A 66,893-nucleotide genomic window follows, 5' to 3' on the forward strand; every position below is an offset into this window, starting at 1 on the left:
GATATTAGGGCACTATCTGAAGTGTGAGGAGTAAAAATTTGTTCCCATGATGTAGGCTCCCTATTTACCTCTCTTATTGTTTCTCTTGCTGAGAAAAAACTTTTCAGTTTAAGTAAGTCCCATTTGTTGATTCTTGTTATTAACTCTTGTGCTATGGGTGTCCTATTAAGGAATTTGGAGCCTGACCCCACAATATGTAGATCAGAGCCAACTTTTTCTTCTATCAGACGCAGAGTCTCTGATTTGATATCTAGCTCCTTGATCCACTTTGAGTTAACTTTTGTGCATGGCGAGAGGAGGGGATTCAGTTTCATTTTGTTGCATATGAATTTCCAGTTTTCCCAATACCATTTGTTGAAGATGCTATCCTTCCTCCATTGCATGCTTTTAGCTCCTTTATCAAATATAAGATAGTTGTAGCTTTGTGGATTAGTCTCTGTGTCCTCTATTCTGTACCATTGGGCCACCCGCCTGTTTTGGTACCAGTACCATGCTGTTTTTGTTACTATTGCTCTGTAATATAGTTTTAAATCTGGTATCGCTATACCGCCTGATTCACACTTCCTGCTTAGAATTGCTTTTGCTATTCTGGGTCTTTTATTTTTCCATATGAACTTCATGATTGCTTTATCTATTTCTACAAGAAATGCCGTTGGGATTTTGATTGGCATTGCATTAAACCTATAAAGAACTTTTGGTAATATCGCCATTTTGATGATGTTAGTTCTGCCTATCCATGAACAGGGTATATTTTTCCATCTTCTAAGATCTTCTACTTCTCTTTTTAGGGTTCTGTAGTTTTCATCATATAAATCTTTCACCTCTTTTGTTAGGTTGATTCCCAAGTATTTTTTTTTTTTTGAGGATATTGTGAATGGAGTGTTTTTCCTCATTTCCGTTTCAGAAGTTTTGTCGCTGATATACAGAAATGCCTTTGATTTATGCATGTTGATTTTATATCCTGCCACTTTGCTGAATTCATTTATTAGTTCTAGTAGTTTTTTTGTTGACACTTTTGGGTCTTCTAGGTATAGAATCATGTCATCCGCAAATAGTGATAATTTAAGTTCTTCTTTTCCTATTTTTATGCCTTTAATTTCTTTCGTCTGTCTAATTGCTCTGGCCAGTGTTTCGAGAACTATATTGAATAGAAGTGGTGAGAGAGGGCATCCCTGTCTTGTTCCAGATTTTAGAGGGAATGCCTTCAATTTTTCTCCATTCAGAATGATGCTAGCCTGAGGCTTAGCATAGATAGCTTTTACTATGTCGAGGTAAGTTCCTGTTATCCCTAGTTTTTCTAATGTTTTGAACATAAAGGGATGCTGTACTTTGTCGAATGCTTTTTCTGCGTCTATCGAGATGATCATATGGTTCTTATCTTTAAGTCTATTGATGTGGTGAATAACATTTATTGATTTCTGTATATTGAACCATCCTTGCATCCCAGGTATGAGTCCTACTTGATCATGGTGCACAATTTTTTTGATGTGCCTTTGTATCCGATTCGCCAGAATTTTATTGAGGATTTTTGCATCTAGGTTCATCAGAGATATTGGTCTGTAGTTTTCTTTCTTTGAGGTATCTGTCTGGTTTCAGAATCAGGGTGATGTTGGCCTCATAGAATTAATTTGGCAGAGCTCCCTCTTTTTCTATTTCCTGAAATAACTTGAAAAGTATTGGTATTAATTCTTCTTTAAAGGTTTTGTAAAACTCCGCTGTATACCCATCCAGTCCTGGGCTTTTCTTGGTTGGTAGTCTTTTGATTGCTTCTTCTATTTCATCCATTGATATAGGTCTGTTTAAGTTGTGAGTATCCTCCTGACTCAGTCTGGGCAAATCATATGACTTAAGAAATTTATCGATGTCTTCACTATCTTCTATTTTATTGGAATATAGGTTTTCAAAATAATTTCTAATTGTCTTCTGTATTTCTGTAGCATCTGTTGTGATATTGCCTTTTTCATCCCATATGTTAGTAATTTGAGTTCTCTCTCTTCTTCTCTTCGTTAGCATGGCTAAGGGTTTGTCGATCTTATTTATTTTTTCGAAGAACCAACTTTTAGTTTTGTTAATTTTTTCAATAGTTTCTTTTGTTTCAATTTCGTTGATTTCCGCTCTGATTTTAATCATTTCTTGCCTTCTACTACATTTGCTGTTGTTTTGCTCTTCCTTTTCTAGGGCTTTGAGATGAAGTGTGAGCTCATTTATTTGTTGGTTTTTCCTTTTTTTGAGGAATGACCTCCAGGCGATGAATTTCCCTCTTAAAACTGCTTTCATTGTGTCCCATAGATTCCGATATGTTGTGTCTGTATTTTCATTTATCTCTAAGAATTTTTTGATTTCCTCCTTTATGTCTTCTGAAACCCATTGATCATTCAGTAACATATTGTTCATTTTCCATGTGATGTAGGATTTTTCCTTACTTCTTTTACCATTGATTTCCAGTTTCATTCCATTATGATCAGATAAAATGCATGGTATTATCTCCACCCCTTTATATTTACTGAGGGTTGCCCTATGGCATAATATATGGTCTATTTTTTGAGAAGGATCCATGTGCTGCTGAGAAAAAAAGTATATCCACTTGATGATGGTTGATATATTCTATATATGTCTGTTAAGTCTAGGTTCTTGATTGTGATATTGAGTTCTATAGTTTCTTTATTCAACTTTTGTTTGGAGGATCTGTCCAATGGTGAGAGAGGTGTGTTGAAGTCACCCATAATTATTGTGTTGTGGTCTCTTTGATTCTTGAACTTGAGGAGAATTTGTTTTATGAGCGTCGCAGCACCATTATTTGGTGCATAAATATTGATAATTGTTAGTCTTGTTGGTGAATGGTTCCTTTTAACAGTATATAATGTCCTTCCTTATCCCTTTTGATTAACTTAGTCTTGAAGTCAATTTTATTCGATATGAGGATGGCCACCCCTGCTTGCTTACGAGGACCGTGTGCGTGATATATTTTTTCCCAACCTTTCACCTTCAGCCTGTGTATGTCTTTTCCAATCAGATGTGTCTCCTGGAGGCAGCATATTGTTGGATTTGTTTTTTTAATCCATGTTACCAGCCTATGTCGCTTTATTGGAGAGTTTAAGCCATTAACGTTTAGAGTTACTATTGATATATGGTTTGTACTTCCAGCCATGTTTGATTATTTATCTTCTTTTTTTTTTTTAATTTAGTTTGTTTCTCCATGATTAGCTTTCCCCCCGCCCTCTGTCTTTACAGAGGCACTTCCCACTGATGGTTTTGGTTATTGTTTTTCATTTCTTCCTCATGTAGTGTTTTGCTCAAGATGCTTTGCAATGCTGGTTTTCTGGCTGCAAATTCTTTTAGCTTTTGTTTATCATGAAAGATTTTTATTTCGTTGTCATACCTGAAGCTTAATTTTGCTGGATACAGTATTCTTGGTTGGCATCCATTGTCTTTCAGTGTTTGAAATACGTTGTTCCAGGATCTTCTCGTTTTCAGCGTCTGTGATGAAAAATCCGTTGTTAACCTTATTGGTTTACCCCTGAATGTAATCTGCCTCCTTTCTCTTGTAGCTTTTAATATTTTCTCTTTGTTCTGTATATTGGATATCTTCATAACAATGTGTCTTGGCGTTGGTCTACTGTGATTTTGTGTGCTCGGTGTCCTGTATGCATCTACAATTTGTATATCTGTTTCCTTTTTTATTTCTGGAAAGTTTTCTGTAATTATTTCATTCAGCAGGTTACTCATTCCCTTGGATTGAATCTCTGTACCTTCCTCTATCCCAATGACTCATAAGTTTGTTTTTTTTATGTTATCCCATATCTCTTGGATGTTTTTCTCGTGATTGTTTACCAGCCTTTCTGAGTTGGCTAGACTCTTTTCAAGATGATATATTTTGTCTTCATTATCTGACGTTCTGGCTTCTACTTGCTCCACTCTGTTAGTGATACTCTCAATTGAGTTTTTAATTTGGTTTATCGTTTCCTTCATTTCTAGAATTATTGTTTGATTTTTTTTATAATCTCTATCTCCTGATAAAGATGTTTAACTTCTTCTTTTATCTGTTTATGTAATTCATTTTCAATGTGTTCTTTCACTGTTTGGATTTGCTGTCTCGTATCCTCTTTAAGGTTCCATTCCATCTGTCTAAGGTATTCCTTGAGTTCTTTTTTTTTTTTTTTTTTTTTTAGGTTGGTGTTTCAATAGTGAAACCCATGTTTAATTAAGGAAAATGTAAGCCTATGTGTTTATAGAGTAAAACTTTGGAAGAAGAATCGGAAGGAAAATTCAGAAATAATTATACCATTCAATGGTCTGTGCATAGGTTAATGACGAACCATGTTTTGTGATACTTGCTCATGAAATATCTGCTTTTTTTTCACTTTCACCTCCCTAGACCAATGTTCCTAATTCCTTGATAACTCTTAGAGTATTGCATTTGAAAAAATGCTCATTAGTAGCTCAATTTTCTCAATACAAAACAAATAAAATATACTCATTGTAAACAAAGCAAACAACAAAATATAAAATGTAAAGAACAAAATAAAAATTACCCCAAATCCTAGCATCAGAGGCACCCACCATCAATAGTCATCCCAGGGTATTTTTCTCTTCCTATGTGCATGCATAGATGGAATCACAGAGGACCTCACTAGATGCACACAGTTTGTGACATTCTGGAGATCAATTTGGATATTAATAGATCTGAGTTCCAATTCTTGGTCTGGTTCTGATATTAACTGGCTACTAATTGAAAGCCAATCAATTATCATTTGGGAACAGTTCCAAGATTTATTGAAGTCTTGTTCTTTGCCCAGACTATACTTTGTCATACAATCTAGAAAAAGGGATAGACTGATGGAGAGGGTTTAGGTGCTATCAGGTCCTAAAGTAGAAAAGCAGAAATTGTCTGACAACTTTAAGCTTTAAATTTCAGTGTACCTGTGGCTCCATGCTAATTCATTTGTGGTCAAAAAATTCATTTTATTGTCTATCTTTTCAATTACAATGTATTCATTCCCTAAATCAGGGAGTGAATTAAAAAAATAAAGATAAAAAAGAGAAGACTGCAACTTAAGTTTGCATTACCATGTCTTCAGGTTTTCTGAATCTGCCTATATTTTATTTCAACAGCTTAAAGTGAGAAATCATGACCTAGAATGAGGATTGGGCATTTTCTCTTTAAAGGACCAGATAGCAAATTGGAGGATATTGTGTATAAAGAAATGTATTGTTTTAAAATGTAAAAAATTTAGAGGGTCAATATGCACTCTTAGCTGCTTGGCTGTACAAGCATATGTAGGTGCCATATTTGACTGACAGATCATAGTTTGTTCATCCTTCATCTAAAAATTAAAATTTACTTCTAGGACTTTTGCAAAAAATGTTTTTGACAGCAATAAATATTATATAGGGGAAATTAAAAGGAGTTCAAGTAGTAATAATATTCCACTTTCTAACCTTTAAAGATTTAGAAAATTAAAATTTTATAAACATAATTTCAAATATGTATTTTCTTTAACCCTGTTTCAGTTCACCTGGTCAAGTGGGGTTGTTCTGACCTCCCTTGTTGGAGTTGCACCAGCTGACTGAAATAGGAGAAGGTGGCTTCACATGAAGCCAACACAATTGAAACCCCTAGTCTGGTGGATGCTATACCCCTTCCTTGGCATGACGAGGTGCAGGGCTCACATTCTCTCTGTTCCACACCATATGCATTCTTTCCATGTGTAGTTTACTTCATAACTTTCAAATTTTGCTAGTGGTCTCTTGAATTTATTTTTAAAAAGTCCTAGGATTTTTAACAGGCTTCTGATAATCTATTACAGCACAGCAGCCCGCATAACTCTCATGTTCATGTCAGTTCACCTTGTCCTATAAGCCCGATCAATGGCATCTCAGGAAATTCCTCCAGATGTCTTCCTTGCCCAGTCCTTCAGGCAAACTCCATATGACAATTGCTTTATGATGTCCTACTGGTCTCCCTTTGTGTAGTTTCAGAGGTTTTGTCCATGGTTGTGGCAAAAGGGCATGGTAAAGGAAAGCTGCTTTGCTCATGGCAGCCAGGAAGCTACAAAAAGCTCCTTGAGTTCTTTATATGACCATTTTTCTGATGACTCTAGATCCTCCTGAATATTTAGGCTGTCCTTCATTGTTTGTACTCCTTTTCTTCTTTGCTTTTTTATGCTGCTCATGTTACTTCTTGTTCTGTTTGACTGCTGAGTTACTGTTTACTCTTATAAATTTATTTGATGCTTGGGAGGAAAGATATTAGAAGGGAAGGGAAGAAGTCACTAAAGAGAATGAGAGTAGGCAGGTAGAATTCAAGGAAGGGGGAATAAGAAAATTGAAAAGAAATGTTTTTTCTCAGCAAGAGAAACAATAAGAGAGGTAAATAGGGAGCCTACATCATGGGAACAAATTTTACTCCTCACACTTCAGATAGTGCCCTAATATCCAGAGTATACAAAGAACTCAAAAAATTAGACAATAAGATAACAAATAACCCAATCAACAAATGGGCCAAGGACCTGAACAGACACTTCTCAGAGGAGGACATACAATCAATCAACAAGTACATGAAAAAATGCTCACCATCTCTAGCAGTCAGAGAAATGCAAATCAAAACCACCCTAAGATACCATCTCACTCCAGTAAGATTGGCAGCCATTATGAAGTCAAACAACAACAAGTGCTGGCGAGGATGTGGGGAAAAGGGTACTCTTGTACATTGCTGGTGGGACTGCAAACTGGTGCGGCCAATTTGGAAAGCAGTATGGAGATTCCTGGGAAAGCTGGGAATGGAACCACCATTTGACCCAGCTATTGCCCTTCTCGGACTATTCCCTGAAGACCTTAAAAGAGCATACTACAGGGATACTGCCACATCGATGTTCATAGCAGCACAATTCACAATTGCTAGACTGTGGAACCAACCCAGATGCCCTTCAATAGATGAATGGATAAAAAAAATGTGGCATTTATACACCATGGAGTATTACGCAGCACTAAAAAATGACAAAATCATAGAATTTGCAGGGAAATGGATGGCACTAGAGCAGATTATGCTTAGTGAAGCTAGCCAATCCCTAAAAAACAAATACCAAATGTCTTCTTTGATATACTGAGAGCAACTAAGAACAGAGCAGGGAGGAAGAGCAGGAAGAAAAGATTAACATTAAACAGATACATGAGGTGGGATGGAAAGGGAGAGAAAAGGGAAATTGCATGGTAATGGAGGGAGACCCTCATTGTTATACAAAATTACATATAAGAGGTTGTGAGGGGAATGGGAAAATAAACAAGGAGAGAAATGAATTACAGTGGATGGGGTAGAGAGAGAAGATGGGAGGGGAGGGAGGGGGGATGGTAGAGGATAGGAAAGGTAGCAGAATACAACAGTTACTAATAGGGCATTATGTAAAAATGTGGATGTGTAACCGATGTGATTCTGCAATCTGTATTTGGGGTAAAATTGGGAGTTCATAACCAACTTGAATCTAATGTATGAAATATGATATGTCAAGAGCTTTATAATGTTTTGAACAACCAATAAAAAAAAATAATTTGAAACTACTATAAAAAAAGAAAAGACAAAAGAAAAAATAGAAAATAAAGAAAGAAAGAAAAAAATTTTAAATAATAATGATAATAAAAAAATGAAAATGAAAATTTAAAATAATAATAATAATAAATGCAGTCATAGAGTTCGATTAACTTCTCTTCCAGTAGATGGAGCTGTGCCCACTGGGCCAAGCTTCTCCTCTCAATAGGTGGGAACCATTCACTGTGCAGCAGCTCTTTGTCCCAGACTGGGCGGGTCTCCAATCCTGAGTGCCTAGGGCCTTCTCTTGTGTTTCCTCAAGCCAGGCCCCGCTCACCTGTGACGCTCACCCCAATACTGGCTACACGCCAGGTCTGCTGCTCCTGGGAGCCCTGTTTTCATGAACGCCTGGGCACACTCTCCCTGTTTGCCTCCCTCAGACCCTAAGTTTGTAGAGCTTGGGGCTGAGAACCCCCAGCAAATTTGCTTGCCCTCCGGTAGCCAGGCCCCCGGTAGCTGGTGCAAGAGACCTCAGTTGTCAGCACTGGTGGGAGCGGTAGCCGGGAGTTCCGCACCGCGAGTCCCACACCACTCCTGATTCCCTCAGTCTGGCTATCGCACTCACAGGAGAGCTAGGAGGGGCCCTTAAGGTTTCCCCACTGTGTGGAGAGAGAGATGGCTAGGGGATTACACACCTGTTGCACTGGTTTCAATGAAGTTATCTCCTCCGCCCATGACGTCAGTTCTCTGCCATGGTGGTATCCCGTGCAAATGGTGACCGTTCGTTCCCTTTGCCGGGTGACCAATGCAACGGGTGGGTCCTGACTGTCTCTCCCAAGCCCCATTTCAATCCTGTGGCCACTGCCTATGAAGGCTCGGTTGGCTTTTACCTCTGTTAAGTTCAGACGGGCCGACAAATTATTTCAGGGGGATCATTAGTGCTGACTCACGAGAAGCAGGCGAACCGGAGTTTGAATGCAGCCGATCCGGGCTCGGTGTGTGTGTTCTGAGGGGCCCAGACTGTTCGCCCCAGATCCACATCAGCTCAGCATTGCCTAGTGATCCTGAGCAAACAGCATTTAGACAATTTGCGACTCCCTATGCCCGCGCAGCTGGAGAGGTCAGAGACTTGATCTCTCTGCGCCTGCCGCCATGTTGGATCCTCTGAAGCCAGATTTAAAGATAGGTAGTTAGTGTAGTTAGGTAAATCAGGTCTAATATTGAGTAAAGTGGAAAATGAAGGCCATCTTGAGAATGGAGTAAGGCCATGTTGAGAATGGAGTCTGGGAAAAGCAGAACAGCACTTGGAATGTTAATGTCCCCAAGGCTCAGAGCCCATCACAAAGAAATGAAACAGCTCCCAGCAAACTTGAAGATGCTGACCCAAAAGTCCTTCCTGACCAGATTTCTTCTTTGGCCCACCTATGCCCCACCCTTTGGGTCTTCCCACCTACATTTCATCACTGAAAGATAACTGAACAAAGGACAGGAATGTGACAAGAATGCAGGAAAGCTGAAAGAAGAAGACTTTAGCTATAAAAGAGGGGAGACATCCCCCTTCCACGGATTCCACCTCTTGGGTCCCCTTCTTCCTCCAGGAAGAAGTCTTTTCTGCTGTCCTTTAATAAAGCTTCTACTTTCCACTCTAAACTTGCCTCAGTGTGCTTCTCTGGTGTTATACTTAACATTGGGGAAGCAAGGACTTGTCACCGGTAAACAACAGTAACACTAGTCTGCCTCATTTTCATGTAAGTATTAGGGTCATCTAATCAATATCTAAATAAATTCTGCTTGGACTGATTTGGGGGAGAATCAATGGATCACACTGGAAAGAATGCACATTTTAAAATACTAAGACTTCCAAGTAAATATCTCTGTGCATTTATTTATATTTCTCTTAATTTTTCTCATCCCGTATTTGAGCCCACAGTGTAGATATTTTCCACACCTTTCATTGAATGTTAAACCAACATTGTGTCACTAAGGAAAGCCCACCTGTGGAAGGAGAAGAGCTGAGCCACAGAGTTCAAGGATCAGGGCACTTTGCTAGAATCCAGTGTAGAGTACACAGCACCCGGACTGATAAACTGCAGGGCTTTGAAAGTCAGTCTTGGCCCAGTGTTGATCACATCACTGCATCAGAACACTTCAGAAGGCAGAAATCTTCAGATTGTCAGCTCACTTCCATGCAGGGTTTCTGGCCAGATGTAGCTGGGATTTCTATCTGTGGCTCTATAAGGGGCAACTACTCCCTTAGTGAATGGATCTGATCACCCTGAAGAGAATTACAGCTGGAGGTAACTTCTTACAAGAGATTCAGGTTCCCACCAGTCACAATCAACATTTACTGGCAAATAGATATGATAAATTCACATCTCTTTGCCAACATGGATTAAGAGACACTTCTTCCACTCAGATAAACACACCATATGTGCAATAGAAACCATCTCACTAAAAATTTTAAAAAAGAATTCAACACTTTCATTTCTTAGGTGAGCATGTGCTGGGGGCAATTTGATCCCTCACTTTGCTCTTCTGTAATTTACCTTCACAATGTGCCATGAATGACAATTTGCAGAAGGCCCTGCAACAGGGAAATGTGGCAATAACACTTTTCTTCATAAGAATAATGAAAAAATGTAGGCACTTTTAACAAGAAACCAAAAAAGCTATTTTATACTTAAAAAGCAAATATACTTTAAGTATTCTTATAACTATAATAGGTAATTTCAAACAGGAAGGCTGATGACTTATTTTGTGAGCCTCATAATTACAACTAATGTTCTCATATTTCAGATCCACTCCTTATAGTGGATCTGAAATATGAGATCATTATAGTCACTTATAGTGACTGTTCCTAAAAAACAAACTCTCAGTCAATAAAATACTCCAGCAGAAAGAGATCTGAATTAATTTATCCCTTTTAACACTACCAAATATACTTAAAACTTCTAAGGCCCAACAAGATAACTTCTCTGGCACTGAAGTGGAACCAGACAAAGAGTTCATTATGAAAGCCCCTGAGCACATTGGCCAGGGTCACAGGACAGAGAGGAGACGACATAGGATCAACAATATGTATAATATGCTTTAGAGTGAATAGGACACTCATCCACATAGATATTCCTTCTGTCAGACCTCCATAAATTATTTTAGGATGCTAGGACTCTAATAGAAAAACAAGCATTTGTTTTTGATTCTCAGTCTTAAAATTCTCCCAATATACTATACTATTTCAAGATAATTATTCTATAAAATGTACAATATGCAAAATGTGACTTTTAGGGTATTAAACTATCATTGATAGGCTCATAAATTAAGAAAAAGCAGGGAAGTAGAAGCTATTTGGAAATCACCAGATCTATAACACTTCTTATGGTAGTTTCCTATTACAAGACTAGAAGTCTAGGGTTCACCTAACTTCAAGTCCTGGTGCCTTGAAAAATAGTATTTGCAGTTCTGTCTCAGAGACAAAGGTAATGTTGGGTCAAACATCCTCTGCACCTGCCCATCACAGCACATGTGTGATTTGTAAGCATAATATTCCACTCTTGTTTATCAGAAGCCTTGTATGAAATACGACCACATAGTAATGGGAAATTGATAAAAATGAGGAATAATGAACTAGGGGTTCTGAGGGGATCTGTAGAGCAAGGAAATTATTTTAATGAGGAGGGCAGAAATTTCTCTCTCAGGCCAGTCTGAAGGGGCTTAATGCATGGAACTGCTGAGATAGCTCTGGACCATGGCAGAATTCATAGCCACTCCCAGGTTTGTGATACACATTTTAGACAAGAAAAAATTGTTTTTGTTCCAAAAATCTGGGGATGACTTTTGATACCCATGGGAAGAGGTTCCTCCATGATTGCTTTCTCTCTCTCATTGTGGAGTTTACATTGAATTGAGAAAGAATAGTTTTAAATGTTTGATCTATTTAAGCTGAGACAACATGTTGGGATAGATTTATTCATAATGTTGAAGAACCAAGATGATTGGTAACATTAATTAAAAATGAAATAATTACTGAATATAATTAACCAGTTAAAATTAATCATTATCACAAGCTATTAATGGTCACATACTATCTACAAGGCACTTTAATAGCAACTTACTACTCAGAATGACGCTAAGAAGGAGTAAAAACATAGTGTCCTGCCATCAAGGAACTTAGAATCTGACAGGAGACATGAAAGGTATACATGTAATATAACTAGAAAAAGTGTCACTCCAGCATAGAAAATCGCCACACATTAAAAGGAGCAGAACATTTTTATACCAGAGTCCCAGACAATTTTGCAAGTTTGCTGCATTAAGTGACAGCTGAAGCATGGGAAAGATTCAGTCAAGGGTACAAGAATTAAAATCAAGAATCAATAAATGGGATGGACTCTAAAAAGTTTTTTCTCAGCAAAAGAAACAATCTGTGAGGTGACTAGAGAGCCTACATCTTGGGAGCAAATCTTTACCCCTCACACATCAGATAGAGCACTAATCTCTAGGGTATATAAAGAACTCAAAAAGCTAAGCACCAAAAAAAAAAAAAACATCAAATAATCCAATCAATAAATGGGCCAAGGACCTGAACAGACACTTCTCAGAAGATGATGTACAATGAGTCAACAAATATATGAAAAAATGTTCATCATCACTAGCAATTAGAAAAATACGAATCAAAACTACTCTAAGAAATCATCTCATTCCAGTCAGAATAGCAGCTATTATGAATACAAACAACAATAAGTTTTGGCAAGGTTGTGGGGAAAAAGGTACACTCATACACTGTTGGTGGGGCTGCAAATTGTTGCAGCCAATATGGAAAGCAGTATGGAGATTTCTTGGAAAATTGATGATGGAACCACCATTTGACCCAGCTATCCCTCTCCTCAGTCTATACCCAAAGGACTCAAAAACAGCATACTACAGGGACACAGCCACATCAATGTTTATAGCAGCACAATTCACAATAGCTAAACTGTGGAACCAACCTAGATGCCCTTCAGGAGATAAATGGATAAAAAAATATGGCATATATACACAATGGAATATTACTCAGCAATAAAAGAGACTAAAATTATGGTATCTGTAGGTAAATGGATGGCATTGGAGAAGATAATACTAAATGAAGTTAGCCAATCCCAAAAAAATAAATGCCAATTCTTTTCTCTGATATAATGAGTCTGATTCATAGTGGGGTAGGGAGGGGGAGCATAGGAGGAATAAATGAACTCTAGATAGGACAGAGGGATGGGAGGGAAAGGGAAGGAGTAGGGGATTAGAAATGATGGTGGAATATGATGAACATCGTTACCCAAAGTTCATGTATGAAGACACAAATTGGTATGAATATACTTTGTATACAACCAGAGATATGAAAAATTGTTCTTTATATGTGTAATAAGAATTGTAAAGCATTCTGCTGTCATATATAGATAAAAAAATAATGGGGGCCAGTGGGGCAGTGTGGGATGGGTGATACCATGGAATTAGTAGCTAAGGTCAAGCAGCAACCTTGAATTGCAAAGGCCCTGGTAGGGCTAGGGCTGATCACAAGGTGATTGGCAGGTGCATTGCCCATTCTGAGGCAGAGGGCCACAGTGACTCAGACTGCACAACACTTCCACACAGTTGGCTGAGGTCTGTGGCCTGGCTTGATTTAGATCCTCACACTCTTCTAATAATATGCCTACTGATAAAACACAAATAAGACATACAGCTAAGCTGGAAGAAGATTTTGTGCTTCCTGTGGGCATGGTGCACTGTATGGACCCCAGAGGACACCTCTCCATGCCTGTGGCAGGTTTTCAAAACATTGTCAATTATTGATAACTGAAAGCTGTGTAAAATAATACTTGTCTGTGACATGCAAACTGTTAGATGGACTGAGCTGACCTCCTCTCCACCTCAGAGGAAAACAAGTTTTACCTCTATCTGCACATTGATTTCACTGCTTCTTCACTCCATATAAATTTGTTTTGTTTTGTTTTACATCTTTTGAACTGATTATTACATTGGCCTGTATCCCTTGTGGAGTTGAATAAATCTTTTATATATGTTTATTTTATATCAGTCATTTCACTTTTCTTCTGGGACTTAACTTCTACTAAATATTTTGTCAAGGTTTTTCCACATCACATATACCCATGGCTGACTCACACTGACTCTGGATACATGGCAGTGTGTTTACCCATATTAAAACATCCAAGAGACACATTCGGAAATACACTCTGTCCTGCGCCTTGCACTCATCACTGCCCCCAAAGCCTCGGCAGCACCGCCTTGACCGCCACCTTCCCCAGGTGTGGATGGTGGGTTTCAGGGTTGTCCGGGGTCCAGGAAGAAGCTGCTTGTGGACTCCTGGCAGAGGCAGCCACCAGGGGCTAGTATCACGGGTGTACTTGCCCAGTTCACTGAGCTTCTTCGGACATATAACCAGGCAATCAGGGTACCATCACCCCACAAATGCCAGGCCCCAGTATGCACACTGAACTCCTCAGACAGTCACCAGGCTGCACTCAGGACCCAGCTTGAGGAGCATAGGGTGCAGGGAAGCCACCAATGCTCCTGCGCTGGGCCCTGGGGTCTCATCAGGGTGCAAGAGGATTCACTACAGCCAGTGTCCCATTAGACACCCCAGTTCTGCTTTCCAGGGAAAAAATGCCAGTGCAGATCTCTGCCACTCTTTTCTCCCTAAGGAAAAGAATCCTGCAACCTGGTTGCGAGGGTCAGGAGGGGTATTCCTCCCAGAAACAAAACAGCAGCTTTGGGTGTATCTTGTTCTCTACTAGCCTCTCAGAAACATGAAAACAATGGGATTCCCTTGCAGGAGATACTTTCATGACAAGGAATAAGTGCACAGGAAAGCAAGAGAATGTGGTAAACAGATAATTTTAGAAAGAGTAAGTTACAAAAATAAGAATGAAGTTTTTTAAAAATGTAAGAATCAAGTACTATGGCCAGTGAACAAATAGCAATGACTTAATAAGTTCCAGATAAATCTTCCTAATAATTTTTGAAAAATACTAAAATTATTTGCAACATACATGTGGAGCACACAGCAAATATTTTCAGTGATCAAATAGATTTTCCAGAAAATAAGCTTAAATTTAAAATTTTAGAGGATGATTTTTATCAAATTTTGGAAATTTTATAAATGCACACATATTTGACCCATTAATTCCAATTCTCAGGAATTTGTATTAAGAATATTTGCACACATGCAGAAAGATGTGTACAAAGTATTGTGGCTAAAAAAAGGAAACAGAATGAATGACAGTTGGCTGAATAATGGTGAAGTAAACATTCGCAGTCATAAATAAAGAGCTGAAGCACCCAAGCAGGGGTAGGCTCTGCTTGTGGGCAGTAGTGAGTGGAGATTCACCCTGCCCCACACTGGATTTTTGGGGAGGCTCCTAAGAACCAGACCTGCATAAGAAATGACTACTGTCTGGCCCAAAGGGTAGGTTGACCTTCACTCTCCAAAGACCCCACCTTGAGACCTGATGAGACCACAGCTGCCACCTGCTGGAACGCCCCTCTCAGAAGCCTGCAGTACCCTGGGAGTACACCTAAGGGCTATGAATGGACAAGATGCCAACTCACAGCCCATCCTAACCCAGTCCACCTCCTGTGGGCAAGAAGGCGAGCTGAGTCTCACATCAAACAGTTTTGGCTTCAGCCTTAAGCCACTCCACTCCAACCAGCAGCTTGTGATCAACACAAAAACAGGAAAAGGTCAACAATCCCATTCCTTGCTTTATCAGTACATAACTCAAGAACTGGAAAGAAATACCACTGGACACAAATAGTGACCACCCACCCTGGTCAACTATTCTGACCCTCAGTGGAAGAGATTCCTCAGTCTTCACTAAGTTTGGGTTTGTTTTTTTCTTTTCATGTTTTCTTGTGTGTGTGTGTGTGTGTGTGTGTGAGAGAGAGAGAGAGAGAGAGAGAGAGGGAGGGAGAGAGAGAGAGAGAGAGAGACATGGAGGGAACATGGGTACTTGTGAATTCTGGCTCCGCTGATTGGTTCTGAGTCATATGCATATATATATATATATATATATATATATATATATATATATATACACTTCTTTCTTTCTTTCTCTCTCATTTTTTGTATGTAATTATTTTTCTAGCATTGTCTTTTGAGAGTTTGGGCTTTTTGAATTATATATTTTTGTTTTGTTTTATATTATTTTCATTTGCTTATTCCTCTTGTTTCTCTTTCTTATCTTCTCCTGCTAATAGCCAGATTCTACTGTTCTCTCTCCCAGTACCTTCTTCTATTTCCCCCATCCTACCATATCAACAAAACCTGCTATATATTATGCATCTCTCTATTCACTTGTAAACAATTTTCCAACTTCTTAACACATTTTCTTTTCTCCTAATTAACTGTATTTTAACATCTTTCAGAACTAATTGGCTTGTATAACTCCTGCCCTCACCATTAATGCTAATATAATCATTACTACTGTGGATGATGTAGTTGATACCTGCTCTTTGCTTTAAAGCCAGATCTAGTTTGTGGTTATTGTTTTCATTGTTAACACTTGCTGAAGCCACCATGCCTCTTTATTGGTGACAATTGATGTTGAATAAGTCATAGTAGGAACTGGGTATTTAACACCATGTATTGTTTGTTATTTGCAATGGTTGTTACTATTGTTTATTTCACCCCATTCTGTGAGGTTCCAGGAACCTATGAGACACAGTGCATAGGTTACACTTTGCTGTTGACCTAAACTTTCTCTGACATTACTCCAACTCTAAGAAGTCAGGACACAAAAGCCCCAGACCAACAACCAGGACCCAAGGAAGAACAACATAGAGGGACCTCAGGTCCCACCCCCTTGGCACCTACCCATTCATCAACAACAGATAGAAGTTCCATAACAAACAAGATAATTACTTTACAAAAGGACACACATTTAAGAAAAAAACAAGAGTTAGAGGAATCCACCTCAATTGATGCACAAGCCCAAGACCTGTGAAAACAGGCAAACAAATCTCCCCCCAAATCCACTATTCACAATGAAAGATACTACCAACAGTAAAGTAGACAAAACCCAGAGAAAGATTATAAAAAACTGATTATTAAAATGTTCAATGAACCAAAAGAAGGTATAAAGAAGGAATTAAAAGAGATCATAGAAGATGAAAGTCTACTTTAATAAAGAAATAGAAATAGTGAAAAGAAACAAACAAAACCCTAGAAATGCAAGTCACAATCAATCAAATTAAAAATTAAATTGAAGGCATCACTAACAAATTAAATTGCATAGAAATTAGAACTTCAGGCCTTGAAAAGAGCATATGTGATTTTGAGTACACAGAATGAAATAAAGGGGAAAAATTATAGAACATGACAGAATATACAAGAATTCTGGGACAACATTAAAAGACCAAACACAAGAATCATTGGGATAGAAGAAAACATGGAGATACAAACTAAAGGCATAAAGAACACTTTCATTGAGATTGTTCCAAAAACTTTTCACATAACAGTAATGAGACAGGAGGAGGCTTACAGAAATGACATACAGGAGGCTTACAGGACCCCAAATATACCTATTCAAATGAGAAGGTCGCCAAGACATATCATGATCAAAATGCCTAACATAGAAAACCAGGAAAGAATATTAAAAGCCACAAGAGGTAAACATCAGGTCACATTTAGAGGAAAACCAATGAGGCTCACTTCTGATTTCTCAGCTTAGACCTTAAAGTTAAGGAGTGCCTGGAATGAGATATTCCAAGCCCTAAAAGATAGCAACTGTCAGCTATGGTTACTACACCCAGCAAAGCTCTATTTCAAATGTGAGGGGAATATGAAATCTTTCCACAACAAAAATAAATGAAAAGAATCCATGAGCACCAAATCAGCACTACAAAGAATACTAAAAGATAAACTGCACACAGAGAAGCTGAAAAACAAATCCCAAAGCTCCCAGAGGAAGTTCAATAGAAGAATAATCCACTAAATGAGAATCAAGACAGGATAAAATATAGCAGAAAACAAAAATGGCAGGAAACCATAAACATACACATACTAACAATGAAATTTAATGGTTTCAACTCCCCAAAAAAAGACACAGACTAGCAGTATGGGTCAAAAATGAGATCCAAATATATGCTGTTTACAAGAGACTCATCTTACAGGCAAAGACACCCACAGTCTGAAGGTAGAAGAATGGCAAAAAAAAAAATATTCCAGACATAAGATTCAAGGAAAAAAGCAGGAGTAACTATTTTCATTGCCACTGTCTGGCTGGGCACAAATCACGAGCCACTGAAGCAGGAACAAACTTTATTTCTGAACTCCAACAAAAACCTTCACACACTCTCCAGGGAAATTCTCCCGAAATCCACGCAGCTCCTCCAGGAACCAGCCACCGGAAATCCCTCCTCCGGAAATCCCTCCTCCTGCACTTCCCCAACCAATGGGAACTCTTGGGGAATCCCCAGGAATCCCCATGAGAACTCCAAAGTAGCGCAAGAACTCGAAAGTAGTGGCTCAGGTGGATAGTAATGCCTCGCCTGTCAATCAATACTATTGGCAAAATGCCAGGGGCCATACAGACTCGGCGGTGGCTTTCAGCATTTCATATCTGACAAAGCAGATTTTAAGCAAAAATTAATCAGAAGAGACAAAGAAGGCCTCTACATCCTAATAAAGGGAACAATCCAGCAAGAAGATATAACAATAGTCAACATGTATGCCTAAAATGTCTATGCACCCAATTACATGGGAAAAGTACTCCATGACATTAACTCCCACATAGCTCCCAACACAATAATACTGAGTGGTTTCAATACACCCTTATCACCAATAGACAGATCATCAAAACATAAAATCAATAAAGATATCTCTAACCTAAACAACACTATAAATCAAATGGGCCTAATAGAAATCTACAGAATATTTTACCCCCAAATAGCTGAATTTACTTTCTTCTCAGTTGCGCATAGAATGTTTTCCAAAATAGATCACATTCTATGCCACAAAGCAAATTTAGCAAATATAAAAATAGATTTAATACCATGTATGCTATCACAACACAATGGAATGAAGCCAGAAACCAATAAGAAAAATAACAGAAACCATATAAACGCATGGAGATTGAACAACACACTCTTAAATAAAGAATGAATCAAAGAAGAATTGAGAATAGAAATCAAAAATTCTTAGAATGAGAATAGAGATACAACATATCAAAATATCTGGGACACTTTGAAAGCAGTTCTAAGAGGAAATTTTATAGCACTGAGTACCTACAGTAGAAAGTAGAGAGATCCCAAATAAATAAGCTTATGCTCCACCTCAAGGCCTTAGAAAAAGAATAAACTATGATATAAGGATACTGATCCATAGTGGGGTTGGGGGGAGTGTGGGAGGATTGGACGAACTCTAGATAGAGCAAAGAGGATGGAGGGAGCATGGGGTAGGAAAGATGGTGGAATGAGATGCACATCATTACCCTAAACACATTTATGAATACATGAATGGTGTGACTTTACTTTGTTTACAACCATAGATATAAAAAAATGTGTTCTATATGTGTAATATGAATTGTAATGCATTCTGCAGTCATACATAACAAATTAGAATTAAAATAAATTTTAAAAAGAACAAACAAACTAACAAAATCAGTAGAAGACAGAAATAATTAATATCAGAGCTGAAATTAAGAATAAAAAATAGTATGCAGGATCAATGCAATAAAGAGTTGATTTTTTGACAAACCCTTCACCAAACCAACCAAATGAAAGATTGAGAAGAGGCAAATCAACAAGAACAGAGATTAAAAAAAAGAGAGAGATCACCAAGACCCTTCTAAAACTCAGATTATCCAAATCTATTTTGAAAAGTTATGCTCCAATAAACTATAAAATCTAGAAGACATTGACAAATCTCTAGATATACATTACCTAACAAAATTGAATCAGAAAAATATAGAAAACCTAACCAGAGCAATATCAAGTAATGAAAATGAAACAATTAAAAGCCTTCCAACAAAGAAAAACCCAGGACCAGATGGATTCTCAGCAGAGTTCTACAGACCTTTACAGAAGAACTAACACCAGTACTCTTTCTCAAATTATTCCATGAAATTGAAAAGGAAGGAATATTCCCAAATACATTTTATGAAGCCAGTATAACCCTGATAACAAAAACAGACAGATGCATCATGGAAGAGAACTCCAGACCAATATCCCTGATGAACACAGAAGCAAAAATCCCTTTAAAAAATATTAACAAACCACATTCAAAAACACATCAAAAAGATGATCAAGTGAGTTTCATTTCAGCAATACAAGGTTGGTTCAACATATACAAATCAATAAATGTAATTCATCACTTAAACAGAGTTAAAAACAAAAATCAATATATGCAGAAAAGGCCTTTGATAAAATATGCAACCATTCACTTTTAAATGTTAGAGAAGCTAGGGATCAAAGAAACTTACCTCAACATCATAAAGAACATTTATGACAAACCCAAAGCCAACATCATACTAAAAGAAGAAAAGCTCAAAGCATTTCCTCTACAATCAGGAACAAGACAAGACTGTGCACTCACACAACTCCTATTCAATACAGTCCTTGAAATACTAACCAGAACCATCAGGCAAGAAAAGGAAATCAATGGGATACCAATAGAAGTAAAAAAAGAATAAGTCAAACTATCTCTGTTTGCTGATAATATGGTCCAATATCTAGAAGACCCAAAGAACTCCACCAGAAGACTTCTAGAGCTAATAAATGAGTTTAGCAAAGTAACAGACTACAAGAACAACCAACAATAGCTTTCCTATACCCCAGCAGTGATTCAGACAAGGAAGAAATCAGGAAAACCATCCATTTACAATAACCTCAAAAAATTAAATACTTGGGAATTAACCTAACCAAGGAGGTAAAAGAGCTCTACAATAAAAATTATAGAAAACTGAAGAAATAAATTGAAGAAGACCTTAGAAGTTGGAAATATATCCCATGTTCTTGGACAGGCAGAATCAATATTGTCAAAATGGCCATACTACCAAAAGCAATATACAGATTCAACTTAATACCCATCAAAATACCAATGACATACTTCACAGAATTAGAAAAAAAACAATTCTTAAATTCATTTGGAAGAATAAGAGACCCAGAATATCCAAAACAACATAAGCAAGAAAAGTGAAGCAGAGACATCACAATATTTGATCTGAAATTATACTACAGAGCTGTAGTAACAAAAACTGCATGGTAACAAAAACAGACATGAAGACCAATGGAACTGAATAGAAGACACAGACACAAATCCACATATCTATAGCCATCTGATATTTGAGAAGGGGGCCAAAATATATGTTGGAGAAAAGGTAGCCTTTTGAACAAATGGTGATGGAAAAACCGGATAGCTATCTATAGAAAAATAAAATTAGACCCTATCTCTCAACTTACACAAAACTCAAATTGAGATGGATCAAAGACTTAGGAATTAGATCAGAAAATTTATAACTGGTAGAGGAAACCATAGGGTCAACACTCCATCATATAGGTACTGGCATTGACTTCCTTAACAAAATCCTCAAACTGCAAGAAATGAAACCAAGAATCAGTAAGTGGGATGGCATCAAACTAAAAAGCTTCTGCACAGCAAAGGAAATGATTAAAAGTGTGAAGAGAGAGTCTACGGAATGGGAGAAAATCTTTGCCAGTTACTCCTCTGATAGGGTATTGATATCCAAAGTATACAAAGAACTCAAAAAACTTAACACCAAAAAAAGAAATAACCTATTCAATAAATGGACAAAAGAACTACACAGAATCTTCTCAAAAGAAGAAACACAAATGGCCAAGAAATATGTGAAAATGTTCAAAATTTCTAGCAATCAGAGAAATGCAAATCAAAACTACACTAAGATTTCATCTCACTCCATTCAGACTGGCAATCTTCAAGAATATGAACAATAATAAATATCGGTCAGGTTGTGAGGGAAAAGGTACACTCATACACTGGTGGTGGGAAAGCAGGATGGAGATTCCTAAAAGACTAGGAATGGAACCACCATATTACCCACTCATTGGTATTATCAAAAAGAACTGAAATTAGCATGCTACAGTGACACAGCCACCTCAATGTTTATAGCAGCACAATTCACAATAGCTAAATTATGGAATCAACCCAGATGCCTGTGAATAGATGAAAAGATTAAGAAATTGTGGTGTAGATATATACAATGAAATTTTACTCATTCATAAAAAAGGATAAAATTATAGAATTTGCCAGTAAATGGATGGAAATGGAGAACATCATGCTAACTGAAATTAGCCAAACTCAGAAACTCATAGATTGGATGTTTTCCCTCATATGCAGAGGCTTGAGTAAAATAAAGGAAAGAAAAAAAAGGAAAAGATTACATACAGAACCAATCAAATACAAATTAATATGCAATTGAAAAGAACTCTAGAAAGAGGAAGAAGAATGAGAGAGAGAGGACAGGAAGGAATGAGAAGATTATGAACTAAAATCAATTTCCAAGCATGTGTCAGTTTGGTGGGATTAATCCATTATTGTGTATAACTATAAAGCTCTAATAAAAAATAAATTAAATAAAATAATAGATAAAGAGCATAAGGTCACAAAGAAAGTTATGTGTTTATTCAGGAAGCAAAACCAAAGCATATTAAACATTTTAAATTCGTTATGTAATAAATATTTCAAATGCATTTATTAAATGTTAAAACTACATTAAATATACATTAAATACAAGTTGTTAGATACTATATAAAATCAAAATAAAATTATTAAACTATTATGTTAAATATATGAAATATATTAAGCACTTTTTAAAGGTGAAAACCACATAACTTTTATTATAATATGTTGTTAAATTGTTCCATTTTTTGTTATTGCTAATCTCCTTTTCTAATTTTTTATTTGTTCTTTTTAGGCATACATGATGGTAGTGTGTATTTTGACATAATATACATACATGGAGCATAACTTCCCATTCTTGTGGTTGTACATGATGTGAAGTTACACTGATCATGTATTCATATATAAACATAGGAAAGTTATGTCTGATTCTTCTACTGACTTTCCTATTCCCATACTTCCTCCATTTCCTTCATTCAGTTTTGTCTAATCCAATGAACTTCTAATTCTTCCCCTGCCACCATCATTGTTCTGTAGCATCCATAAATCAGAGAGAACATTTGGCCTTTGGTTTGGGGGGATTGGCTTATTTCACTTAGCATAATCATCTCCAGTTCCATCCATTTACTGGCAAATGCCATAATTTCAATCTTCTTTATGGCTGAGTAATATTCCATTGTGTATGTGTACCATGTTTTCTTTATCCATTTCTGTTGAAGGGCACCTAGGTTGTTTCCATAGCTGAGCTATTTTGAATTGAGCTGCTACAAACATTGGTGTGCATGCATCACTGTAGTATACTGATTTTAAGTCCTTTGTGTAACCATCAAGGAGTGGGATAACTGGGTCAAATGGTGGATTCATTCCAAGTTTTCTGAGGTATCTCCATACTGCCTTCCATAGTGGTTGCACCAATTTGCAGTCCTTCCAGCAATATATGAGTGAGCTTTTTCCCCAAAATCCTTGCCAACATTTATTGTTGCTTGTATATTTTGAAATTGCCATTCTGACTAAAGTGAGATGGAATCCCAGTGTAGTTTTAATTTGCATTTCTTGAATTGCTAGAGATACTGAACATTTTTTCATATATATTTGATTAGCATTCATATTTCTTCTTCTGTAAAGTGTTTAGTTCCTTTGTCCATTTTTCATTGAGTTGTTTGTTTGTTTGTTTTTAATCATGCTTTTTGAGTTCTTTTTATATCCTTTGTATATCCTGGTGGTAGTGGTAGATTTATGCTTTCTTGGAATCTATTTTTCCTACATGTCACAGAATCCTGAGTTCTAGTTTTGAATTTAACTGCTGTATACATTGAAGAGACTGTGTCACTGTAGTATGCTGATTTTAAGTCCTTTTGGTATAAACTGAGCAGAGGGATAATTGAGTCAAATGGTGGTTCCATTCCAAGTTTTCTGAGGAATCTCCATACTGCTTTCCAGAGTGGCTGCACCAGTTTCCAGTCCCACCAGCAATGTATGATGGAAACTTTACCACCAAATCCTTGCCAACATTACTTGTATTCTTTGTAATTGCCACTCTAACTGGAGTGAGATGGAATTTCACTGTAGTTTTAATTTGCATAAGAAATGGACTTTCAATTTCTGCTTTTAATGATTTCAAAAACCACTATTGTATGTTACTTTAATATTCAAATTAAATAAAAGCTTTAATTTAATATTCAGTCTTGTTCCAGAATAACCTGAGCCTCTCAAAATACACGTGTCTTCATTTGATCCCTGAAACAAAGGCATCCTTGTCAGCTTCGTGCATGTGTGGGTAGCCCATGGGGTAGAGTACCAAGATGGTGCAGAGCTTGCCATGTCCCATTTCCCATGGCCACATGACTAAATTCATCATTTCCTCATGATATGCATGGAAACACAGGAATCTGGAAATGAATAGTCCTGCTTTTTTTATAGACTGACAGGTGGAAAAAAACAAATGTTTTTCATAGTCAACACAGAGAAACCACCCATAGAACTGAGACCTGATCATGGTTCAATTGATAAAATTTGGCACAGTGTCCATTAGCTATTTACATGTTCAAATGAAACCTGTAAACACAGTATTCCTGAAACTAACACAAACTATCAATTTATTAATAAATTAATATATGTTTCTTCTTGCCATTTTTTGAGGTAATGGTTTGAATACATTTGAAATTCATTGTTTCCACCTTTAAGTATTTTGCAGTGCTTTATGTGAGCCTAAGATGTGTGAATTTCAGTAACCGTGTCATTATGCAGTCAACCTGTTAACTCACTGACAGGTGGACTCAGGTGTCCTGACAGTCATCTTCTGAAGGGGTGAGAAGGGAAAGGTAGAAGCAGAAGTTGGGGACACTAAAGAATCAGAAATATTTGGCTTTATTGATGAAATCAGTTTTCTTGGGCCATTCATTTTCTAGCTAAACTGAAATGTGGCTCATGTGATTTCCTCTGAATAACTGAGAAATTCTTTGGGGGTTCTCTGGATGATGAAGTCAGCAGGTAACACTGAAACTGGAGCAGGCAGAAGAGACTGTCAACTTCTGCAATTCCCCACAGAAGCAGGGACAAGAGAACCCCAGAGAGCTCATTACATGATTTTTAGGCAGAGCTACACTGATCATGATTCTTGTCTTCTCCATGTCCACAGGGATCAGCTCCGGGAGGAGCAGAATTTGCTAACATGTTTTCTCATATTGCATGCAGCTATTAAAAAGTTTCAAATGAGTTTCAAGATAACTGCAAAATGGAGCAATCTCCAGGGGCACCTGTCTTCAAGCAGAGGCAGCCACCTGAGTACTGACTGCCATGGAGTCCTACAGTGAGCCGGCGCTGTCATCCTGGCTTTGTTCTGCCTCATTGTTGCCTCTCAGTGCTCCGTGGAAGCCCTGGGGACTTGCCCAGCATTATTATTTACACCACAGTTCCTCAAACTTTCCCAACATAACTCAAATAATCATTCCTCATTTTGTTAAGAAGGGATTCAGATTGAGTACCTAAGAGAGCTGTTCTCCACCAGTGACTTCTGTTCTGTACTGACCCTTCAGCAATAATTTCCATTAAAAACTTCTAATGCAATACTACTCTGAGAATGCAATAAATTTCTATTCATCAAACAGCTTTTCAGGCACTGTGAAAAACACCTGGTTTGTAAATAGATCCAACAGGGAAAGACAGATATACACTAAAAGCAATTTTAAAAGTATGTCTTTCCTTTATTTAGCTCTCCATTTTCCACAGGCCAATGACCTCCACTCTGAGCACAAAAGCAGCTGTCCCCTTCTTTGTAGTACATAATTCCACCCTCCCTGTCCTATCCCTATGAATCTGTCAAATGCAGGTGATGGTGGATAACTTCATTACCATCACAAGTTATGAGTAAAGCAGTTCAGCCTGTCTTCATTTGGGTGTTGCATTAGTCTGTTTTCTGTGCTGTAACAAAATTACTAAGGCTAGATGTTTGATAAAGAGGTTTATTTAACTCACGAGTTCTGGAGGCTGAAAGTCCACAATGGGCAGCCCCATCTGTTTGGCCTCTTGCCAGGGCTCCCTTGGCTGCATCAAAATATGGTGCCATCCCCATTGGTGGCATTATGGCAGGAGCACATGCAAGAAAGATCACACAGTGAGACAGGATGCCAGGGGTATTGGGGAACCAGGCTTGCTATTTCTATAGCAACTCATTCTTGGGAGAACTGGGGTCCCATGAACAGAACATTAATCCTTTCTAACAGTAGTGCCTCCATGACCTGGTCACCTTCCACTAGACTGCAGCTCTTAGAAGTTCTACCACCTCAAGCTTCCACCACATGGGACTTTTAGGGGCACACTCAGGCAATGTACAGCTGATGAGCTGATGTGCCTTTCCAAGGCACACACTACCCCTTGAAGAGTGAGCCCTTCCAAGTGCTGCCTCTGGGCTTGCATCTCTTGAGCCTTCAGCAGTCCAGCCAGGCACTCCAAGAGGCCAGCCGCTTCCTATGTGGCCAGGGGAACCTGTGTCTTGAGCCTGTTCTCTTGCCTGCCTTGCTGTGAAGTGAGCCTGGGTCAGAGGCAAAGCCACAAGGGGCTCCATGTGGGCAAGTGGAGCACTGCACGCAGGCAGATGGACCCTCTGCAAGTTGAGGCCTCTTGGGCAGGAAAGGCAAATCCCTGTCTGGAGACATCTGCCTTGCGAGGATGTGCTGGGGCCCTTTCAGGGTGGAAAGGATCAAATACAGTTGACTTTACCAAATGATGGGTTATGCTTCTCAAGGAACAGCACTCTATCAGGAGCTCTGCAGCAGCTGCTGACAGATGGCACTCAACCTCAGCAGGAGCCAGGCAGTGTGGCTGGTTGGCCTCTACATCATGGGATCAGGTCCCCTGGTGCCAGCTCCAGGGTGGCTGGTGACAGAGACTAGCCAAGGCCACCTGACTGGGTTTTCCTGATCTCCTGACAGTCTGGAGTCTGGGCAAGGTGGGTGACTATGGTGGGAATTAGCAGGTGACATAAAAGCACTGCCTTCGAGGCCACTTCCCTGTGCACACCGACCTGCTGTTCTTAGGCTGGTTCTCCACTCTCTGGAGTGTGGGTGCCTCACCAAGGCAACTGCTGACCTGTGGTGAGCCGCTTCTGCAGTTTCTGCAGACTATGGTCGCCATTACAAGATGGCGCTGGCTCCGCTGTGGTCTGTGACAAACAACTCCTTATTTGGGAGAGTTGGCGCATGGTTTTTCACCACCCTATGATAAAGCTCCACGTGGCAGCTTCGCATTGGGGCTTGAGATGCTTTATTAAGGCTGGGAGGGGCATCCGAGAGGAAGAAGAAGAAATATCAAGGGCCTGAATAAACTGCTGAAAGAAGATTCCTGAGTTGCGTCTTCCTTGCGGGCAAGGGGTCGCGACACTGACCTTGAGGTGCATTGATTTTAAATCTCCAGACCAACTGGCATTCAGTGAAGACCCTGGAGCCCACCTAAGCCTATCTCCACTTTCAGGAGTTCCACCTAAGGGATCACCTCTCTCACTTCAGCAACCCCATCGTACGGGTGGAGCAAGCATCACACTCCAGACAACCCCAGAGAAGGAAAGCTGAGAATCATCTGAACTCCAATGGAAACAATTCTTTTACTTTCATTGAGATCTTTTGGGTTTTGTCTGTTTAATTGTGACCTTAATGGTCCATGGGTATTTAATACATGTTCATATTGTTTTTTTCTCATTTCTAGCATTTTTGAAGCCAGTTATTTTTCATGGGCCAGTATTTTCAGGACTAGGATGTTTGATTAGTGTTTTCAGATTTGTTTTGCATTGTTTTTAGTTTTAATTTTTAAAATTTGTACTTGATATATTTTTTTCTCTCATTTATTTGTTTCCCTTCTCTTCCTCTCTTTTCTTCTGCTAGCAGCCAAGCTCTACTCTTCTCTTTCACTATTTAATTTTTTACTTCTATCTTCTCTCCTCCTCCCTCATAATCATCACATCCTACATCACTTCTGTTCTCTCCCTGTCCACCCTTCAAAATTGTAAACCATTTTTCAAACTTGTTGTTTTTAGTATATGCAATAACATCATATTTCTGTTTATTTTGACAGTTAACACTGTAGCTGTCACAGCAGGAAGGAAGTATTTGGTTTAATGCTGTATGTTGTTTGCATTGGTTGTTGTTATTATTTGTCTCCCCCTAAATGGTGAGGTACTGGAAACCTTCAGGGATAGTATAATTCCACGGGGTTAAAAATACTACTAGTGCAGATCCATACTGTCAGATGGGCAGACACACAAACAACATGAAAAAGCAAGGGAACAAATCACCTTAAACAACCCAAGAAAATTCAATAAAAGAATCCATCAACATCACATTGAAATAAAGGTCAGAGAAGGAGTTAGAATGTGCATAGTTAAACTGATCTACAAGTTAAGGATGATGTAAAGAGTGAAATCATAGAGAAAATACAGGAAGTAAAAGACACTTCAATAAAGATTCTGAAAAAAAATTAAGCAGAAATACTTGAAATGAAGGAATCAATAAACCAAATTAAAATTAAATTAAAAGCATCACCAACAGACTAGATCAATTAGAGGACAGAGTGTCAGGCAATGAAGACAAAATATATAATCTTGAAAACAAAGTTGACCATGGAGAAAAGATGTTAAGAGACCATGAACAGAACATCCAAGAAATATGGGATAACCTGAAAATTCCAATTTAAGATTTATCCAAATAGATGAAGGCTCAGAGATAAAAACCAAAAAAATGCACAATCTTTTCAATGAAATAATATCGGAAATTTTCCCAAACCTAAAGAATGAAATGGAAAATCAAACATAAGATGCTTACAGAACCTCAAATATACAAAATTATTACAATAGACCCACACAAAGACACACTATTATGAAAATGCCTAACATACAAAATAAGGAAAAGGCTATCAGAGAAAAATGACAAGTCACACTTAGAGGGAAATGAATCCAGATCTCAGCTGGTAGCTCAACAGACCCTCAAAGTTAGGAGGTCTTGGAATAATATATGGCAAGTTCTGAAAGAAAATGGATGCCAGCCAAAAAATACTTTACCCAGCAAAATTAATCTTCAGAATTGATGATGAAATGTAAACCTTCCATGATAAAAAAAAAGTTAAAGGAGTTCAGAACTAGAGAGCCTGTACTACAAAATATAATAAAATATTTCACAAAGAAAAAATGAAAAATAAGAGTGAAAACCAGCAAAGGGAGGAACTACACCAGAGAATAGTAAACAAAGGAGAAACCTATCAAATTAAAAACCAGAAATAAGTCAGAATGACAGGGAATACAAATCATTTCTCAATATTAACACTGAATATAAATGTCCAAAACTCACTAATCAAAAGACATAGACTGCCAGGCATGTTGGCACATACATGCAATCCCAGCAGCTTGGGGGCTGAGGCAGGAAGATCAAGAGTTCAAAGCCAGCCTCAAGCAAAAGTTAAGTGCTAAGCAACTCGTGAGACCTTGTCTCTAAATAAAATACAAAATAGGGCTGGGGATGTGGCTCAGTGGTCTAGTGTCTCTGAGTTCAATCCCTGGTATCCCCCTCCAAAAAAAGACATATACTGGCAAATTGGATTAAAAAACAAGTCCCAACAATATGCCATCTCCAAGAGGCTCACCTCATAGGCAAAGACATTTGTAGACTGAAGGTAAAAAGATGAGAAAAAACACATCATTCACATGGATCTTGTAAACAAGCAGGGGTTTATATCCTCATATCAGATAAAATGGACTTCAAGCCAAAGTTAATCTGAAGGGTCAAAGAAGGACATTCCGTACTGCTTAAGGGAATTATACATCAACAACACATAACAATCGTAAATATTTATGCCCCAAACAATGCAGCACCTACATACATCAAACAAACCCTTCTCAATTTCAAGAATCAAATAGACCATACTACAGTAATACTGGGTAACTTTAACATGCCTCTGTCATGACAGGATAGATCCTCCAAACAAAAACTAAACAAAGAAACTATAGAACTAAATAATATAATCAATAGACTTAACAGACATGTATAGAATATTTTATCCATCAATGAGTGAATACACTTTCTTCTCAGCAGCACATGGATTCTTCTCTAAAATCGACCATATCTTAGGCTACAAGGTAACTGCTTAGCAAATACAAAAAATATAGAGAAAATACCTTGCATTCTATCAGATCAGAATGCAATGAAATTATAAATCAATGCTAAAATAAAAAATAGAAGCTACTCTAACACCTGGAGACTAAATAATACAATACTGAATGACCAATTGATACAGAAGAAATCAAGGATGAAATAAAAAAATACTTAGAGGTAAATAAGAATAGTGGTACAACATATCAATATCTCTAGAACACTATGAAGGCAGTTCTAATAGGAAAGTTCATTGCACTGAGCTCATTCATTAAAGGAATAGAAAAATCACCAAATAAATAACCTAACTTTACATCTCAAAGATCTAGAAAAAGAAGAACAAACCAATTCAAAAGTAGTAGAAGACAGGAAATAATTAACACCAGATTCACAATTAATAAAATTGAAACAAAAAAAATTCAAAAAAATCAATGAAACAAAAAGTTGGTTCTTTGAAAAAATAAACGAAATTGATAAACCCTTAGCCAAGCTAAGGAAGAAAAAGAGAGCGAAAACTCAAATTACTAAAATTTATGATGAAAAAGGAAATATCAAAACGGACACTATGGGAATACAGATGATAATCAGAAACTACTTTGAAAATCTATACTCCAAAGAAATAAAAACTCTTGAAAACATCGACAAATTACTAGAGAAATATGACCTACTCAAACTGAAGTCGGAGGACACTGAATATTTGAACAGATTAATTTCAAACTATGAAACTGATGATGCCATCAAAAGCCTACCAAACAATGAAAAGCCCAGGACCAGATGGATCTCAGCTGAGTTCTACAAGACCTTCAAAGAAGAAATAACACCAATTCTCCTCAAATTATTTCATGAAATAGAAAAGGAAGGAAATCTTTCTAACTCATTCTATGAAGCTAATATTACCCTGATACCAAAACCAGACAAAGACACATCAAGGAAAGAAAATTTCACACAATATCCCTGATGAAGATAGATGAAAAAATTCTGAGTAAGATACTGGCAAAATACATATTAAAATGATAGTGCACCATGATCAGGTGGGGTTCATTCCAGGGATGCAAGGATAGTTCAACATACAGAAACCCAATAAATGTAATTCATTATATCAATAGATATAAGAAAAGAATCACATGATTATCTCAATAGATGCAGAAAAAGTATTTGACAAAATTCGGCATCCATTTATGCTCAGAACACTAGAAAAACTAGAGACAGTAGGAATATACCTCAACATTGTAAAAACTGTATATGCTAAACCCAAGACCAACATCATTCTAAATGGAAAAAATTGAAAGCCTTCCCTCCAAAAACTGGAACAAGACAAGGATGCCCTCTTTCACTACTTCTATTCAACATCATCCTTGAAACTCTATACAAAGCAATTAGAAGAAAGAAATTAAAGAGATATAAACAGGAAAACAAGAATTCAAATTATCCCTATTTGCCAATGACGATTCTAAATTTAGAGGATACCAAAAACACTACTAGAAAGCGTCTAGAAATCTTAAACAAATTCAGCAAATTAGCAGGGTGTAAGATCAATAAGAATAAATCAACTGCATTCCTATACACCAATGATGAATCAGCTGAAAGAGAAATCAGGAAAACTATACCCTTCACAATAACCTTAAAAAAATACTTGTGAATCCATCTAACAAAGGAGGTGAATGATCTCTACATCGAAAAATACAGAACTCTAAAGAAAGAAATTGAAGAAGACATCAGAAGTTGGAAAGATCTCCATAAACATACATGGGAGAAAAGGTATCCTCTTTAACAAATGGTGCTGGGAAAACTGGAAATCCATATGTGGCAAAATGAAATTGAACCCCTATATATCACCCTGCACAAAACTCAACTCAAAGTGGATCAAGGATCTAGGTCTTAGACCAGAGACCCTGCACCTACTAGAAAAAATAAAAGTAGGCCCAAATTTCCATCATATCAATTAGGAACTGACTTCCTCAACAAGACCCCTCAAGTGCAAGAAGTAAAATCAAGAATCAATAAATGGGATGGTATCGAACTAAAAAGCTTCTCCATAAAAAAAGAAACAATCAAGAATGTGAAGAAAAAGCCTACAGGATAGGAGAAAATCTTTGCCATCTGCACCTCACATAGAGTATTAATCTCTGGGATGTACCAAGAACTCAAAAAACTTGATTAAAAAGAAAAAAACAGGGGGCTGGGGTTGGGGCTCAGTGGTAGAGCGCTTGCCTAGCATGTGTGAGACACTGGGTTCGATTCCTAGCACCACATATAAATAAATGAACAAAATAAAGGTTCATCAACATCTAAAAAAATATATAAAAAATTAAAAACAGGGCTGGGGTTGTGGCTCAGGGGTAGAGCACTTGCCTAGCATGTGTGAAGCACTGGGTTCAATTCTCAGCACCACATATAAATAAAATAAAGGTTCATCAACAACTAAAAAAATTTTTAAAAAACTAACAAATAATCCAATCAAAAAAGGACAAAGAAACTAAACACTTTACAGAAGAAGAAATATGAAATCAAATATATGTGGAAAAATGTTCACTATCTCTAGCAATTAAAGAAATGCAAATTAAAACTACACTGGGGTTCCATCTCACTCCAGTCAGTATGGCAATTACAAAGAATACAAGTAACAATAGATGTTGGCAAGGATTTTGGGGAAAAGGCTCACTCATACACTTCTGGAAGGGCTGCAAATTGGTGCAAACACTCTGGAAGGCAGTATGGAGATATCTCAGAAAACTTGGAATGAAATACCATTTGACCCAGTTATCCCATTCCTCAGCATATATCCAAAAGTTTTTAAATAGCATATTATAGTAATATGGCCACATCAATGTTTATAGTAGTTCAATTCACTATGAATTGAAAATAGCTAATCTATGGAGCCAAACTAAGTACCCTTCAACAGATGAAAGGATAAAGAAAATGTGGTATATAAACACAATGGGAAACTCACATTAAGAAGAAGGAAATTATGGCATTTACCAGTAAATGGATGGAACTGGAGACTATCATGCTAAGTGAAATAAGCTAATCCCCCAAAAACCAAAGGCCAAATGTTCTCTCTGATTTGCAGATTCTAACACACAATAAGAGGGGAAAGAGAAGAATAGAAGTTCAGTGGATTAGACAAAGGGGAATTAAAGGAAGGGAGTAGAATGGGAATGGGAAAGTCAGTAGAATGAATCATACATAACTTTCCTATGTTCATATACAAATACAAAACCAAAGTAACCCCACATCATGTACAACCATAAGAATGGGAAGTCACACTCCGTGTATGTACGATATGTCAAAATACACTCTACTGTCACGTATATTTAAAAAGAACAAATTTTAAAAAGACTCAAAGTTAATCTTTCCCTACCCATCAATATTGAAAACACATAGTTGGGTTCCAGTGATATCTGATGGATTTAGTTTTTTAATTCGGTTAGTATATTCTTTAAAAGCACATGCCTTTAAGGCCACGGTAACCTTTCTTCACAATCCTCTGAAGAATTCCCCCACCCAGGTAACCATCACTATTCATCCCATTCACAAGTTTCAGACATTCCCCTTTTGTTTATGTCCATGTATCGATATAAATAGAATGTGTCATGCAGAAGGAAAGTCGAAGCTCAGGTAGATCTGTACTAGTAACCAAGCAACAAAAAATATCACATGCTGAACTTGAAATAACTTCATGACACATGACAAACTGAATGGTTTTTATCCATAACCTTGTTACACAGCTCTATGAAGAAATAACTCATGTACCTAAAATCACTGATTAGCACATCCAGATTCATGCAACCATCACTCATCCATTCAGGAGCAACTTTATCACGTCAGCAAGAAACCCAGTGCCCTTTTTTATCTCTTCCCAATCCTCAACCACCACAATACTAAGCAGCCATTCTCAGTCTCCATGGATTTTCCCATTCTAGCATTATATGCAGTGGTGACAGGATCAGAGTGTCCCTGCAGCATCATGCCCAATGTGTGACAGTCCCCCGCACAGGAGGCTCGGGGTACTACTCCTCATAAGCACTCACACAGGACACAGTCCCAGCACCAGGAACCTGGGGCCATGAGGAAAATGACAACATCTTGTCACCCAGGGAGATGAATCTACCGCCTACAGCTGGCAGAGAGGGAGCCCAGTGCTCTTGGAGGCATCAGGGTGTTGTGAGGTTCATCTCACTGAGTTGGTAAATGAGGGATGAAGCAGGCCTGAATATGAACACCACTGAACTTCAGAGTTCTTACTGAATGATGGTGGATTTTCTTGATTGAACATTCATTTGCTGTGAATCTTGCACCATTTCCATTGACTTCTTTATTTAGTTTGTCTGTTTATCTATTTCTGTTATGCTGGGGATGGAACCAATGGCTTCAGGCATGCTGCCAGTCTACTACTGAGCTGTGCTCTAAGCCCCACCAGGAACTTCAAATAGTTGTTTTTGTTTTGTTTCAATTTTACTAGTGTATATGTTCATGAAGCTACTTAAAAACGTAAAGCCAGAAGTCCCTCTAGGAAATGTACAGTTTCATGCTTGCAAATGCCACACTATTATTTATGTGCATTGGAGATTTTGAAGATGCTAGCATTATGTGCACCATTATAATTAATTTTTTATTTCAAATACTGTAATAGCCAATTGCATATTCATCAAATGGGTAAATTAGTGCAAGTGTTGAAAAATAAATCTCAACATAAGTTTCAAGCACTGCTAGATATTATACAAAAGGCTGATACAGGGTTGGGGAAAACTGCCATCGTTCACTAAGGAGCTAATTAAGTAGATAATGCTGAGAAAAGGAATATAAGCATTAAATATAACTGTCAATACACTGGTGATAGATTTATGCTTTCTTGGAATCTATTTTTCCTACATGTCACAGAGTCCTGAGTGCTTGTTTTGAGTAATATTCATATAAAATTTGCAACAATTTCAACAAAATAAAACTTGTGTTAACCGGTCTGTATTGTTGAGTTTTGTTTTGTTTTCTCATCATTATTTACCTTTTAGAAAATATAAATACCAAATATCTCACAAAATTGTATACAACTGAATGTTTTGTTTCACAATTTTAAATTTTATAAACCATTCTTGTCTTATTTTTAATGTTGTTTAATATTTAATGTTGCATAACTTTCATCCTATGATACTGACTCTCCTGACAGCTGATTTACCTTACCCCTGCCCATTTCCGATGTTTCCATTACAGACTTTGCATGTGTATGCATGCGTTGGCGTGTGCACATGTAGCTGCACATAGTAGACAGAGAAATTCTGAGGACCCTACCCTCACTTCAAGAATCAAGTTCTTCTCTGCCTAAATAGCAGATACCACAACCTTTTCTCCTTTTATGAACTTAACTGCATCTCCCCAAAATTCATCTCTTGAAGCCCTTACCACCAGTGTGTAGAAATTTGGAGATACAGTTTTCAAGGAGGTAACTGAAGTCACATGAGACCATGAGGTTGGGGCCTGACCCAAGCTGACAGGTGTCAGAAGAAGGAAAGAGGCCAGGGTGTACAAGGACAGAAGGAAGCCCATGGAGGACACCTCAATGACACTGCTAGATGCTGCTGTCTGGAGGCCAGGGAGGGGCTGCAGGAGAAACCAAACCTGCTGGAGAAACCAAACCAAACCAAACTTTGATTTTGGCTTCTAACTTCCAGAAACATAAGAAATAAATTTCTGTGGTATACACAGGGTGGGTCCCTGCCTGTGGTGTTTCATTGTGGTAAGTATAACAAACTTACATGCCCCACACCCACATTTCCTATAGCACTTTAGGGCCATTCCCACAGGCCGAAAAGGGAGCTAGCAAACCTCACTTAGTAAATGAAAATCACATTTGGAGATGATAAAGTCAACATCACAGCCTCTGATGATGGTATCAATCTCTCCTTGATTGACAACACATGCTAAAGGAGCACTGACATGAAACACAAAGCCATCAGTACAATCAAGCACCATCCTCATGGTTTCATGGCTGCTGGCTGGGATGTGTATACTGGGTTGTAATTTACAGGCTCCCACCTTGCAAGTGAGCCATTGCTCTGATCCAGCTGATCCAGGTGGCACTAAGTAGGATGTAGCTTTGAGGAGCAATTTTAGTTCTGGATCCTGTCCAAGGAGCAGTTTAGGGAGAATGAGAAGAGAGAGCCAGGCAGGACTTGTGAAGGCCCAGTGTGTATAGAGGGTAGTCCTGGCTGAGAGGTGCAGCCTGTAGTTATGGTGCACTGGCCAGTCACAGACCCTTATACCTGGTCACTGATAGGGCACCAGGACTTTGGCTGCTAGGCAGGCACTGGGAGAGACCTGAGACATGGCTCTGGGTAGACTTGTTGATACCACTCTGTCTTGTAACTACAACCAGTCCTACCCACTGGAGCCTCCATGCCAGCAGGTCAGCAACCCACTCAGGGCCATGAAGAACAGGCCACTTCAATGCCAGGGATAATCACTTTTCTGAGCCAGCAAAGGCAGAGAGTCTGGAGGATCAGTAAAGTTGGAGATAAATGTGGGCTCTGGAAGCAGACAGGCACTCAGTTTCCATCTCCACCATTGCTCCCGCCAAGTGACAGGTGAACTGCCTCACTCCTGTGCTTCTCAGTGCCCTATTATTTAAAATGTATGGATCCCTTTTAATCCCTACATTAGTATTTTTATACATATTTATATACATAAATTTGAATACAGTTTTTTTTTCATTTTTCTTTGTGATTTTCTTTACTATAGCTAGCTCATACTTGCAGATAATTCTCTATTAGCATATTTAGATTACTTCACTGCAATTAAGTTTGAGAGTGTGTTTTATGAATGCTTATACACCAGAGTGCTGAAATCCTTCTAGTTTGAGGTTCTCACATATTCCTCTGTGCTGAAGCCAGTTGCATGGAGCTTCATGTTCCTTTGCAGATATGAGCCCAGATGATATTCTCATGAGGGAGATCTAGTAGACCTTTTGGTTCTGGTTTAAAACAGTCTTATTCTCTGCTCTCCATCACTTTCTCATGTGATACTTCCTATTTTCTACTTTAGCACTCTTGTGGCACAGGTACAGTCTTCTCTTTGCAGATTCTATATCATTTTTTATTACCATGCCTGTAGGATGCATTATATGTGTTTTCAAATTTCTCTTCTGATGAGAAAATAAAAATACGTTGTTTCTTGATTCCCTAAACTCAGCCCTTAACTATTTCCCCAAATTTTTCCAAGCCCTTCCTAGAAGCTTCAGAAGCATTCAATCAAGGATATTATTCCCACTGGAGAAAAGCACTAGATGGACACAAATCCTGCTTTTTTGAATAGATGTTTCCATCCAAGACCTGAGAAAATAAGTACAGGATGAGTCACGTGATCTAGTGGAGGTGTTTTCGCTTTGCAGTCAGGCAGAGTTGATCCTGAATCCCACTCTAGCTGTGTAATAGCTGTGGGGCTTTGAACATATTTCTTCATACTGAACAGCTATATAAACCTCATCTATAAGAAAGGGCAGAAAGATACTGTGAGCCAAAATGTCAGAAATTCTTCAGCTTTAGCTGTATCCATAAACTTGACAAAGTGTTTTTACTCCTACCCCTATCAAAATATAGAATCTCTTGAGCTGGGGTTGTGGTTCAGTGGTAGAGCGCTTGCCTAGCATGTACGAGGCACTGGGTTCAATTCTCAGCACCACATACAAATAAATAAAATCAAGGTCCATCAACAATTTAAAAATATATTTAAAAAAATTTTTTAAATGAAGAATCTCTTAATCTCTTTCCCAAACCTTGGTTTGGGCTCTCCTTATTGGCTATGGCCATCTAGAGCTGTGACCATGAATGGGTACTAATTGGGTATCCAGGATCAAAACATCTTGGATGCTTTGCTTTCCAGCCCTGCCTCCCCATGAGCACAAACCCACATTAGCCTACTGGGGGATGAGAAATCACAGGAGGAAAATCAAGGTGCTCCAGATGACAGACAGCTTACCCTCTGAAGTTCAGTGACCTTGTCAACAATCAACTGGCTGCATACTACAGAAGGCCCCAGCTGAGCCAGCCTGAATTGATGGCTATCTCAGGCATGAGCCAGTAAGGTTTTTTCTTAATTTTTATTTTTGGTTTTAGGTTTGTGGGTTTTTTTTTTTGTGTGTGTGTGTGTGTGTGTGTGCACGCGCGCTGGGGATTGAGCCCAGGGCCTTGTGCATGAGAGGAAAGCACTCTACTAAATGAGCTATATCTCCAGCCCAAGCCAGTAAGTTTTAGAGTGGTTTTTTTAATCCAATAATAACTAATATACACATCACAGGCAGATGCCAAGATTAAATCTTATGTTGTGTAGAAGTTATCTAGCCAATAGGAGGCACCCTACAGGTACTGATTTTCACTTCTAATTTAAATTTGGACCTCTTGTTAGATAGTATTGAATTATACACAAATATATGTAGACATATCTACATGACTGTTGCCAAATTCTCACAGTGCCCATGCCACAGGAGGAAACAAATAACAGCCTGGCCATTAGATCCCTGGCCCAGGTGCAAAATAAGAAGTTTTCCTTCAATCTGCATAAACTCTAGAGTCCATGCTGTTGACAGATCTGAATATATGGGATCCCCACCTCCTAAGACACCCACCTTTTTTCTTTGCTGTGTGACCTCTTAAGTTGGAATGTATCAGTGCCCAGCATCAGATGGGAAACACGTAGTCTTCTTTTGGACTCCTTGTTGGAGCTCCCTGCTCTCTCTCTTCTCAGTGTCTGTCTTGTTCTTTGGCCCTGAGGACAGATGTTGGTAAGGAAGTGTATTTCCTCACTTCTGGCACAAAAAGGTGGGTTTCAGGCCCTTCATCTCCCTAAGGTCAGGGAGCCATTGCTCTCAAAGCTGAAATGTGGTTGCTATGAACTGAGATGTGTTGGAAGCTTAAAATATAAGTTTTGAAGATGTAGTTCCAAAAAATATATCTACTTCCTTAGTAATTTTATATTGGTCACATAATGCTAATATTCTGAATATACTGGGTTAAATTATTCAACAGATTTTACCTGCTGTTTTTAATATTTTTTAGTTGTAGGTGGACACAATAACCTTATTTATTTTATGTGGTGCCAAGGGTCGAACCCAGTGCCTCACACGAACTAGGCGAGTGCTCTGATGCTGAGCCACAACCCCAGCCCCAGTTTTTAATTTTTAATGTGAATACTAGAAAATGCTAAATCTCACTTGGGCCTCTTATTCTATTTGTGTTGGTCATCGCTGCCTCGGGAGATTGCCTCCCAATTCAAAGCTCAAATTGTCTCCTCACAAAACTAGAGAGCAGAAAAGTTAAATGAAGTTTTAAAGCAACTGTCATTATATCATTTACATTAATGCATAATACAGTGGCATATAATGCATAAATTGGCATTACCTCATATACAAGATTAAAGGTAAAAATTCTCTTGGCCGAGCTAGATGGGCTAGATACCTCTACTCAGAAGAAACTGCACCTTAATGTAGCTGTAGCCTGAAGCTCGGAGTTCAGGACCTCAAATGAAAAATAACCCAGCAACTCCAGAACCTGAGGCGGGAGAACAGGACATCGGAGGCCACTGGGCGACTCAGACTCTGTCTCAAAAATTTAAAAAGAAAACAAACTAAAGAGGGCTGTGGCTCAGGGGTAGCGCGTCTCCAGTCTCAAGCCCAAAGAGCCTCCCCCACCTAGATCCCTCCCGGGCGGAAGCCGTCTACCTTCCCTCAGGCCGCGGGCGCACACGCGCAGGGCGGGTCCTGAGGCGCGGGCCAATCAGGGATTGGGGAGAGCGCAGGCCAATCAGCAGACGCGAGCGAAGGAGGCGGGCCAATCAGCAGGAGAAGGCGTGCCTCCGCTCTCTAGCGCGTCTAGGTCAGCGGAGCGCGCGGCTCTGCGCTGCTACTCCAGGTCCCGCTGCTGAGCGAGAGCCCAGGTTGCTTGCCACGCGATGCCACAGGGTCAACATCAAGGAGGCTGGGAGATGGTGAGTGCGCGGCTCTGCGCCCCGAAGGGAGGATGTGGAACCAGAGCTGGATGTGGTGGGAGCAGGAAGTGGTGGCCGGGACTGCGCGGTCCCCTCTGGAGTCCGGAGTGCTGCTCTGGGGCGGCTCAGCTCCCAGTCCCCTCTGGCGTTTCAGGCGGGTGGAGTCAGCAGCTGGACGCTGTACGTCCTGTCCCCTTCCTACCCCGTGTGTTGGCTTCAGCCCCTCGCGTTCTGTCCCCTCCCCGTGTGGTGGCGTCAGTCCCTGGGGTCCTGTTCCCTCCCCGCGCCATGTGGTGGCTTCAGCCCCCCGGGTCCTGTCCCCTCCCTTGGTACTTGGTTAAGCCTAGACCGTTTCTCTCCCAGCACTAGGTAAAGGAAGATGCAAACCACAGGACAATGTAGTTAGGGTGCCCTATGTGTGGTCCCAATCTTCCTCACTCAGGTGACACTGATTCTTGGTGATTCTGTCCCAGTGATATGGCACACGTCCTAAGGCTGGACTCATGCCCAACTCCACCACAGCTTTTCTTACTCATTTGATGTCAGGTATTTTTTTTTTTTCAGTTGTGCAATGTATGTCTTTGAACTCATTTATAGCTTTGTCTAAGGGGGACTTGAAGCACAAGATGTTCAACAAAGTGTCCATGGATGCAGGGAGAATCAGGACTCACCTATTCCGCCGTATGTTCAACTTCACCCCCTTGACATCTGACTTTTATGGTGATGGTGGGGTTCCACCCCAGACCTTGCACATTCTGCACACACACTGCCCAAGTACTTACCTTTACATTTGGGCATTATCATCCATTCACGTTTAATCTTATCCTCAATGAGGTTGGATTTATATAGGCCTTTCTACTTCATCGTACTAAAAATACAAAGTTCAGGTATGGATTTTGTTTGTATTATGATCTCTTGGTCTTTATTATTACAAAGTTATAGTTTCATAATATACATCAGGGTCAGGAAAAGACAACTTCTTTTGCTCTTGTAATTCAGAAATTTCTTGGCTGATTTCATATATATTTAACTTCCAGATGGATTTTAGAACTTTTTGCTTTGGTCCTTTCTTCAACTAAAAATGAAGAGGCTGTTGGTCAGTGGTAGAGCGCTTGACTAGCACATGTGAGGCACTGGGTTCGATCCTCAGCATCACATAAAAATAAATAAAATAAAGGTATTGTGTCCATCTACAACCAAAAAGATTTTTTTTTTTTTTTTTTTTTTTTTGAGTAAAGCATGCTGGCTTGGGTTGTGGCTCAGTTATGGAGTGCTCTCCTAGCATGCACAGGGCACTGGGTTCAATCCTCAGCACCACATAAATGTAAAATAAAGATATTGTGTCCACCTAAAACTTAAGAATAAATAAAGCATGCTGAAGTATTTCATATATATATATATATAGTCAATGGACATTGATTTTATTTATATATTTATATGCAGTGCTGAGAATTGAATCCAGTACCTCACACATGCTAGGCAAGTACTCTACCACTGAACCACAACCCCAGCCCCAACCTGAAATTTTGATGGGATATACTTTAGATTAATTCAGGGGAAATTGTTCACCTTTGTAGTGATGTTTAGTGTAAATAATTGAGTCTTTTATCTGATTTAACATTTTTATTTTTTTATAAATTTTACAATTTTCTAAACATGTATTCATATAAAATAACCCATGCACATGACAGCTACATAAAATTTATGTGATGTTTACACTATTTGCTAAACTGAATGTTTATTCAGTCAGATATTATTGTTACTAGTGGGTGGCTGGCCCCTGAAAGCATTTCCCCACCCTTTATTGCTTGTCTTCCTGGCTGTACACTCCCCTTTCCCATACCCTGGGTATCAGCTGTTTGCATCAGTACTACTGTGCCCATCTCTGTTATCATGGTCCTCCAGTTCTTGAGAATGCATTTCTTCCATATCTTCAGCAATACTGTTTAATCTTATCTCTCTGGTGTGATTTTATTTTGTATTTCTCTTATTCTAAAAAATTTGGATTTTTTTTATGATCATTGAAGACTCAGATCTCCTGTGTAAAGGGGCTGTTCCATTCTCTTGCCTGCTTTTCTTTGGGGTCCCTATCTTTCCCTTTCTTATTAAAAGTGTTTGTTATATGTAAGGCAGTTACTTTCTCCCAGTCTGACCCTTTGTTTTGTATCTTTTGATGGTATCATTTGAGGAATATTGGTTTTATTTTAATATTTCCCATTTTATGAAATTTTTAAAATATTGTTTGTATTACTTTGAAAATAAATAACTACCTTTTTTTCTTTTGTGTGGTTGTGATAATTGAAACCACATCCTTAGCCCCATTTAAATTTTGCCCAGGGTGACATTGATCTTGGGATTCTACTGCCTCAGCTTCCTGAGTCACTAGTATTACATACAAGTGTTCACCACCATGTCCATTGTATAACTTCTGAATGCATTTTTTATATTTAATATTTATATTACTTCTATAAATGATTTCTTAAGTGGTATGAGGAAAGGGTACAGTAGGATTTGGGGGTTTTATTTTGTTTTGTCATACAGATATCCTATTGTCAGGCAGCTTTCTTTGGAAAGGTTATAATTTTCTTCCTTGCTGCAATGTGCTTTCTGTCATTCATTGCTGTCTAGATGGCAGAGGTCCTTTAAGGTCTCTGTCTTCGGCTCTGTGGGTCTGCTGTGGTTGCTAGACCCTCAGAGCCCACATCATGTGTGACAGGGTGGTTTTCCTCGGTGACGGACTTCATGCGTATACATGTCTGTCAGGTGGAGTGTTGTAGTTCACTTTCTGGCTTCTAGGTCATCTAGGCTTCTGCCAGTGCTCTGTGGTTTGGAAAATGCCAGAGTCACCTTAGGTTGCACTTCCCAAAGTAGATCCCCATGGTTAAGGGGGGCAACAACTTACATGTATATGTGTCATAATTAGATGTATGCAATCAATGTGCAGTTTTCACTTGTCAAATTTACCAGAGCTCGTTCAAGTTCTTTTATCTTCTAATAGCAAGAAATTCTGGCTTTGCTGATATTCTGTGGCATGTTCATTTTTTGTGTGTGTGGTGCTGAGGCATGTTCATTTTTAATATCTTTAAATTTGACTCATTTGTGAAGGGTTTTTTAATCTACTCTCCTGTCTTAGAAATTTTGCCTTTTCCAAACCATTACGACTAATATTTAGCTAATGTATTCTTGGTCTCTCTTTTATTTTACCTATTTAAGAGTATGTGATTTCGTTTTAACCACAGCTGTAGATGCCTAGCACATTTTTCAGGTTTATAGAGGTATAATTGACGTGTACATATTTGAAATGTACACTTCAATCTTGACATAGTTACATATGTGTGAAGTCAGCATAACCTTCAACGTAGCTAATATATCCAATACCAATAGTGTTTCCTGTGCACTTTTAAAGTCCCTCCCTTTTGTTCTTTTTCACCACCTTTTATTTAATGAATTTGGTCTTATTTTGCAAAATAAGTAAATGAACAAAAAGAACAAGCCTCAATGTTACATGAAATAATGAATGGCCACAAGGCGAGCTCACCATGCACCGACTATCAGCACCAAGAAACAACAACATGATGAAGCCTGGGCAATCCCTGCCCTCCTCCTCTTACCACCCCTCCACCCTCCTTGGTGGTAACCTCTAATTCTCTGATCTAGCTACTTCTTAGAGTATCTTCCTTTCAAAAGCAAAACAAAAAACAGAAGTAGAAGTGTGACCACTTCTTTATTAAATTACAAAAAGGGAAGAAGGAGGCAGCTCTTTTTCCAGGCCAGGGATGGTTAATCTGGATTGCCTACTTGATTGGACTGAGAGGTACCTAAGATTAAGAGGCTACTAGTATCAGGGAACATGTTTCTACAAATGATTGGCTTGTGAGACAGCACACCGAAGGTGCACCCATTCTAAATGTGGGCAGCACAGTCTAGTAGGTTGGGGCCTGGATGGAACTGGAAGTTGGAAGAGGGAGGAAGCTACTCATGTGTGAGCTTAGTGCTCCTAGGGCAGGTGCTTTGATTGCTGTGTGATCTCCTGAGACCTTGGACTCCTGTTCCTTCACTCTTCCAAAGTAGACTCTGACCAGAGATTTCCAAGCCATCTGTCTCCAGCTAGGGCTGCATCATTAGTCCTTCCAAATCTCAGCTTCCTGGGCTGAGCAGCTTCTGGTTCCTGTAGCTCTCCAACCTGCAGAGAGCTACTGTGGGACTGTCCAGCTTCTGATCTGAGAGCAAGGACTGGTGGGATGGGATGGGGAAAACAAGGAGATGGAGATGGGCAGCTGGGAGCTCAGATGGACAGGTTAGAAAGTGGAACTACAGCAGATGTAGGCTGGAGGAGCAGTGTCTGGAGAGGAGGAAATGAGAAGGCTGGGAGAAAGGAGGGGAGGACCCTGAAACATTTCCCAGAGCCTGCAGCCAGGTGAATCGGGGTGCACTTGTCTGTTTCCACCCTTGGCTTCTGGCCCTAGGGGCCTCATGGTAGAGGTATGATGCTGTCACCAAATTTCCTACCTTCTCCCACTCGCAGACATTTCCCTGCACACGGCTGCCTTCATTGTGGGCCTCTCCACCCTCCTCTTCCTCATCCCTGCACCCTTTCATCCTCCTCCTCCTCAGCAGTCTCCTCTTCCTCCTCAGCTCTGTTCTCACTGCGGCTTTCCTTTGCTCTTTCCAGCTTGCCTTCTCCTCAGGTCCTGGGAACTTACTACACCACTGCCTCTGTGCTCTTCTTCCTCATGGTTTAGACTGGGATGGGCCAGCTGGAGCAGGGGTCCCTGGACTCAGGAGGGAAGTGGCAGCTGGAACTTGGTATGGTCTGAATGTCAGCTTCTCTCAATAGTATTGATTTATACTCCATTTCAGATATTTATATGTCATTTGAATTTTCCTTCTTTGCAAAGTGCTTTTTGGAATATCTCGGCAGTGTCCATCAGTGTCCTCACAAGTGTATGATATCTCATACATTCTGCACAACAAGGCTTTTACTAAAAGTGTGGACACTGTAAGCATCTTCTCCAACTCCATGTTTTCCTTTGAACAGTGGAGATACATGAGCTTAAAATGAAAAAAGTGGGATTCAGAGATAGAAATCCATAGAGGTTTATAGGGAAGAATCTTAGAAATTGAGTAACACACAGAAAGTTGATTGTGTATGTGAGTCTGTGAGTAAAAAAATTAAATAGATGAGGGAAAAATAGAAGGCTCAAATAACTAAAATCAGATAGTAAAGGGAGAACATTACTGCCTAGTTTACACCAAGAAAAGAATATTAAGAGAAGAATAATGGGCTGGGGATGTGGCTCAAGTGGTAGCGTGCTCACCTGGCATGCGCGGGGTGCTGGGTTCGATCCTCTACACCACATAAAAATAAAAAATAAAAATATTGTGTCCAACTAAAACTAAAAAATATTTTAGAAGAGAAGAATAATAGAAACAGTAGTGTGCCAGTATATTAGATAATTTAGATTAAATGGGCAAATTTCAAGTCATGCAAAACATTCATAGTTTTGCATGCTGATTCAATGCTGATTCAAGGAAAGCAGTAATCTGCAAGCAGTGTTCTACTCAGATTGTTTTTATTGTTTTTAATGATAAAATCAACTGTGTTCCAAGAAAATATTCCCAGAGCTATACTGCTGAATTCTATTAAACCTCTGCAGGAGTCATCCAAGAAACGGGGTTGAGAGGCCAAGAGTTACTTAACATACTGCACTGTATCAGAACAACTCCAAATCCAAGTCACCATCTCAGCAAATGAACAGACAGATTTGATTGGCTGAGGCGTCTTCTCTTCAGTGGTTATCCATAGGGTCTCTGGTGTTTTAAGTGTGCATTGCGCAGAGATCAGAACCTGGCTGGGTTTTGCTCTTCATTTTAGTCGACGCCTGTCAGACATGGTCGTTCTTAGGGTGAGGCAGCTCTTCATCCTTCGCAGTTCCTACTTCATTTGTCGTGCTGCCTTTCAGGCTTAGGTACATACATGTTATCAAGTTAAGAAAGGTGTTCTGAGTTCTTTATTTCAAGTGGGATAATACTTTCAAAATTTTTTCCAGCCAAGTGTAGTGACAAAGGCCAGTAATCCCAGTGGCTTAGGAGATTGAGGCAAGAGGATTGCAGGTTTGAAGCCAGCCTCTTACCAAGGAACTTAACAATGCCCTGTCTCAAAAAATAAAAATAAAAAGGTCTGGGGATGTAGCTCAGGGGTTAAGCACCCCTGGGTTCAATCCTTGGCACCAAAAAAACAAAAACTTTCCATGTCTCTGTGGATGATCACATTATTTTTTCAATAGAACTATGAATACAGTGAAATGTATTAGTTGATTTCATAATATTAAACATTTCTTTATTCCTAGAACAAATTTGAAAGAGCATCTTCCTCAGTTTTCTCTTGGTCACCCCCTGAGAGTTATTGCTTCCTCAGACTCCATCTGGTTTCTACTCCATCCATCTTGTAGGTTCTCTCACTCTGGTGGCCTCAGCTATCCCTGGTGTTCCACTGCTTTCTGAATATCATCTTCTCCTTAAATCTTCCTCTGAGCTGCAGACCCTGTTTCCACATGGCTTCCCAGTGTTTGGCCACAGAGACTTCAACACAGTGTTGCAGTTCAGTTCACCTCCTGCCCCTCACTGTCACTTCCTTTTCCTCAGCTTTGGTCTGGAGCACCATCCTCTACCCAGGAAGTGAACTCCCATCTTCACCTCTGTACAGCCAATGGGTACCAAAGTCTTGTCCTATTTTTTTTTCTGTCATTTTTTTCTTTTTCTGTTGTGTCCTCCACTTTGTATTGTTGATGTTAGGGTTAGCTGTGTCACCCAATTTCTTCCCCTCTGACTCCTCCTTCAGTTCTCCCCAGTTCTTCTTACACAGGATGACTTTCAGAATGCAGGCCTGTTAGGTAATTTGCCGCCTCTCATTGTCCCCTCCTTATTTACATCTGTGTTTTAGGAGGTGGGTGGTGTTCGCTTTTGTAGAGACACTAGAAAGTCTCTGGGTATAGGAGGGAAACATGAGTATGATGTGCTTCTATTTATGTGGAACACTAGAAAGTCTCTGGGTATAGGAGGGAAACATGAGTATGATGTGCTTCTATTTATGTGGAATTGGTGTTGCTGGAACTAGGTAAAATTTTAAATGGAAAATCACAGTACTGTCTATTTCTTAAGCGCATCCCCTCCTGGGCTGCTCTTCTCAGCACAGGGACATCCTGCATGCGGTGTGACTATCAGGTTTGTGCTTTGACAGCATGACCCCTTTGCTCCATTCTGTTGAGAAGGCTTCCCAGTGGACGAGCTGAACCCCTGAGTCATGTCAGTGAGGTGCAGCCTAATTGAAGAGCAGGCTGTTTTCTACTTCTTTGTTATTGCGTTCAACGCTGAACATGTGAATCTAACTGTTCATTGTATTGCTTCAAATGTGATTTTTCTTATGTCTTTAGGCTGGGTTGTCAGCTCTTTTCAGAAGCAAAGCTTCATTTATCTTCTTCTTGCTAGGAATAAAAACAATTCTTAATCTAAGGCGGGGATTATATATGGTATTTCGTGGAGTTACTGAATTTCTACAGAGAATAAAAATCCGCTTGCCCCTTAAGTGACAGGCACATTCTTACAGAAGTGTGAGCACTTGTGGTCCTGCTCTGACCCATGCTGAAGACTTGTGAGAGAAATTTTCCTTTACAGTGTCCAGTGTCCTTTGAGGACGTGTCTGTGGACTTCACCTGGGAGGAGTGGAAGGCCCTCGATGACTCTCAGAGAAACCTCTACAAGGATGTGATGCTGGAGACCTGCAGCAGCCTTGTGTCCTTGGGTGAGTGACTGACTCCCTGGTAACTCTCATGGCAGTTATTTTCTTTGGGGTTGGTAAATGTAGGAACCATTTCTAAGTTTTAATTCTAATTATGTCTTATATATTTTAGTGGAAACTATAATTGTACATTTTTTATGTAGTGTGATGTGGCCACCACTCTTCTAGTCTCTGTTTCTTTGAGTCAGCTTTGGCTTCGCACATGAATGAGAGCTTCTGGTACGTGTCTTCCTGTTTCACTTAGCATGGTGTTCTTCAATTCCCTCTGTGTTGCTACAAATGACAAATTGGGGTTTTAATGGCTGAGTGTTATCCCTGGTATTCATGTTCCATGTTTTCTTTGTCCATTTGTCTGTGAGTGGACACTGTGGTTGATTCCTTATCATGACTTTTGTGCTCAGCACTGCAGTGGATGTGCAAGTGCACACAGTTCTTCTGGGCTCCAGGGGAGTTCCACTGCTGGTTTTCACAGGGGTCTCCTTGCCCCACCCCCCCTCAGCAATGCCGTTTTCCTTCCTTCACCTCCACCAGCACTTAACTCTGCCATTTTTACTGGGGCAGTGGCGCCTCACAGTGGTTTCCACTGGCTCTTCCCTAGCGAAGGGAGCTGCTGAGCATTTGTTCGTACTCTCTCCTGGGCTATTTGTGTGTCTCTTTTGGGACATGTCTGTTCAAGTCATTCACCTGATTTTTAACTGGAATATTTGTTTCCTGCTCTTGAGTTGAAGTCCTTCTGTGCTGTGGAAACTACTCCCTTTTGGACGGAGAGTCCATGAGCATTCTCTCCCACTGTGCATGCTGGCACTTCTTCCTCCTGGTCCTTTTCTGCATAGCAGCTGATCCACATAGCAAGGCCCCATCTCAAAAGCAGAGCTTTGCCCAATCAGCACATGGAAGTGTCCCCTTCTGTTTTCCTGGGCAGTTTTGTGGTTTCACCTCCTGTCCTGATCCACACTGAGTTGGTTTCTGTGTATGTTGAGAGGAGGCTCTGCCATTTTTCTTCTACACACAGATACACAGTTCCCTCTTACTGAAGAAAGCATCCTTTCCAGATGCATGATCTTGCTGCCTGGGTGGAAATCTGTCAACTGTGATTAAGTAGACTTACAACTGTTATTTCTGTCATGTTCCCTTGGTCTATTTGTCTGTCCTCGTGCAGTACCATGCTATTCTGGTTACTGCCATCTTGTAGTGTGTTTTGGAGACAGGTTTTGTGATGACTACAGATTTGATCTTTTAGTTCAGTATTGCTTTTAGTATTTGGGGTCTTTTACCCATTAATACAGTGTTTAGACTTTTTTCTGCTTCCATGCAATTGCCATTGGTATTTAGATAAGGGTTTCATTGAATCTACAAATCATTTGGGTACTAGAGGCACTTTAGCAATGTTCTTCTGATTAATGACAATAGGATGTTTGTCCATTTTTTATGTCTTATTCACTTTCTTTCATGTGTGTTTTATAATCTCATTGTAAAGTCCTTCACTTACTTGGTTAAATTTACTTTAAGGTGTTTTATTTTTCATTAGCTATTATAAACAGGATTACTTTCTGGATTTCTATCTCAGTAATTTTATTATTGATATATAAAAATTACCATTTTATGTTGATTTGTTTCCTGCAACATTACTGAATTCCTGTATAGGTTTTTGCTCAAGTTTTTGGTTTTCCTATGTATAAAATCATGTAGTCGCTCTATCATGATAAATTGACCTCCTTTCTGATCTGGATGCCCTTTATTTGGTTCCCTCATCTTATTGCTATGGTAAGACTTCCAATACCATGTGAATAATTGTGGTAAATGTGGATATGCTTGTCTTGTCCTGGATCTTAGAGGAAATGACATCAGGTTTTCCCCATTTGTTAAGACAGGCTTGGATTTTGCCATATGCGGTTCCTATTGTGTTGAGGTACAATTTCTTTTTATCTAATTTTTTAGAGATGTGCTAAGGAAAAATTTTATCAAATTCCTTCTTATATCAATTGAGATGTTTATATTGTTATTAATCCTTCATTCTGTTTTGGAATCCTGAATTGCATTTACAGATTGGCATATGTTGAGCCAGCATTGCATCCCTGGGACAAGTCACACATGATCAAGCTGTATAATCTTTTCTTGTGTTCTGTTGGATTTGATCTGGTAAAATGTATTCATCAGAAATATTGTTCTTCAATTTTTTTCTTGTGTTTTTGTTTGATTTTGGTATAAAGATAATAGTGATATATAATGAATTTAGAAGGGTTCCTTTAATAATTAATAATAATTTTAAAAGCATTGATGTTAATTCTTTTTTTTTTTAATTTGAAGCTGCTAATTCTGGGCTTTATTTGTGGGAGACTTTTTTAAAGATTAGGCTTTTTTTTTTTCACCTTTATTTTATTTATTTATTTTTATGTGGTGCTGAGGATCAAACCCAGCACCTCGCACGTACTAGTCAAGTGCTCCACCACTGAGCCACAACCCTAGCCCCTGTGGGAGACTTTTTAATACTGAATCAATCTCATTACTTACTATTGGTCATTCAGATGTTGTGTATCATGATGGTCCTGTTTTCTTCAACTGTTGGGTGGAATGCTCTGTAAATGTCTGTAAGGTCCTTTTCGTCTATATTATGGTTTAACATCAGTGTTTCTGTTTTGTCAGGACGATCTGTCCAGTGACTGTTGAAATATTGCTTTAGCCTTCTGCCTCTCCTTTCAGGTCTAGTAACATTCCCTTGTTAAGTTGGTGCTCATACTCCAGCACAGGTGTGCATGCATTTGTGGATGGATCCTTTTCCATTATGTAGTGTCCATCTCTGTCTTCTGTATTCTGCAGCACAGGTGCAGTTGCTTCTGCTTGCTTTGTATCTGTTTGCAGGCTGCATCCTTTTCCACTCTTCCACTTCAAGCCCTGCCGCCTCTACAGGTGAAGTGGTTTTCTTTTCAGCAGCTTATCCTTGGGTCTAATTTTATTTTTATTCATTCAGCCAGTCTGTGTCTTTCTTCGGAAATTGTGTTTATATTCACGGTTATTTTGATAAGACATCTTTCCTCATTCTGTAATTTTTTATGTTGCTGTGTGTTCTTTACTCTTTTCCTCCTGATTATCTTGTTTGGTGGCTTTCTGTATTGGGGGCCTTGTTCTGTTTTCCTCTGTGTGTCCACTCTGCAGCTGAGTTTTGGACCTTCTCATGTCTGTGAGGATGGTAGTTGCCATCCTTCTACTTCTAATGCAGGACTTCCTCAGGCATTTGTGGGACTGGGGTGGTAATGATGAATCCCCTCAAATTTTACTTATCTTGAAAAATCTTTTATTCCTTTATTTCTGAAGGATAGCTTTTGGGGGTTTTGTTGTTTGTTTGTTTTTGTACCAGGAATTGAATCCAGGGGCACTTAACCACTGAGCCACTGGGATTACAGGTATTCACACCATGCCCAGGTGAAGGATAACTTTTCTAGGTGTAGTATTTTTTCTTTTTTATGTTGGAAAAAAGAAAGTATATTTAGAATTAGACAGCTGGACTCTGTTTAGATGATCCCAATTTGTTGGCATCGTCCAAAGCATCATAATCAGTAGCCAGTTGAACATAAGCCTTTTTCTCTCCATCAGGCCTGATCAGGGTGTTAACCTTGGCCACATCAATGTCATAGAGCTTCTTTATAGCTTGTTTGATCTGGTGTTTGTTGGCCTTGACATCCACAGTAAAAAAAGTGTGTTGTTGTCTTCAATCTTCTTCATGGCTAACTCAGTGGTCAGAGGGAATTTGATGATGGCATAGTGGTCAAGCTTGTTTCTCCTGGGAGCGCTCTTCCGGGTATATTTGGGCTGCCTCCAGAGCCACAGTGTCTTGGGTTGCCAGAAGGTAGGTGACATGCGGATCTTCTTTTTATGACTGTGGACACCCTTCAACACTGCTTTCTTGCTTTCAAAGCTTTTGCTTTGGCTTCAGCTTTGGGAGGGGAAGGAGCTTCCTTTTTAGCTTTCGGCGCCATCTTTTTGCATTTTTTTTTTTTTAAGGAATTTCAGTGTATCCTCTATTTGTATTCTGGCCTGAAAGGTCTCAGTTGAGAGATCTGCTCTTCCTGTTTGTTTGTTTGTTTGTTTGTTTAATCTGTGGCTTGATGTTTTTCTCTTGCAGTTTTCATAATTCTATTTGTCTTGTACTTCTGATAGTTTCATTATACTGTGACTCCGAAATTTTATTGATGAAATCTATTAGGCCCCTCTGAGCTTCCTGGATCTAGATGTCCATGTTTTCCCTGGTCTAAATTTCACCAGTTAGTTTATTACATAAGGTTCTCTTCTTCTGGAATAGCCATAATGTAAATAAATGTCTCTTTGTTAATGATGTTCCATGTGTTTTAAAGGTTTTCTTCATTTTTTATATTTTTAAAAAAATGTAACTTGGTGATTTCAGAATACCCATCTTCAAGATCAGAAATTTGTTTTTCTTCTTCATAAATTCTAATGAAGCTTTCAGCTGGCTTTGTTTTCTTTCTTTAAAAATTTGCATTAATTTATTTTATAGCACCAAAATTTGATGGTTACTTTTGCAGTCTCTAACTCTTCAGCCAGTTTCTCCTTCATATCAAAAGCTGTCTTTCTGATTGCCTGTCTTCTGCCTGTATTCTCTCAGATCTGCTTGCACTCTCTCACATCATTCTCTGGAATTCTTTCTATTTGACTCTTCTTCATTGTTAGGTCCCAGCCTCCGAGCAATGAGTGCCACCTGTCTCACAGATGTCCTCACTGGCGTCATCTGGCTCAGCTTCTGAGGGCAGGCAGCTGCCTTCAGTGACCCAACATCACAGTTTAGCACAAGTCTCCCATTGTTCTTCATTAATAGGACATAGCATTATTAAACCTGAGAGGATCTTCAAGTTGGATCGAGGATCTGGGCCATGGATGGCAAAGGAAGCCCCACACCAGCACCTCCCAGGTCAGTCCACACCTCCTGGCCAGGGAGGTCAGGGTGGTGGTATCTCAGCAGACGGCAGCTGTGTGGGATTGTTCTCACTAGTTTATCACAGTCCCCATCCCAAAGGCAGCTGGTCTCATGCCTCAGACACAAAGATGATTTCTCATGTTTGAATACATTTCCTTTCTTTGTTGCTGATTATGTAATTTTTTTTTTTTTTTTTTTTGGTAGACTTACTTAAAATCCAGTTCCTGTTTCGTTCTAGTTAGACATTTTTGTTGATTACTTACTTTCTCAAAATTGTGTTTCTAAGAACCATAAGATAAATGATTAGGAAGTTAGAGGTCGATGTCACTTTCTAGTGTGGGAAGATCATTTTCATCAGCAGAGCCCTCTAGGTTTCTACTGAAGCTTCTCAGTGAACAGTGAAGTGAGCAGCTTTTTCCCGAAACTATATTCCAGCTCAGGTGGAGAACAAGTCATCTGTACCTGCATCCTATAAGTAGAATATTTCCATTGCAAATCTGAAAGAGAAGCAATGTAGGATGACATTTTACTCACATCTTCTGTAAAAACTAACTACAGGCAAAAACTAAGAACAGGCAAAAGAAATGGCAGATAAAAAATCATCGCTAACATCTACTACTAGGCACCAGGTGAATATTTCAGCTAAACATTTCCCAGTTTCAAAAAAGTAAAATAAACCAAGCAAAAAAGTAGCATGATTTGATGCCAACATATATTAATGTAATTTCTTAAATTTACTCCAGACAAAATCCACACACACATCATAACTCAATATAATCATCAGGAGGTCTTACATCATTAACACCTTTATGTTTGAATTCCATAGAAATGCTTACATGTATTTCACAATATTCCTTTTATACTATTTTAGATGTCCATAAAGTGAATGACCAGGTTGGGGCCAGCCAAGATCACCAAATGAAACATCCCTGGCAAGTTGTCACAGCCAATGGCAGCAGATCAATAGAGGAGAGGTGTGAATCAAGAAGAACACATGAAGTGAACCCACTCCATATTCCAGCTCTGACTGCACAGAGTGGAAGCTCTTCAAGGACCAAGTCTGAGGACCTTCACGGATGGAAAAATGAGCTTCTCCACAGTGAGCAAGGTGAGATACAGGCAGGAGAGAGGCCTAATGACCCTAAGGCAACTAGGAAGCCCCTCAGACATGCTGAGCATACTAGTCTAGAGACCCAAGTCCAGAGTGTGCAGAGCCATTGCCAGCATTATGGACAGAGGAGAGCCTTGACCATGAGGACAGTACTGTCAACACAGAAGAGATTTCATATGGAAAACTCTGCCAGCTCTGGCCATGAATGTGTGAGACACCTTGGTAAGGCATTGCCTATTGCTCAAGGGTTGAGTCAAGTGAAGGAAAAAAGTTTTGACTCTGATGTGTGTGGGGAGACATTTTGTAAAGCGTCTGACCTCACTGAGCATAAGACCATACACAGTGGACGGCAGCATAACGAATGCAGTGGTCGTGACAGGCCTGTCATTAAGAGGCTGTGCCTTTTAGACCATCAGAGAGCAGACTCATCATGTGGCCATGATGAGTCTGAGGACGTCAGTCAGAAGACACAGGTGAGCATGCGTCAGGGAATCCATGGGGGAGAACAGCCCTGTGGAGCATTTGAAAGTGAACAAAGTTTTAACCAGAAGGAAAAACTCAAAAGGCATCAAAGAACCCACACAGGTGAGAAGCCACATGCATGCAAAGAATGTGGGAAGATGTTCAACTATAAATCACAGCTCACTGCACATCAGAGAACCCACACGTGTGACAAGCCGCATGCATGTGAAGAATGTGGGAAGACCTTCTCCTGTAAATCACAGCTCACTGCACATCAGAGAACCCACACGGGTGACAAGCCCTATGCATGTGAAGAGTGTGGGAAGACATTTAACCAAAAGTCAAACCTCAGGGTACACCAGAGAACCCACACAGGTGAGAAGCCATACAGATGCAGTGTGTGTGGGAAAACCTTTTACTGTAAGTCACATCTCACCAGACATCAGGGAATCCACTCGGGTAAGAAGCCCTATGAATGTAAAGAATGCAGTAAGTCCTTCTACTGTAAGCCACACCTCACTGTGCATCAGAGAGTTCACACAGGTGACAAGCCCTACACATGTGAAGAGTGTGGAAAGACGTTCAACCAGAACTCAAACCTCAGGGTGCACCAGAGAACACACACGGGTGAGAAGCCCTTTGAATGTGATGTATGTCAGAAGGCCTTTTACCACAAGTCACACCTCCAAAGGCATCGGGGAACTCACAGGTGAGAAGCCCCACGCACGTAAACCCTGCAGGGAATTCCTCCAGATGTCTTCCTTCACTGTTTATCAGAGAACTCACATGGGAGAGTGCTGTGGATCTGAGAATACAGCTCTTACAGAAGCCCACTCACCAGGCAACATAATGAGGACACACCTGTAAGAGTGTGGGAGACGATGTCATGGAAGTGTGCAGAAGAGCAGGTATCAGGAAGCAACCAGAGCCCCATGCAGTGGAGATACATTGTGTTCTCCAACAGCCATGCTTGGCTCTGGGAATCACAACAGTCATGTAACTGCTGCCAGCCTAGCCCCTGCAAAGCCTCCCATTCTGTTTTTTCCCTGGGTTTACATGAGCTATGTTTCTGAAGCAGCCATCACCACAGGTCATGGTCACTATGATTAGAGAGCAGAGGTCTCCCTGCTTTTCTCCCAGAGTTTCCTGTTTTCAGTTTCCATGAGTGAACCAGGCTGAACCTCTCCACACAATATCTGCATCACAGTACTGATCATTTAGCCTACTTCATGTCACAAGCTCTGAGAACTCAAATCTTCTTTTATACTGCAGAGCTCACACAGGAGAGAGACCTGTGCTGTCACCCTTTATTCTCAAGTCATTTCATTAAAAGTAAAAGCAATCATGGCAAAATGACAAGAAATTGTGAATGCCTTATCAGGTGTAGACATTTAATTGGACAGTTTGAATAAAGTAAATTTTCTTAAGTTTCTTTAATGTGTGAAATTTTTTAACAAAACTTCAAATTTTTAAAAAATTTTGGTACATTATAATTATACATAATTGTAAAAAAATCATTACTGTATATTTGAGCTTGCACACAATGTGACAGTATAATTTGTTCAATTTTGTTCTTCAGTACCCATATTTTTATGTATAAGAAATTATAATGGTTGGACATGGTGGCACATACCTGTAATCCCAGTGGCTTGGCAGGCTGAGGCAAGAGAATCATGAGTTCAAAACCAGCCTCAGGAAATTAGCAGGGCCCTAAGCAACTCAGCAAGACATTGTCTCTAAATAAAATACAAAATAGAGCTGAGGATGTGCCTCAGTGGCTAAGTATCCCTGGTTCAATCCTTGGTACCAAAAAAAAAAAATTGTAATGAATGAAAATTTATATGATTTGGACATTAATTTTCAAAGGAAAGTGTTAAATATCGAATTGGAAACTATTTTAAAGTAACTACATACCAGTAAACACCTTTTTTTTTTAAGAGAGAGAATTTTTTAATATTTATTTTTTAGTTTTCGGCAGACACAACATCTTTGTTTGTATGTGGTGCTGAGGATCGAACCCAGGCCGCACGCATACCAGGCGAGCGCGCTACCGCTTGAGCCACATCCCCAGCCCCCAGTAAACACCTTTGAATCAAACATGAATATAATGCTTTCTATCAGCCACTGGTCTGAGCCTTGGAACATTGTGGTCTTAAAACTGGAGGTGGTAGCTGCCTCGTGTTGTGATGGGCAGAGGCTGGGCTTGCTGTTGAGGAGCCTACCGTGAACACAATCCTGTGTGTACAGTTTATGCACTGCATATTGATTTGACAAACATTCCATGATGGAACCCAGCATAACTGTGCTGGTTGCTTTTCATCCTAAGTACAGTGGATGGGGCTTGGAGTGTAGCCCAGGGCAGTGCTCATGCTCAGCATGCAGGAGGTCCTGTTTCAGCACCCAGCATAAATAAGCAAGCATACATTTAGAGTTTCATTAAGTTTTTCATATTAAATGATATTCTAACTTACTAATTCTGTGCTGGACACATACGCACGCACTCAGAGAAGCAGGTAATTGCAAATCTGTTCTTTCCTTTTGAGTTTTGAGGTACAGAAAGTGTGTTTGGTGCACACAGATACACCTAGTGTTCCATGGAGGATTTCCCAGGGTCATCAACTGTCCAGGTCATTGGCATATTTGAGGAGAATGATTGTCATGGGCAACAAATGACATTTTATCATTTAAATGTCCTATCACTGAATTTGTTCAGCTGTGTATTAATTTCCTATTACACATAACAGCATAACAAGTGGCATAAAACAACACTCTTACTTTTTTACAGTTCATACATCAGAAGTCCAGCAGGCTCAGTCTTTTCCCACGAGACCAAAGTCAAGGTGTCACAGGTGTGAGAACTGTTCTTGGGGCTCCAGGAGGAATCTGGTGCCAGGACCATTCAGGTGTTCAGAATTCTTTCTCACAGTTCTCACAATGGCACAAAATCATGCTGCCATGTCCTAACTTCCTCTTCTGTCATGGCTCTTTTTTCTGATTAAAATGCACATTGGGTCTGTCTAGATAATCCAGGGTGATCCTCCTGTTTTAAGGTCACATGATTCATAACCTTTGTTATATCAGCAGAGTGGGGGTTTTTTTGCATGTAATGTAACAACCACAGGAGTAGAACCAGGGATGAACATCCAACTGCAACATTTTATGAGACCAGTGAAGTTTGCCATGAAAACATTTAAAAATTGTCAAGCTTGCAATTTACCACTTACAAAAGTTTTATGTGAGAAATTGATACACTGTATATCGATTATTCTACACTTTATGTTTACATACATTTCATATTTTAACATTCTACATGTGTGTGAACTCTATTTTTTCCCCAAAATTTTCATATGAACTTCCATTGAGTTGTGTGAATCCCAAGACTTCCAATGCTTCCTGTTGGCATCACGTGTTTTCCTTGCATTTATTTTTTTTAACATTTATTTTTTAGAAGTAGTTGGACACAATACCTTTATTTTATTTATTTATTTTTATGTGGTGCTCAGGATCAAACCCAAGACCTCGCACGTGCTACACAAGTGCTACACCACTGAGCCACAGTCCCAGCCCTTCTTTGCCTTTCTTTTGAGACCCTTTTTAAGTTCTATGTGTAAAATCCCATGCTCTGCATCTAACATGCAATGTAAAGCTCAGAAGAACTATGCAAGTAGAGGGAAAGGAACAGAGGGATGGAGAAGGGAGGGGAAGGAGAAGTCCTGGGGACTGAATTTGAACAAATTACATTCCAGCTTTTATAATTATGTAAAATGAATCCTATTGTCATGTATAACTAAAACAACCAATAAAAATCATTAAAAATGGGCTTGGCTTGTAACTCAGCAGCAGAGCACTTGCCTAGCATGTGAGAGGCACTGGATTCAATCCTTAGCACCACATAAAAATAAACATAAAATAAAGGCATTCTGTCCATATACTACTACAAAAAATAAAGTTTTTTTTAAATTCTATTGGCAATTTTAAAAAAAAGTAGTCTCAAGATTAGAAAGAAATTTATTTAAGTAGGAAAGACTTTTTTGAGAAACAGAATCTGTTGACAAACATGTTTTGCTGCTGTCACCTCAGAGGTCAGGCCTCAGTGTTCTCTGTTTCCTCTTGGACACCCTGTCTACCTCCAGAGATCCAGGATTAGTAAGATCATCCCAAATACTCCAGTGTCTCCTTGGACATGTAGGAGCTAGTGAATATAGGTGATTACCACACTGGAAAAAGATTTTCAGATATAATATCAACTTCCCACTCATTGCCATGGCAGGGACAACAGCAATTGTTTTGTTGTTTGTGTTGCTTTTTTATTTTTTCATTTGTTCTTTTGAGATATGAATGACAGTAGAATATATTTTGATGTACTCTACATTCCTGGAGTGTAATTTCCCCCTCTGAGGAAGGATGAGGACACGGCAGTGCTGGTATATGTGGTGCTGTGGCTGCCTCCTTCCCACAGTGTGCCTGTGGGACCATTGCCCAGACCACAGATTGGAATCAAGTGAACATTTCATATTTCATACATCAGGTGCAGACTCTGAAAGACATTTTGCATTTCAGGCAGGAGTCTGGGTGTGTGGTTTTGTTGGAAACAGGATTTTTCTGGATTTGATACTGGTCCAGAGCCAAAGCCATTGAGACAGGAGGAACTTCCCTCAGGCATTAGGTGAGCTCATAAGAGAGATGAGGGTGTAACCCTGCCCACCTTTCCCTGACAGCACCTAATATAACTCGGTGCCATTCTCAGGGTAATGATTGTTATGTCTAAAACGGATGATCATGCAGTCTGAGTGAGTTTCAAGGAAGAACTAAATTGTATTCCATTCAATGTTCATCCCACTTTGCACAAATGACAGAGTTTTAAGGGCAACTAGATAATAAGTAGTGTGGATCTCTTATAACTGTCCAGTTCTATGAAGAATCATTGAATCCTGGTGACAACTGCTGGATGAGAATGTATTCTCACACACATACATGAAGTGCTAAATGGAGGGAGAAGTTCTGTCTGAAAGCATAAGAGCTTGATGATTATGGTGAGACTATTTTCAGTCTTGAACTGGGGAGGCAGCATTTATGGAAAGGTGAGCATACAATGGTGGATTTCAGATAGCAGCTGTCAGCCTCAAGTGTGTTGTATTGTTCTTTCCTCTTAGTTAAAAACTACTCTCAACCCAAATCTGCCATTTCAACTTATAACATGCAAGATTCCAGGCCTCACGCATTTTATTGTTGATAGTTGTACCACTAATGTCATTCAGTAATTTCACTTCACTGACAACTGTTTTACTTAACTAATGTCTTTTTTAATACATGAACTAAAATGTTGCTGATTAGTGTCCACCCTACACTATTATGTACTAGTGTTTTGTGTCCCATAGTTCAGTATATGAAATGAGATCATTCAATAATTCCTGTGGCAGGTGGCATGCAAAAAAAAAAAAAAAAAAACACTCTGTTGATATAACAAAGGTTACTAATCATGTGACCTTAAAACAGGAGGATCATCCCAGATTATCTAGACAGACTCAATGTGTGCATCCAGACTTGTAGCCAGTTTTGTGTTCACTGAATCCAGCATGGTCCTAGGCAGTTTCTTCTAACTTCATACCGCAGTCACTGCTTATGCATTTTATCAACACTTGTAAGTGTTAGTCACATTTGATGTTGGTCTATGGAATACTTTCACACACGTTAATAGAAACTCTTTAAACTCAAAATTGCAACACTGAATTCATCAATGTACAGGATTGTAACAAATAGTAAAGTCAAAGCTAAATATCAGCTGGATTATTGGTTCATTGGATTTGATGGTAGAGCATGGTTTTAAGTGCCCACTATTACACCAGCCCACACAGGATCCAGTCTCCACTCAACCTCCCAGTATGTGAATTTAGACAAATCAGTCTCTCTTAGCTTAACTTCCCCTTATCTCTGTGATGGCAACACTGTCTCATAGATTCATGAAGAATGAAGAAATAACCACATGCATGTTCTTTATAGGAGTGTTAAGTACATTGCAGGTCTACTTTAAATGGAGTTCATTCTAGTGTTTAAAACCTATTAAACAAATCTGTAAGTAAATATGTCTAGGAACTAGTAGTAAGGTTGCGCATACCTCATTTTCCCTCATAGGACCCTTTGGTTTGGTAGATAAATACCAATCCACTAGGAATTTGGCATTGGGAATGGTCTTACCAGGCACTATGATTGGAATCTTGAGGAATTGCTTCTCTTTGTTATCTCTTCCTTTGCTTCTCTGGGTGCAAGTCCCACATATTTAATCATTGAGCACCTGATGGTAGTCAACTCCTCATTCTTTCTCTGTAAGGGACTCTACCAGGCAACTGTATAGCAAAAGCAATTCTGAACCAAAAAAAGCAGTGCTGGAGGAATCATAATACCTGATTTCAAGTTATACTACAGAGCTATAGTAACAAAACTGAATGGTACTGGCATAAAAACGGACATGTAGATCAATGGTACAGAATAAAAGAGACAAAACCACAATTAGGAATGTGAAGAGACAATATATGGAATGGGAGGGGAATCTCTGCTAGCTACTCTTCTGATTAAAAACCAGAATATATAAACAACTCCAGAAACTTAAGGTATAACCCAGTTAAGAAATGGACAAATGAACTAAACACACTTCTCAAAAGAAGAGATACAAATGGCCAAAAAGAATACATGAAAAGACATTGAACATTCTTAGCAGTTAGGAAAATGCAAATCAAAACTGTACTGAGATTTCATCTCATGACAGACAGAATGGCAGCGATCAAGAATACAAATAATGAGGGCTGAGATTGTGGCTCAGCAGTAGAGCACTTGCCTAGCACGTGCAAGGCCCTGGGTTCGATCCTCAGCACCACATAAAAATAAATAAAAATATTGAGTCCAACTACAACTAAAAAATAAATATAAAAAAAATACAAATAATGGTACTGGGGTTGTGGCTCAATGGTAGAGCACTTGCCTAGCATGTGTTAGGTGCTGGATTCAATCCTCAGCATCACATAAAGATAAATAAAGAGAATAAAGCTATAAAAAAAGAATTGATAGATTTAAAAAGAATACAAATAATAACAGATGCTGGAGAGGATATGGGAGAAAGGAAAACTTTTACACTGTTGGAGGGGCTGTAAATTAGAACAACAACTATGGAAATAAGTATGGACGCTCCTCAAGAAACTAGGCATGGAACCCAGGTGTGATAGACCCAGCTCTACCACACCTCAGTATTTACCCTGAAGAAATAAAATCACCTTACTACAGTGATGCATGCACACCCATGTAGCTGAATCTAGCTGCACTGTATGTCCCTTGAAACTATATCAGTTCGCCTATTTTTTTAATATTTATTTTTCAGTTTTAGGTGGACACAATATCTTTATTTCATTTTTATGGGTGCTGAGAATTGAACCCAGTGCCTCACGCACACCAGGCAAGCGCGTTACCACTTGAGCCACATCCCCTGCCCCCCATCTATTGTTTTCAGGATTGTTTGCATTCTGAAATTTTTGTATCTTTAAACATCAAATATACTAAAACATGTTGTCTAATTTTATCTTTTTTTTCCCTCATGTTCCGTACATCTTGATTAGATCTTTGTTGAATGAATTATATTTCCCACAAAAGAGTAAATATCATCTTGACTCCTTCTAAAATATGTATTTTAAAAGGTGGAAAATATATGGTTCTCTTTCCCAAATTTAAAATTCTACCCCCAACATTCACAGGGAAAGCATGTCTTTCTGCATGTCTTTCTTTCCCCTAATTGCAACCTTGGTTAAGCTCAGTTTTTGCTGTATCTTCTGCAGCACAGACAAAGGGAGTTTGTGGGACTAAACTTAGTTCTGTATTTAGAGGCAGAATCTCACTGAGTTTTGGAGGCTGGCCTCAACCTTGAGGTCCTCCTGCCTTAGTTTTCCTGAGTCACTTGGATTACATGCAGGCACCACAATTCCCAACTTTTTCTGGATCTTCTATATAAAACACCTTGGTAAAAGTTGGGGTGACTATAGTAAACATGAAATCACTGAATGACGGACACTGAGACATGGAGGAAAAGGGTAAGCAAGAAGCCAAAATCCGGGAAGTGGAAAATGAACCCAGGAGCTATGAAGAACTAAGGCCATCGCTCAGGGTCTGCCTGATCCCCTGTGAGGAAACTGGGAGACCTTTGTAGAGCAATGTTGGGCTGGGACAGTGGTTGCACCAGTTAAGGCAAGTGGGGGAAGGGCCTGTGGCAGCTGCCCATCTTGTTCCCCTGCAAGACCCTTAAGAAGTCTGTGGGATTCTTTGCCTCTTTGTGATGTGGAAAAAGGAGCTGGAGGCTTTTGCTCAGATTCTGAGGAATCTGAGTTCCCTGTGCTTGTACTTAAGCTGGACTCGGAGGCACTGATTCCATCTTCTGATGCTCTGTGTGGTAAACCCATACTTTACAATGCCTAGATTCATCAGGGACAGAGGTAATAAAGGAGCCCTTGCCCCCAAACCCCATCACAGCCTGATTCTCACCTGCTGGGATCCCCACATTATCACATCAGGATGTCATACAGAGAGATGCCCTGCAGTGGCTTTGTTTTTGTCTGTTTGACAAGCCCATTGGAAATGCAGCATTCTCAGGAAATGTCACAGCTTCTGTATAAACCCTGCAGTCCCTGTGTGGTAGACAGGTCCAAGAATGATCCTGGAGCATGAGATTAGTTTTTATTAAGAGAGTGAAAAGTCTACGCAGGATATCAGAGTACCAGGACACAGGTTCTCCAGATGTTTTCTGAGGTCTCAGGCTCCATCTGAAGTTTGGCCTTCAGAGCCAACACCAACCCTCCAAAGACCATGATCAAAGTCTCCTGACAGCATCAGCATTTTTTTCTTTTCTTTTTTTTTTTTTTTTTTTTAGTTGTCAGTGGACCTTTATTTTAAGCGTCAGCATTTCTGTGGGTGAGATTCTGTGATCTTCCTGAGCAAAGCATCACTGGCTAAAACATCAGAGGGACCTATGGGACTGTGTCCATTCCTAGAAGCCTCAGAAAGTCCTGGGAAAACCTTTCAAATTCAACCTTATGTGAATGTGCATGATTTTTTTCATTTAAATTTATTCATTTTGGAATGTTTATCTTGCTATAGAACATAAAGAATAAGTCAACTCCTTATGACAGCAGTATGAAATGCCCCACACTCAGTTCAGTGCTGCCCCCACAGGGTGACTTTCCTTTTCTTAACATTTTCATGCACTTTCTACACACCAGAGGTGTCATACCCTTGAAAAACCCTACAATTGTAGTGAATGTGGCACAACTTTTATTCAAATCTCACATCTTACTCAGCTCAAGAGAACTCATACTAGAGAGAAGCCCTTCAAATGTGAAGAACATGGCAACAGCTTTAGGACTTGTTTATGCCTTTCTACACACCAGAGAGATACCATAGCCATGAGAAACTCTGAAAATGTGAAGAATGTGGTAACACCTTTCATCAATCTGCAGACCTTGCTCAACACCAGAGAACTCATACTGCAGAGAAGCCCTACAAGTGTAATAATGTGACAAGGCTTTTAATTAAAGCTTCAATCTCATTGCACTTCAGAGAACCCATACTGGAGAGAAGCCTTACGAACATTGTGGGAAAAAAAATTGTGAACATTGTGAAAAAAACTTTAACAGAAGTTTAATGTTGACCCAACAATAGAGGATTCATACTGGAGAGAGACTCTGTGAATGTAAAGAAGGTGGCAAAACCTTTAGAAACAGCTCAAAATTGACTAAACACTGGAGAATTCACACTGGAAGTAAACATTAGGATGCAAGTGATATATCAAAGCCTTTATTCAAATTTCAAACTTTCTTCAAAATCAGGAAATCCATAGAGTATTGAAACCTTATATATGTCATGAGTGTGGAAAGACCTCTCCAGGATATACACCTTAGGAAAGACAAAAATATTTACGTGGAGAAAAGGCTTAAGAAATATGAAATGTAGACCAAGCCTTTTCCTGCACCCCCTGTCTGAATGTGTGTGTGAAGATTAGAGATGGAGAGGTGAGCCTTTCTGGGCACCTCCTGTTGGAAATGGAGAGGTGAGCCTTTCTCTGAATCCCCTGTCTAGATGCATGAGAGAACTGGAGATGGAGAAGTGAGCCTTTCTCTGCGCCTCCTGTCTGGATGTGTGAGTGAGGACTGGAGATGGGGAGGTGATCCTTTCTCTGCACCTTCTGTCTAGGTGTGTGAGGGGACTGGAGATGGGGAGGTGATCCTTTCTCTGCACCTCCTATCTGGTTGTGTGTGTGAGGACTGGAGATGAGGAGGTGATCCTTTCTCTGCACCTCCTGTCTGTATGTGTGTGTGTGTGTGTGTGTGTGTGTGAGGACTGGATATAGAGATGTTCTGTAATCACAGAAAGTGTAGCATTACCTTTGACATTTGCTTAACAATTATTGGACATCATTAGTTGATATGGTGGAATTGATCTTCACAGACATCAGATTATGATGCAGATAGCTCATATGAAAGGCTATAATTTTATTTTAAATCCAAAATTACTAAATACCCTGGCTCTTGAAATCACAAGAAAACAGAATTCTCACAAAGATCATTATATCAGGGGAAAAAAAGACTTACTCCTGAGTAGTTTTATCTGTATTTTCCAGCAATTTTATAGTGGATTAGGAACTACTTCATTTACATTGTTCATTAATTTTGGTACTAAATCAAAGTGAGTGTTTCTTGCTGAATGAAATAAGCCAATCCCAAAACATCTAAAGCCAAATATCTTCTCTGATATGGGGTTGCTCACTCACAATAGGCTGGGCGGGGGGAGGTTCACCAGATTGCACGGAGTAGGGAAAAAGAGGGGAAATGGGAATGGGAAAGATAGTAGCATGAATGGGACATACTTTCCTTTGTTCATCTACGAGTACATGACCAGTGTAACTCCATGTCATGCACCGCCACAAAAATAGGAAGTTATACTCCATGTGTGTATGATATGTCAAATATATTCTATTGTCATATATAACTAAAAAGTACAGATAAAAATGAAAAAAGTGAATGTTTCTTAATGTGTTCACACTGTCATGTATTGATTCACATATTATTCTGCCATAGATATCAAGCTACTTAAATTTTTAGGAACTAGTAAAAAAAAAATACTATTAGGTAAGTAGCGTGTGGGGAGCCAGTCTGAATGATTTCTCATTCTCCTTCCTGGAGTGGAAAGGCTCTGACCAGCACTACATCTTGTGGTGACCTGGACACTGCCCTAGTCATGGAAGTTTGAGGACACGCCTTCGAACGTAAGCCAGTGGTCCCATGGATTGAGCTACTGTAACCTGTTCCTTGTGATACTACCCCTTTGCCCTGTTTGGGATAGAATGTTCCATGGAAATGTCCTTTGTGTGTCCCCCTCTCTTACTCTGACCTTGGGTGTGGCCTTCCTAGATGTCAGTCAACCTGCTGACAGCAGACATCATGAAGCTAGACTCAACCCCTGAAACCTGACCCCTTGCCTCATCTGAATGGCTTCTCCTCAATAAAAGGATTCAACAAGTGCTTGCTCTCTCTCTTTCTTCGAACCCTTAAGGACAGAGAAGCCATCACAGGACCCCCCCCCCAAAGAAAAAGGTACCTTTGTGTCTTGTGTAGTCATTTTGTTCAGCCCAGTTCCCCTGAAGTATTTTAGTGTGAGGAACCCCACAGTAGTGCAATACCAACTCTATTGGTCCTTTTACACAATGTAATTAAACTTCAAAATATTTGGAGAATATTATTCCCAAAAGTATCTTTTTATTCATTTCTGCTTTGTGTAGTTAGTGGGAAATTGGGCGGCTTTAGGAAAGACAGTAATATAAAAGTAACCCCAAGGCAGGTCCCCAGGCGCATTGGTCTGCCTACTAGGCTGAGGCAAGCAGGATGAGGCCAGGCTCAGGCACTGGTTGGGGCAGCAGCAGCTGAGGCAGCCTGAGGGCCACGCCCCTCCTGACCTGGACTAAGCTCAGCAGCTCCAGGCTGCCAGCGCCCGGAAGCGGGCGGGGGAGTCTGGCCACCGCCGCCTGCGCAGGCGGGGTGGGGAAGTGTCCCCGCCCAAGCCCTGTCCAAGGAGGCCACCCTGGTGACCTCAGCGGGCCTGGGCCCAGCCTGGAGTCCCTGGGGCGGTTGACAGGAGCTTCGCAGGGCAGCCAGGTCGGGGGAGCAGTGCCTGAGCCCCAGCCTGCCCGCGAGCCCACCTCCCGGACAGAGGCTGACCGCAGAGCCTGCGAACGACCCCATCATAGCTTTCTTTCTCCCCCGCAGATCACACACCCCAGCCCCAGAAGATGGGGAACTGCCTCAAATCCCCCACCTCGGATGACATCTCCCTGCTTCACAGTGGACCGCGCCAGCTTTGGCGAGGGGACAGAGCGGGATCAGGAGCCACCGCATCAGGAACAAGTTCCAGTTCCAGTGTATCGTCCAACACCCGACTCTGCTAGCAACTCCGAAGAGCAACAAATTAGGACAGCTCAAAGAATGGGCCTTACACAGCATCTGCCTAAGGGAGCTTATGACCCTGGCAGAGATGGGTCAGGAAAAAAGCTCTGGAGTGTGTGATCTGTATGACGGACTTTTGTTTATGGGGACCCAATTCGATTTCTGCCATGCATGCACATCTATCGCCTGGGCTGCTCAGGTGACTGGTTGATGAGCTCCTCCACGTGCCCCTCCTGCATGGAGCCAGTTGATGCAGCACTGCTTTCATCCTATGAGACTAACTGAGCCAGGGTCTCTAGTCTGACTTCAAGTGAACCATCATTTTTGGTGGTTTTGATCTTTCATCACTGAGC

The 66,893-nt window shown here is 39.7% G+C and overlaps 3 pseudogenes; 2 read left to right on the forward strand and 1 right to left on the reverse strand.

Moving 5' to 3' along the window:
• Positions 1-39,646: 39,646 nt before the first annotated feature.
• On the forward strand, positions 39,647-55,497 carry LOC124099539 (zinc finger protein 717-like; annotated as a pseudogene).
• Positions 51,061-51,544, reverse strand: LOC124099335 (large ribosomal subunit protein uL23-like; annotated as a pseudogene).
• A 10,874-nt stretch (positions 55,498-66,371) lies between the features above and the next one.
• Positions 66,372-66,893, forward strand: part of LOC124099314 (RING finger protein 11-like) — a 2,411-nt pseudogene continuing 1,889 nt past the window's right edge.

The sequence above is a fragment of the Marmota monax genome, unplaced genomic scaffold (assembly GCF_021218885.2).
Source record: "Marmota monax isolate L192 unplaced genomic scaffold, Marmota_monax_Labrador192_F-V1.1 WCK01_AAM20220418_F8-fsc00086, whole genome shotgun sequence".
Classification (NCBI taxonomy): Eukaryota; Metazoa; Chordata; class Mammalia; order Rodentia; family Sciuridae; genus Marmota; species Marmota monax.